Source organism: Triticum urartu, chromosome 3A, assembly GCF_056163025.1.
Source record: "Triticum urartu cultivar PI428250 chromosome 3A, HENAU_Tu73, whole genome shotgun sequence".
Classification (NCBI taxonomy): Eukaryota; Viridiplantae; Streptophyta; class Magnoliopsida; order Poales; family Poaceae; genus Triticum; species Triticum urartu.
In genome coordinates, this window is record NC_141875.1 from 448,122,016 (window position 1) to 448,194,104 (window position 72,089).

The following is a 72,089-nucleotide window of genomic DNA, read 5'->3' on the forward strand; positions in this document are numbered from 1 at the left end:
CTACTTAGTGAAACACAAGCCTGAAACATCAGAAAAGTTCAAAGAATTTCAGAGTGAAGTGGAAAATCATTGTAACAAGAAAATAATGTTTCTACGATCTGATCGCGGAGGCGAATATTTGAGTTAGGAGTTTGGCCTTCATTTAAAAAAATGTGGAATAGTTTCACAACTCACGCCACGTGGAACACCACAGTGTAATGGTGTGTCCAAACATCGTAACTATACTTTATTAGATATGGTGCAATCTATGATGTCTGTTACCGATTTACCACTATCATTTTGGGGTTATGCATTACAGACAGTTGCATTCACGTTAAATAGGGCACCGTCTAAATCTGCTGAGATGACACCGTATGAACTGTGGTTTGGAAAGAAACCTAAGTTGTCGTTTCTTAAAGTTTGGGGATGCGATGCTTATGTCAAAAGGCTTCAGCCAGATAAGCTCGAACCCAAATTGGATAAGTGCACCTTCATAGGATACCCTAAAGAAACTTTTGGGTACACCTTCTACCACAGATTCGAAAGGCGAGATCTTTGTTGCTAAGTTTGGGTCCTTTCTAGAGAAGGAGTTTCTCTCAAAAGAAGTGAGTGGGAGGAAATTAGAACTTGATAAGGTAATTGTACCTTCTCTTGAATTCGAGAGTAGCAAATCACAGAAAACCGTTCCCGTGATGCCTACACCAATCAGAGAGGAAGCAAATGATAATGATCATGAAACTTCAGATCAAGTTACTACAGAACCTTGTAGGTCGACCAGAGCACGATCCACACCATAGTGGTACGGTAATCATGTTCTGGAAGTCATGTTACTAGAGCATGGCCAACCTATGAATTATGAAGAAGCTATGATGAGCCCAGATTCCGACATATGACTTGAGGTCATGAAACCTAAGATAGGATCCATGTATGAGAACAAAGTGTGGACTTTGGTGGACTTACCCGTTGATTCGTAAGCCGTTAAGAATAAATGGATCTTCAAGAGGAAGACAGACGCTAATGGTAATGTCACCATCTACAAAGCTCGACTTGTCGCGAAAGGTTTTCGACAAGTTCAAGGGTTGACTACGATGAGAACTTCTCACATGTAGTGATGCTTGAGTTAGTCTGAATCATGTTAGCTATTGCCGCATTTTTATGAAATCTAGCAAATGGATGTCAAAACTGCATTCCTTAATGGATATCTCAAAGAAGAGTTGTATATGAAGCAAGCAGAATGTTTTGTCGATCCTAAAGGTGCTAACAAAGTGTGCAAGCTCCAGCGATCCATCTATGGACTGGTGCAAGCATCAACAAGTAGGAATATACGCTTTGATGAGGTGATCAAAGCATATGGTTTTATACATACTTACAGTGACGCCTGTATTTACAAGAAAGTGAGTGGGAGCTCTGTAGCATTTCTGATATTATATGGATGACATATTATTGGAAATAATATAGAATTTCTAGATAGCATAAAAGGGTACTTGAATAAGGATTTTTCAATAAAAGACCTCAGTGAAGCTACTTACATATTGGGCATCATGATCTATAGGGATAGATCGAGACGCTTAATAGGACTTTTACAAAGCACATACCTTGACAAAATTTTGAAGAAGTTCAAAATGGATCAGTAAAGAAAGGGTTCTAGCCTGTGTTACAAGGTGTGAAGTTGAGTAAGACTCAAAGACCGACCATGGCAGAAGATAGAGAGAGAATGAAAGTCATTCCTTATGCCTCAGCCATAGGTTGTATAAAGTATGCCATGCCGTGTACCAGACCTATTGTGTGCCTTGCCATGAGTCTGGTAGGGGGGTACAATAGTGATCCAGGAGTGGATCACTAGACAGCGGTCAAAATTATCCTTAGAGAACTATATCGATCCTAGCTTTTACACCGATCCATATGACTATGAGTCTCAATCTGGATACGTATTGAAAGTAGGAACAATTAGCTAGAGTAGCTCCATGCAGAGCATTTTAAACATAGAAATTTGTGAAATAGAAACGGATCTGAATGTGGCAGACCCATTGACTAAACCTCTCTCATAAGCAAAACATGATCACATCTTAATACTATTTGGGTGTTAATCACATAGCGATGTGAACTAGATTATTGACTCTAGTTAACTCTTTGGGTATCGATCACAAGGTGATGTGAACTATGGGTGTTAATCACATGACGATGTGAACTAGATTATTGACTCTAGTGCAAGTGCGAGACTGAAGGAAATATGCCCTAGATGCAATAATAAAGTTATTATTTTATATTTCTTTATTCATGATAAAGGTTTATTATTCATGCTAGAATTGTATTGATCGGAAACCTTGATACATGTGTGAATACATAAACAAACACCGTGTCCCTAGTGAGCCTCTACTAGACTACCTCATTGATCAAAGATGGTTAAGGTTTCCTAAACATGGACATGAGTTGTCATTTGATAATGGTATCACATCATTAGGAGAATGATGTGATGGACAAGTCACATCCGTTAGCTTAGTATAATGATCGTTCAGTTTTATTGTTATTGCTTTATTCATGTCAAATACATATTCCTTCGACTATGAGATTATGCAACTCTCGGATACTGGAGGAATGCCTTGTGTGGTATCAAACGTCACAACATAACTGGGTGATTATAAAGATGCTCTACAGGTATCTCCAAAGGTGTTTGTTGAGTTGGCATAGATTGAGATTAGGATTTGTCACTCCGAGTATCGAAGAGGTATCTCTGGGCCCTCTTGATAATACACATCATAAGCTTCCAAGCAAATGACTAAGGAGTTAGTCACGAGGTGATTTATTACGGAAGGAGTAAAGAGACTTGCCAGTAACGATATTGAACTAGGTATGAAGATACCGACGATCGAATCTCGGGCAAGTAACATACCGATGGACAAAGGGAATTACGTATGTTGTCATAGCAGTTCGACCGATAAAGATCTTCGTAGAATATGTAGGAGCCAATATGGGCATCTAGGTTCCACTATTGGTTATTGACCGGAGAGGTGTCTCGGCCATGTCTACATAGTTCTCAAACCCATAGGGTCCACACGCTTAACGTTCGATGACGATATAGTATTATATGAGTTGTGTGATTTGGTGACCGAATGTTGTTTGGAGTCCCAGATGAGATCACGGACATGACGAGGAGTCTCGAAATGTTCTAGAGGTAAAGATTGATATATTGGATGATGGTATTCGGACATCAGAAGTGTTTCGGGGGGTACCAGGTACTTATCGGGTCACCGCAAGGGGTTCCGGGCACCCCCGGCAAAAGATATGGGTCTTATGGGCCAAGAGGGGAAACACACCAGCCACAAGGGGCTGGTGCGCCCCCCATATGGGCCGGCCTAAGGAGGAGAAGGAAAGGGGAGAATGGAAAGGTAAGTGTGGATTAGGATTCCTACTTCCTTCCCTCTCCACCCCTCTTTCCTTCCCCCCTCCGACAAACATGGCAGGTGGGGCGCGGCAAAGGGCAGGAGCTCAAGTAGGATTCAGACCTACTTGGGGCGCCCCTTGGCCTCTCCCCTCTCCCTCCCACCTATATATATATATATATATATATATATATATGAGGAGGGGGCTCCTAGCACACCCTAGACAATTGCCTAGCCGTGTGCGGCGCCCCCCTCCACCGTTTATACCCTGAGTAATATTTTCGTAGTGCTTAGGCGAAGCCCTATGAGGATCACTTCACCATCACCATCACTACGCCATCATGCTGACGGAACTCATCTACTACCTCGATGTCTTGATGGATCAAGAAGGCGAGGGACATCACTGAGCTGAACGTGTGCATAACACAGAACTACCGTGCGTTCGGTACTTGATCGGTTGAAGCACGAAGAAGTTCGACTACATCAGCCGCGTTGTTTAATGCTTCTGCTTACGGTCTACAAGGGTACGTAGACATACTCTCCCCCTCATTGCTATGCATCTCCATGGATAGATCATTGCATGTGTGTAGAATTTTTTTTGTTTTCCATGCAATGTTTCCCAACACTCCATTGGTGAACTAAGAAAACAGATAGATGAGATGCAGCTGAAGACTGATGTGATGCGTGGCCAAATCCAAAAGTTCAAGATGCTTCGATATGCCCTTTTAGTTGGTGTTATGCTTGGCCTCATTCTCCCTGCTAGATCGGTGACATCTTTTTTTCTCTCGTGGGAATCATTACACTGATGATGTTCTTAGTCTAGATTAAGAGTGTATAGTACTAGAAGTTATATATATTTGTTATTATTTTCATCCTTCAACTATTATGTATCTAGACTAGATTAATGAGATTGATGTTGGTGTTCTAATTATTGGTTTCCCTTGTATGGTTACATATTTACACAAAATAATTAGTAAAAATAACAATATAATAAATAATAGAAAAATAAAATAATAAAATAATGAACTAAACATCTATATGAATATAAAAAACAATATGTCTAACACATAAATGTAAAAAAGATATGTGTAACACATAACAATGGCGTTGGCGACGTAGGCCAACGCCAGCAATTACCCTACCTCCCCCGACCGGATTGATTAAAAAACACCCCCCACACAACCATCAATCCCCATTAAATCGCCGCCGTCGCCTCCGCTTCCACCGCCACCTCTGCCTCCGCCTCCACCATCGAAGCCCTCGTCACCTTTGTCGTCGCCTCCGCCTCCACCGCCGTCGTCCCTGTCGCCATCGCCTCCATCCCCATCACCGTCACATCCGTCCCTGTCGTCGTCACCTCCGTTGAAGCCCCCGTCATCATCGCCTCCGCCTCCACCGCCGTCGCCCATGTCGCCTCGCTTCCACCCTGGCCGCCGCCCCCGCCCCCGTCGCACCCCGCAACTTCTCCTCGTCGTCTACCGCCATCGTGGGTGAGTTCTACTTAGTGAAGTGTAATAGTAGTGTGGAATAATGTCAAATTTTGTGTGTATGAGTTGTGTAAAATTTTAGTGTAAGAGTAGTTTAAGATTATATTACATGATTCGTAGACTATGATTTTAGATGGTGTAATTTTATTGTACTTCTAGTAGTGTACTTGTGGTGAAAGAATATAGTGTAGTTGTAGACTATGTTTTTAGATAGTGTATTTTTATTGTAGTTGTATGTAGTGTACTCGTGGTGAAAGCATTTAGTGTAGTGTACTCCCTCCATTCCTAAATATAAGTGTTTTTAGACATTTCAAATGGACTACAATATATGGATCTCTAGAAAGACTTATAATTGGGAACGGAGGGAGCACGTTTTATGCATTGTAGGTTTTGCAGGTACTCGTTAATATGGCCATTTTTTACTAACTTGGTAGTTATATAAGATGGATCCCAAGTTTCGTTGTGTGCGACAAAAGGGAAATAAGTACTATGCCACCATTAGGAAGGACAATGTCGTCAACGAACTTGGCCATCGGGACACCCCGGAGTTAGCGGCGCGCGCTTATGATGCCATGGCAGCAGAGTTCTTTTAGGAAGGGGAGAATCTGAACTTCCCTTAGTGTCGTGAGTTCGCGATGTACCTCGCGCCTGAGGACATGAGGATATGCACTAGGGTTGAGAAGATGGAGAACAAAGAGGACGAGATGCAGTTCTTCAACCCATTGGTGAGAGAGCTTGCGAGAGATGACAAATTTGTGGAGGCCAACAAGATGATGTTACTTCAGTATGCAGCCAGGAAGAGCGCGGAGTAGGATCCAATAGACTGGGATGCCTTGGAGCGTGAGGATGAGGGTGAGCAGGGGTGTCATCATAGGTCGACTAGGCACTACCACGAGGCCGGTCCCTCTGGCCACTAGCTTAGCGCGTGCTAGCTATTTCATATGAACTGTTTAACTTTATGCATGTTTTAAGTTTGAACTACACATTGTTTGTAGAGATGTTTAATTACAATTACGTACTCCCTCTGTGCATGTTTATTGGGCCCAAAGATAGGATTGGCAGGACCAAGGCAACTAATAAATAGATGTGTTTATTTTAGGCATTAACCCCTCCAGTAGATAGTTGATGCTTTGTTTTGCATGCTAGTTATTACTGGCGCATGCATGCAGCCACCATCCCATCGGCCTGTACCAATGACCAGCATACATGCATACTCACATGCCTGGAGGGATGCATGCATGGCGCAGATTCTGAAGTTAGCCTCTCGAAATTATCGCTTAGCAGTTAATTTTAGGGGAAAGGGTAAATGATTTTCAAGGCGGGCTTAATAAGAATGCACATGATGTTTTTGCTCATGGGCCCAATAAACCCAGACAAAGGGAGTATATGTTAATAACTAGATGGGCGGATAGAGCTGATTCGTACTAACTGCTTATGTTGCATTATATCTATGTGCATCTGTTATGTATGTTTATTTTTCTCAAGTTCATGAAAGCAGTAAATGGATGCCCCATGTGAGACCTGTGGTTCAGTGAGATGCCAAAGGGACAAGAAATTCTTCATAGATCTGCTGACTGACTTCCTCACTAGGACAATATGTTTTAGTTGAGCATGTTTTGATTGAGTTTCATATGATGTATACGGCTGTGCTCAAAATTGTCTAACTAGCTAGCTACTTCTTTCTTTCAATTTTGCTCAGGTCATCCCTTGCAGGGCAAGGCGCAATTTCTTAGAGAAGTTTAAAGTTCCAGTTGATGCAACCATTACATTCTAGTGCACCCAGTGGCAGACCCACCATTTGACAACTGGGGCGGCCGCCCCTGGTCGCCGGCAACGGAGTATCGAATCCCATCTACGTATCTTTCCTCCGGCGGGCATAAGAACACAAAAAGCCGGCGGCGGCGGCGCTGTTTCTCTGTTTGTGTGTGACTACATCGAAGTGTTGAGGGAGAAAGAGATTTGGGCTGGTCCCCTGGTGGACTGGGCTACATTTTATAGTTACTACAGCCCACTGTATAGGCCCAAGTTCCCAATCGATCTGTACTGCAGTCAATGAATGACCGAGAAGGAAATTCCCAATCGAAAGAGAAATAGCTTCCAGCTGTCCCTCTCGACCTAGCCAGACCCAGCCGTTCCCCAATCAATTTTGTAGCTTGTTTGGAAATTAAAATGGGATCATATTGTGAATAAGTGAGCATTTCAAGCAACAAGAGTCCATGTTAGCAGTTTACTAGTTTTTAAAATCTTTTTTATTCTTTTGTTATTGAATGCTACTTGCTCCATTCCTAAATATAAACCTCTTTTTAGATATTTCAATACGAAATATATACGAATGTATATAGACATGTTTTTGAACGTGGATTCACTCAATTTGCTTTGTATGCAGTCCGTATAGGAATCTCTAAAAAGACTTGTATTTAGGAACGAAGGGAGTATGAGTTTTGGTTGAAAAGAGTTGCATTTGTGCCGAAAACAATTAGACGTTAAATGTTCGCCCCAGCTAACTTCAATTCGTGGGTCCGCCACTAAGTGCACCCCCATGACGATGCTGACGGCTCAACAATTCAATTGTCTTGTCACCAACGAGGCAAACCGTACCTACTTCAGTTGCCCTGGTTGGAAAGCCCTTACAAATGCTTATGGGATGGGAACTGGGGAGAGAGCCACATTCTACCTCGACTATGATCGTGAAGAGATCATGGTCTACTACAAGCTTGCTGGCAGCGATGATGGTTCGCTTACTTCGGATTATGACCCTGACTCCGCCCGTCGAAAAGTCCTAGTTAGCTAGTTGGCATGGATGGAAGATATTATGTTATTATCACCTCTATTTATTTGAACTTGTACATTCATATGTGTGTTACTTTGCCGACATAGTTGTACTATATCAATAAGTGCATTGTTGAACTTAAATGTTGTCATTGGGTCTATTTATAGTTGATTTATTGACTGTTCTTAAACTGGATTATGCTGTCATTTTCGCTGAAATCGCTGTTGTACAAATTTTATTTCAAATCTGAAAATCCAATTACCGGTGTCACGAAAACATGAAATGTCACAACTGATGACTAATACTGCCAGCGTTGACCAGGCGGCGCGCCATTACCGTCCAAAATACTGATGACGTAGGTGCCAACGTCAACGCTAATTTTTAACACTGGCGCCATATTGGTGGCATCGGGTATCCACGCCAGCAAGGCTGTTTTTGACATGCCATAGCTAGGCTTTTCTGCCCTAGTGGATAGTTCAAGGGTCGTGGGAAGGATGCCATTATCATTCTTGAGGCCGTTGCCAATCAAGAAACATGGTTTTGGCATTCATATTTTGGGATGCCTGGATCTTGCAATGAGATCAACGTGCTCGACCGGTCAGCTCTTTTTGCCAAGTTAGCAAATGGAGAAGCACCACCGGTGACCTTCAAAGCAAATGGACACATATATAACTATGGGTACTATCTTGCGGATGGGATCTACCCAGGGTGGAGTACTTTTGTCAAGTCAATTGCAAAACCCCAAGGTAAGAAAGAACTCATCTTTCACAATGCGCAAGCGGTGGCTAGGAAAGATGTTGAGAGGGCTTTTGGGATTTTGCAATCCCAATTTGCTATTGTGCGAGGACCATCTAGATTCTGAGATAAAAAACCTTTGGTATATCATGACTGCTTGTGTGATCATGCATAACATGATCATTGAGAATGAGCGTGGACATGATTTAGATTAGACATTCTATGACTTGATGGGCGTACGTGTTATGCCGATGAGAAGAGAGGAGCGAATCAACTGGTTCATGAAGGTGTACAATGAAATTAGAGACTCTGATGCGCACTATCAACTTAAGAAGGATTTGATGAGGAGTATTGGAAGTATCATGGCGAAAGAGCCGCCTAGTTTCATTATTTATTTGTTGTATTGTGCAAAACTATGTCGTTGCTGCATTTGATATTGTGGATTTGATAAATTATGTAATAAATTGATATTGTGGACATGCACTACAAAAAAACACACATCTGTGACGTTTTGGACCGGACGACTTTTTTATGTCATGCTTATGACACTTCTATGACGATAATTGTGACAAAACCCGGTATCATCATAGATGTGGTGGGCTCCTACTTCTATGACAAAAAATCATGACAGAAAATGGGCTTTTTGTCTAGGGCGGGGTGGAGATATGGCTGCATGATATTCTTTGGGCCGTCCTTGACGGAAAAAACTGTGGTAGAAGCGAGGGCGAGGAAAATATCGGGGAGTTCCCGGTTACTGTGGGTGGTAGGGGCCGAGCGATGCACTGTGATTTGCGTGTTTCTCTCATGTACGCGCGTGTGTGCGGGGCGTTGGCTAACTGAACCCAAGCGATCGCACGTTACTGAACCCGAGCAATCGATCCCTTGGCTGTTAACTGAACTCGAGTGATTCATTCACTGCTGACTGAACCCGAGAAATTCCTTCGTTGCTGCTGCTAACTGAACCCGAGCGATCGATCACTTCTGCTGCTTATTGAAGCCGATCAAGCCCCCGTGCGAAACGTAGCCAGCCGGTGTTGCGTTGCCTCTCGATGAATAGTGACAGTTGCTACCGTGCGGGCGGTACGTAGAACGAGTCGAGACGTGGTGAGACGAGCCGGTTGGTTGGCTATGGATGAACAATTCTCGGTGGGGGTTGGATGAACAGGACCCCGTGGTTGTAGGCCGTTGCCGCTGGATGAATAGGACCCCGAGGAGGCCACCGCACCCCAGCTGGTTGGGGGTGGATGAACGAGACCCCGTGGAGGCTGGATGAACAGCATCCGGTGGAGGCTGGATGAACAGTAGCCATGGATGAACAGTAGCCCATGGAGGATGGAGGAGGTCGACGGTGGAGATGAACAGTAGCCCATGGAGTCCCGATTTGCGGTACGCCACACCCCTCCCAATGAACAGAACCCCCGTTTCGACCGTAGCACTCCAACACAAGTCTGTTTCCTCTGTTTTGCGGTATGCCACACCCCTCCAGATCAACAAGACCCCGTCTTCGACCGTAGGCACTCAAACACAAGTCTGTTTCCTCCGTTTTGCGGTATTCCAGACCCCTCCCAACGAACAGGATCCCATTTTGACCGTGGCTGGTCGAACAGAAGGCCATTTCCTCCATTCTGCGGTACACCAGACCCCATTTTGGATGTTCCGTCAAAGCTGGTTGGTGATACGTCTCCGTCGTATCTCTAATTTTTTATTGTTCCATGCCAATATTATACAACTTTCATATACTTTTGGCAACTTTTTATACTATTTTTGGGACTAACATATTGATCCAGTGCTCAGTGCCAGTTCCTGTTTGTTGCATGTTTTTTGTTTCGTAGAAAATCCAAATCAAACAGATTCCAAATGGGATAAAAACTGACGGATATTTTTTGGAATATATGTGATTTTTGGGAAGAAGAATCAACGTGAGACGATGCCCGAGGGGGCCACGAGGCGGGGGGCATGCCTCAGGGGGTCGGGTGCGCCCTGGGCCCTCATGGACACCCTGTAAGGCGGTTGGTGTCCTTCTTTCGCCGCAATAAAGCTAATATCTGGATAAAAATCTTGTCCAAAATTCAGCCCAATCGGAGTTACGGATCTCCGGGGATTTAAGAAACGGTGAAAGGGCAGAAACTGAAACGCAAAAACAGAGAGAGACAGAGAGACAGATCCAATCTCGGAGGGGCTCTCACCCCTCCGCTACCATGGAAGCCATGGACCAGAGGGGAAACCCTTCTTCCATCTAGGGGGAAGGTAAAGGAAGAATAAGAATAAGGGGGGCTCTCTCCCCCTCTCTCCCGGTGGCGCCGGAACGCCACCGGGGCCATCATCATCACCACAATCTACACCAACCACTTCACCGCCATCATCGCCAACTCTTCCCCCCTCTATGCAGCGGTTTAACCCCTCTTTTACCCGCTGTAATCTCTACATGGAATAAACAGGACTTGATGCCTTATAATGCTATGGTTGGGTTTTACCTTAATGATCTTTAGTAGTTGCGGATGCTTGCTAGAGTTCCAATCATAAGTGCATATGATCCAAGAAGATAAAGTATGTTAGCTTATGCCTCTCCCTCAAATAAAATTGCAATAATGATTACCGGTCTAGTTATCGATTGCCTAGGGACAAATAACTTTCTTGTGTGACAACAAGCTCTTTACTAAAACTAACTTAGTTGTGACTTCATCTAAACAGCCCCAACTTTTTATTTACGCGCTCTTTATTATCTTGCAAACCTATCCAACAGCACCTACAAAGTACTTCTAGTTTCATACTTGTTCTAGGTAAAGCGAACGTTAAGCGTGCGTAGAGTTGTATCGGTGGTCGATAGAACTTGAGGGAATATTTGTTCTACCTTTATCCCCTCATTGGGTTTGACAATCTTAATTATCGAAAGAGGCTACAATTGATCCCCAATAGTTGTGGGTTATCAAGACCCTTTTCTGGCGCCGTTGCCGGGGAGCAATAGCGTGGGGTGAATATTCTTGTGTGTGCTTGTTTGCTTTATCACTAAGTAATTTTTATTTTCTATTCTAAGTTGTTCTCTATCTTTAGTTATGGATATGGAACACGAAATACCAAAAAAATTAGGTGTACTTGCTACTCATGGAGATGGGGAACCTCCTAAAACCCTCGATGCTCATTATGTACTACTTTGATAATCCTGAGAAAACCCCATTCAATTATGTTATGGGAGACACGTTGGATCAACGTGAATGCTTTAGGGATTATCGCTTGACTCAAAAAGGGAAACTATTATGGGATCAAATTTATAGGTTGCATTGGTATGCTCGGAAATTATGCTTGAGATATGATTATACTTGTTTCTCTAGGATGAAGGCTCCACACCTTCCCTTTTCATGCGAATTTAATGATAATGAAACCTTAGCTTCTTATGCTAATGGCATATATGATTACTATGATGTGGAACGAATAGAAGAATTCATCGCTTTTATGAGTGCTTATGAAATTGAATCTTTGTTTAAAGAGTGTCAAAATCTTGATGATGCTGTTTACAGACCTAATTTTTTTGCTATACTTAGATATTGCTATGATAGTTATGAATTCAATTCCGATATTGATGATTTTATTGAGAGAGTCTGCACTGTCCAAGAAGAGACTAATATTTGAAGGAGTCTATGGAAGAAGAAATTGATTAAATTGTGAGCTCATTGGATGAAAAAGATGATGAGGAGAGCGAAGAACAAAAGGAGGAAGATCGGATTAGCTACCCGTGCCCACCTTCTAATGAGAGTAACTCTCCAACTCATACATTATTTAATGTCCCTTCGTTCTTACCGAATGATCAATGCTATTATGATTGTTATGATCCCATTGATTCTTTTGAAATATCCATTTTTGATGATGCTTGCTATGCTTGTGGCCAAGATGCCAATATGAATTATGCTAATGGAGATGAACTTGCTATAGTTCCTTATATTAAACATGAAATTTTTGCTATTGCACCCACAGATGATAGTCCTATTATCTTTTCGAATTCTCCAAACTACACTATATTGGAGAAGTTGGCCCTTATTAAGGATTATATTGATGGGTTGCGTTTTACTACTACACATGATGATTTTGATAGATATAATATGCATGTGCTTGCTTCTCCTACTTGCAATTATTATGAGAGAGGAACTACATCTCCGCCTCTCCATGTTTCCAATATGATAAAATTGCAAGAAACTGGTTATACTATGCATGGGCCTTTACTATGTGTGCATGAATTGTTCTTTTATGACATGCCAATGCATAGGAAGAGAGTTAGACTTCGTCATTACATGATATATGTTACCTTGCGCTCACTACTAAATCATAAATCATTGTTAATTAAAATTGGCTTTGATATACCTTGGGATCCGGGTGATGCATTACTTGAGCACCTTATGCCTAGCTTAATGGCTTTAAAGAAAGCGCTGCCAGGGAGACAACCCGGAAGTTTTAGAGAGTCATTTATTTCTGTTGAGTGCTGTCGGTGTCAAAACCGGCGGATCTCGGGTCGGGGGTCCCGAACTGTGCGTCTAGGCCGGATGGTAACAGGAGGAAGGGGACACGATGTTTTACCCAGGTTCGGGCCCTCTTGATGGAGGTAAAACCCTACGTCTTGCTTGATTAATATTGATGATATGGGTAGTACAATAGTAGATCTACCATGAGATTAGAGAGGCTAAACCCTAGAAGCTAGCCTATGGTATGATTGTATGTTATGGTTGTTGTCCTACGGACTAAAACCCTTCGGTTTATATATACACCGGAGAGGGTTAGGGTTACACAAGGTCGGTTACAAAGGAAGAGATATCCATATCCGTATTTCCTAGCTTGCCTTCCATGCCAAGTAGAGTCCCACCCGGACACGAGACGAAGTCTTCAATCTTGTATCTTCATAGTCTAACAGTATGGCCAACGGAGATAGTTCGGCTGTCCGAAGACCCCCTAATCCAGGACTCCCTCAGTAGCCCCTGAACCAGGCTTCAATGACGATGAGTCCGGCGCGCAGTATTGTCTTCGGCATTGCAAGGAGGGTACCTTCTCCGAATACATCACAGAAGAATTTGAATACGAGGATAGTGTCCGACCCTACAAAATAAGTTCCACATTCCACCGTAGAGAGAATAATATTTTCGCAGATCTAATTTGCTGGCTTGTTTTGGTAGCATGACGTTACGTCATAGCCCGGTGATTATTCGAACCATTTCTTTTAACCAGCCCCGCACATAACGTGAGGCAGTTTTTCGACACGTCTTGTCAAAGCAGAGATCGTGTCCCCTTATTACGGGATTCTCATTGATACGGGCGTGGGTAACCAAACCGCGCCGTCAATTACGACGCTTGGGGGATAAGAGAGTTTTACCAGGCACGTGGGGACGCTTAGTTTCGTCCGCCCATATAAAGGGATAAGGATTCACCTTTCTATCCACGCCTTCTTCCTCCCTTACCCATCCGTTTTCGCACACTCGAGCTCTAGCGCCCAAGTCCGCACTTCCCACCTCGACCTTCTCCAATCATGTCCCAGAGCGGGAGGCAATTGGATGGTCTCCTCCGTCACGGAGGGAGACATCAAGAAACTGAGGAGAGCCCGATACCTGCCCGACGACATCGCGCACCGGCTCCCAGATGAGGGGCAGCTCATCCCCACCCCCAGGCCCCATGAGAGGGTAGTATTCCTCACCCATTTCCTCCGCGGACTGCGGTTCCCTCTCCATCCCTTCGTCCGGGGGCTCATGTTTTATTACGGCATGGATTTCCACGATCTGGCCCCGAACTTCATCCTCAACATCTCGGCGTTTATCGTCGTGTGCGAGGCCTTCCTCCGCATCAAGCCCCACTTTGGCTTATGGCTGAAGACCTTCAATGTCAAGCCGAAGGTGGTGGGCGGCCGCCAGGCAGAGTGTAGAGGCGCCATGGTGGGCAAGATGCCCAACATAACATGGCTCGAGGGCTCCTTTGTGGAAACCATAAAGGGGTGGCAATCGGGGTGGTTCTATATCACCGAGCCACGCGATCCTGCATGGGAAGTGGCCCCCGAGTTCCGATCTGGCATCCCCACGTGGCTCACCTCCTGGAAAGAGAAGGGCCTGTCCTGGGGTAATTCGAAAGAGGTGACCGGACTCCAAACATGTATTCAAAACATGGTGGACAAGCTCAAGCTTGTCAACATAGTCCAAGTTATGCTCATCCGCCGGATACTCCCGTGCCAACAACGGGAGTTCAACTTGTGGGAGTTCAATCCGGCGCAGCACCGAACTCTGAACAAGCTCTTCGACACAACTCATGAAGATGCCTGGAGGGTGCTGTTCAAAAGTGCCGAGGTCCCCCCCCTATTATTGAGGATCGCGGATTCAGCGCGAAGCGCCAAGCCAGTGCGGTAAGCTGCTTCACCTTTCATAGGATACTTATTTTTTTATATAGATTGACTCTATGCGGGATCTAAACTCCCGTACCTTTGACAGGACTGGCAGAAGATGGACGAACAGATCAAATGTCTGGCTCCCTTGCCCGAAGGCCCCGCAGACGCTCTTCTGGCGAAGATGCTGACTCCGGCCCCTTATAAGGTGTCGGAGAAGACCAAGAAGGACAAGGGAACCCGAAAGAGTTCCCGACGCCAGGCATCGTCGGACTCACCGTCTGATGACTCTGCGGAACACTCTTCCCCTGAAGACGAGGAAGAGGAAGAAGAAGATGCTCCCCCACCAACTGGGGGAGACAAGAAAAGGAAGGCCGCCCCAACTAGGGAGGCCGGAGGGTCCAAGAAGGGAAGGACTCTCCTTCCGGACAGTTCCACCGCCGCCGACGAAGGCGAAGACGAGTGGTTGCCCAAGGTCAAGCCCTCGGGGAGATCGTAAGTATTCGGATATCAGAGTAACTCATAGGATTCCTTTGTCGCACTGCTTTCCCTAATGCTGAACGCGATTATGTAGGCCGCCACGAGCCAGCATCGATGTATCATCGGACAGCTCCTTGGCCTTGTCGGACATGGATAGTGATCCAGTCCCGACCGCCACCTCCCCTCATCCTGCCGACGACGCCAAGGTGTTGTCTCAAGAGGCACTGGATCGAGGGGAAACAGTCTTGGAGGCGCCTCAAGGCGACCTTCCGGACTCCAGGAGCCGTGGGGACGGGGCCCCCGAGAGCTACGAGTTTGGCCCTCAGCCGAACACCGCGCCGGACCCTCCAGTGGTTCCGGGCTTGGGCAGGCGGCCTCCTTCTAAGAGGGGCAAGAAGCCTGTGCCGGTGACCTCTGTCCATCCAGAGACGCCGGACAATCTGCTGGAAGTGCTGCGCAGCGCTTCCATCGACGAGGAGCATCGCACTATCATGAGTGCGGTCATCCAGAAGGTTCAGTCCGCCAAGAGCGGATTGACTGAAGCCTATGCCAGCCTTCTAACAGGCTTTGAGGTAAGTGTTTTAAAATGTAGTAGAAATATTACTGCATAGACAGTAGCCCCCGATGCTTTGTTCGCTGTTCAAAAAGAAAAGCCAAACAGAGGATCAAATAATATCGCAGGAGTCTAACATAAGTATGTTGATATGCGTATGTAGGCTTCGCTGCTGGCGTCCGCCGCACTGACTGCGGAGGTCGCCATGCTGAAGCAGGACCTCGAGGGGTCCAGGAAAGAGCTCGGCCTTGCTAAGAGGTAGCTCGAGGAGAACAAGGGTAAGTAGTACCCCGTCTATAGATATGTATATATATAAAAGGACGCGATTGCAAAATGACAGGATCATCGTATGTTTGCCAGGGGCCACGACTGAGGTGGCGACCCTGAAGCAAGCGCTAACTAAGGCCGAAGATACAGTGGCCAAGGAGCACACCGAGCGAGAGAAGCACGAGGCTTGGGTGGGCGAGGTGTAGCAAGAGCTCCAGGCTCTTGTGGCGAAGCACGAGGCGTTGGAGCTTGACTCCAAGACGCGGGAGTCTGAGCTTGCCGCAGCCCTCGAGAGTGAAAAAAGTGCCAAGGCCGAAGCCCAAAAGGCCCTTCAAGAAATTGACGCGATGAAGAAGATAGCGGCGGGTAAGGATTTCTATATGCAAAGCAAGCATGTAAAAGTAAATTCCGATTACTTACCCTGATCCGGAGCTCTTCAGGAGCATTCGCAGATTTGCCCCGCAGTGTGTCCGATGCCGCACAATTTTATCAGGCCGAGGATGGAAGCTCGATGGAGAAGCTGTTCTGGTCTCAGTATGTTGAGGCCGAACATCCGGTGCCAATGAGCGACCAGCTAAAGCAGATGGTTGAGCTACATAAGGCGGCCGATCAGGCCATGAAGAGCTTTATAGTCCGGCTGTGGCCTGGCGACGCCCTTCCGAACAGCTTCTTCGGCCTAGTGAGGCGGCTTGTGGATGCCTGCCCACGGCTGGAGGTCGTCAAGCGATCTGTCTGCATTGAAGGTGCACACCGGGCTTTCGCCCGTGTGAAATTGCAGTGGGTCAAGCTAGACGCCGTGAAGCTGATCAAGGAGGGGCCGCCAGAGGGCAAGGAGCACCGCCACCCCGAGATATACTACGAGGGTGTTCTGCCGGGTGCCCGTCTTATCGCGGATGAGTGTTCAAAAGATGTAATATTTGAGTGAGACTTGTTCATTTTATCCTGTATGTATGAAAACTTGTTTCATATGCGCTATGCAACGCTTATTGGAATTTAAAATATTACCTTCTATTTGGCTGTTTATCCAATCTGAGAGATGGCTAGTCCTCGGCTTCTGCCTCCATGCCACGAGTGCTGGGGTGTTCGGGATAAACATGAGCACTCTTGTTCCCATGTTTGGCTCCTTTGAGGGAGGTGCTCAGCACAACGAACAAGGCAACCGGACTAATAATGCTTTATCACTCTCACTTAGCCATAGAATTCTATAATTTTAAATTTCGGCGAAGCCCCTGGTATTCGGAAGGCCGAATTCAGGGCGTGATACACGCCTGTAAGCCGGACAGGGCCAGCCCCTCGCCCTAAGCGGCATAAGTCTTTAGGGACTCGAAAAACCTCGCCGAACAGCGACCAATCTCTCGCCTTATCATGACAGTTAGTTTTAGCTTTCTCTACCGAGGTGCTAAGCCCGGCAGAACCGGGGCACAATCGCAGTAGTTCTCCTAGCGCTACCTTGGCCGATAGAGCGGAAGGTAAGGTACCAAAACATAGGAGCCGGGCAAACCCAACATTTGACCAAAGACATGATTCGGAGCTGATGCATATAATGCTATAAGTTCGGGGTGCCGCACTTGTGAAAGTGTTCGGACTTTTCACACCGCATTGTGGGGTACGTAAGCCCCTGGTGTATTGGCCGTACCAGAGTGTACGGTTGCAAGGCATCATTAATGAACACGTATATATATAAAAAATAAGAATGCAATAATAGTTGTAATGTCATGCATTGTTTATTAAAAAGTTGTGCTAAAGCAGAGTGATACAGATAGTGCGATAAGCAAAGAGTAGGACTATGTCCCTTCCAAGGGCAAGCTGAGGAATGATATTAAATTGAATATTTCACTCATTACCGTAATCAACCTGGGAATTCCATGGTATAACGTAGCTGTCTGCCTCCTTGGTTGCGGCATCATGTGTTCGGCAACAGTGCTGCCGGACAGTGTTTCCAGAGATTAAGGTCCTGAAAGACAAAGAAAAATAACCAAACGGGAAGCCCCTAGTGCGGTTTACGCCGCGGTTTGGGGCGTGCCACAGTTGTGCCCCCCTCCCCACCTGTGCCCATGGTATTTTTAATGCGTAATTATGTACGCGCGGCACGAGTTTCGCCGCTGGGCTGGGATTGGGGTGGCCGCCGTATTGCTACGCGAGCTCAGATCGCGCCAGGCGGTCTATTTGCCGATTGCCCCGAGCGCGCTTGAAGGTGTTCGGGCTTTGAAGCGTCGAACTGGTTGATTGCCTTGAGAGGCTGCTTTGCGCTTCTGCTGTGAGGGCCGTGGTGTGCTCCTCTATTCGGAGATAGCGCTCTGTGTTTCCATTGACTGTAATAACTCCGCGAGGTCCTGGCATCTTGAGCTTGAGGTATGCATAATGCGGTACCACATTGAATCTAGCAAATGCGGTTTGCCCGAGCAGCGCGTGATAACCACTGCGGAACGGGACTATATCGAAGATTAACTCTTCGCTTCGGAAGTTATCCGGGGATCCGAAGACCACTTCCAGTGTAATTGAGCCTGTGCAATGGGCCTCTACACTTGGAATGACGCCCTTAAAGGTCGTTTTTGTGGGTTTGATCCTTGAGGGGTCTATACCCATTTTGCGCACTGTGTCCTGATAAAGCAGGTTCAGGCTGCTGCCGCCGTCCATAAGGACTCGAGTGAGGTGAAATCCGTCGATGATTGGGTCTAGGACCAGTGCGGCGAATCCGCCATGGCGGATACTAGTAGGGTGGTCCCTGCGATCGAAGGTGATCAGGCAGGAGGACCAAGGGTTGAACTTTGGGGCGACTAGCTCCAACGCATATACGTCCCTAAGTGCACGCTTCCGCTCCGTCTTGGGGATGTGGGTTGCGTATATCATGTTCACCGTCCGCACTTGTGGGGGAAACCTCTTCTGTCCTCCAGTGTGCGGCTGCCGGGGCTCCTCCTCGTCATCACTATGCGGCCCCTTGTCCTTGTTTTTGGCAATTAACTTGCCGGCCTGCTTGAACACCCAAGAATCCTTGTTGGTGTGATTGGCTGGCTTGTCTGGGGTGCCGTGTATTTGACACGAGCGATCGAGTATACGGTCCGAGCTGGACGGACCCGGCGTACTTTGTTTGAATGGCTTTTTCCGCTGACCGGGTTTAGAGCCTTTGAATCTGGCATTGACTGTCGTATCCTCAGTATTTTCGCTGTTAATGCGGCGCTTATGCTTGTTGCGACGTGACCTGCTATTGCCGTCCTTGGTATCTGAGGTACCATGGTTCTTTGATATGTTATTACTGCGAGCCAGCCAGCTGTCTTCTCCCGCACAAAAGCGGGTCATGAGCGTCGTGAGAGCTGCCATAGATTTCGGCTTTTCCTGACCAAGGTGTCGGGCTAGCCACTCATCTCGGATGTTATGCTTGAAAGCCGCTAAGGCCTCCGCATCCGGACAGTCGACGATTTGATTTTTCTTTGTAAGGAACCGAGTCCGAAATTGCCTGGCCGACTCTTCTGGCTGCTAAATTATGTGGCTCAAGTCATCGGCGTCTAGTGGTCGCACATAAGTGCCCTGAAAGTTGTCAAGGAATGCAGCTTCCAAATCTTCCCAACAGCTAATGGGGTCCGCTGGCAAGCTGTTAAGCCAATGCCGCGCTGGTCCTTTGAGCTTTAGTGGGAGGTATTTGATGGGGTGTAAGTCATCGCGTGGGCCATGTGGATGTGGAGGAGGAAATCCTCAATCCATACTGTGGGATCTGTTGTGCCGTCGTATGATTCAATATTTACAGGTTTGAAACCTTTTGGGAATTGATGTTCCATTACTTCGTCTGTGAAGCATAAGGGGTGTGTGGCGCCTCTGTATTGGGCTATATCGCGATGCAGCTCGAATGGGTCTTGCCCGCTGTGTTCGGCCTGGCCGGATTTGCTTTTACTGTATCTGGCGTGACGTTTGTCGTCTCGCAGAGTGGTGCGCCCAGATCGATCCTGAATGTTTTGCCTTGTCTTCCAATATGTCTCGCAGGTCTGGCGTATCTCCTCATGCCTTTTTATTTGAATGGTGTTAGGGTGGAGGCTGAGCTTTTGGCTGGAATGCCTCTCTATCGCGGCCACGAGGTGGCCGATCAGCCGTATCATATGCTTCTTCCTTCAGTCGGGGTAGTAACCTGCGCCTTGGGTAACTCTTGGAGGGACGCTCGAGTTTATATTCCTCGGCCACTTGGACTTCAGTCCATTTTTCAGCTAGCAGATCTTGATCAGCTTGAAGCTGCTGCTGCTTTTTCTTCAGACTATTTGCTATGGCCATAAGCCGACGCTTGAAGCGCTCTTGTTCGACGGGATCCTCTGGTACGGCGAATTCATCGTCGCCAAGGCTTGCCTCGTCTTCGGAGGGGGGCATGTGATCATCCTCCTCGTCTCCGTCTACCGCTCTCTCAGGAGAGCTGGCTCCTTCATCCTCCTACACTAAATCTTGCTGCAGGGGATTGTTGTTGTCTTCGGCACTATCCGGAGTGTTATTATCTCCTATGCCGGTATCACCACTTTTGCTTTGGCGGGACTTAGAGCGGCGCCGCTGACGTCGGCGCTTGGGTTGCTTCTTGGAGGGGTCATCCTCCGCTATCTCATCGCCATTGCCTTCGTTGGGTGTATCCACCATGTATATGTCATATGACGAGGTGGCTTTCCAATGCCCTATAGGTGCTGGTTCACGTTTGTGTCCTACATCGTCGTCCATACTGTCGATGTCTTCGGAGTGGAAGTCGAGCATGTCGGTTAAATCATCGATAGTGGCTACGAAGTGGGTGGTGGGTGGGCGTAGAATTTCTGCGTCGTCCGCATCCCAATCCTGTTGGCCATAATCCGGCCAGGGCTCTCCTGACACAGAGAGAGACCTTAGTGAATTTAGAATGTCGCCAAAGGGTGAGTGTTGAAAGATATCTGCGGCGGTGAATTCCATGATCGGCGCCCAATCGGATTCGATTGGCAGGGGCGCGGATGGTTCGGAGTCAGAAAAAGAGTCCGACACCTTGGAGTCATGGGCTGCACAAAGGATTATGTTGGTGTTTGGCTCGATCGCCGTTGAGACTGCAGCCCCTGAGGCGGTGTGTAACCACCCATCCTCGATTGGCGCAGTTGGCTCCGAGCTAAGGGTCGGAGCTGATGCGGGCGCGGCCTCTGGGGTACTGTTCGGCGGCAGAGCTAGGTCATACCCATCGCGACAGTGCGGTGCGCCTGGCTGTGGCTCGAATCCATCGAAGATCAAGTCTCCACAAATGTCGTCCGTGTAGTTCAAACTTCCAAATCTGACCTGATGGCCAGGGGCGTTGTCACATCCCTAGTTCTGGTATGACCTAGACTAGCTAGTCATTTGTGCATCATGTTTAAATTCCATTCAAATTTGAAATGAGGATTGTGAAACCCTGAGAAATCATTTCTGGAAATAACCCAGATAAAAATTGCTCCAAAAAGGTCCAAGAAAATGTTCATGTTGCTCCTGAAAATATTGGTCAGAGGTAAAAATCAAACCAATATTTTTAGGAACTCATAAATATTTATTTTAGCCATTTGGAATTAATGCAATAATTATTTGCATTGGATATATATATATGATATATTTATTTATATATGTCGAACAATTCTGATTTTTATGTGAGGGGCTCTGGAATACTTCAACTAGCTCCTACAATAAATTTCAGAAGAAAATAAATTGATTTAGTATTTTTATTAAATCAAAACAAATGTCAGAAACTAGAAAAAAAATGGAAAAACCTACCTGGACCTTACCTGCGGCTAGCTCCTGTGCTGGCCCAGCACTGTGTGGCCTGGCCCGGCCCAACTGGCCCAAGCCAGTCATCCTCCTCCTTGCCAGGAGGAGGCGAAGGAGGGCACAGCGAGCGCGGGCATGCACGCCACGCTCCTGCCTGCCTGCCCCCCTTCCCCTCGGCGCTATCCACCCCAGAGAGCTCCACCGAGCCACCTGGCCTCTCCTAACTCTCTCCCGAGCTCTCTCCTCTCCTCTGCTCGTCTTCTCTCCCGCGCACCGACGCCACCGCAGCACGTCGCCGTGAGCCACCACGACCATCGTCACCGCCCCGTCCCTTGCTGCTGTCCAGGAGCACCGCTGCCCTCGACTATGCCTCCTCGTCGAGCTGGACGACGCCAGGAGCACTGCAGCGTCGCCAGCGCCGTCATCCCCTTCGTCGGAGCCGCGGATCGCCGCCGCTAAATTCGTCACCGACTAGTCCTCCCTGAGCTCACCAACGACGCCTTCGAGTTCGCTGTGAGCTCCCCTTCCTCCTCCCCCTAGCCCCGTAGCTTGAGCACCCCCTAGCCCTGTTGGCCACCTTGGCCGAGAGCTTGGCTCCACCGGCGATGTCGCCGCCGTGGCCACAGATGCCACAGCTCGCAACCGAGCTCACCGCCGTTCTCAGTGCCCTCCCGAGCGTCGTTTGCACCCAACCGCAGCCCCCCTAGTGCCCCGCAGCACCTAACCTGCATGCACCCGACTCCGGCCGCCACTGCAAGCTCTACTCCAGTGAGCTCCGCCGTTCCCGCAGCCTCCCCTGAGCTCGGCTGGATGCGCCCGTGCACGGGCTACCCGCCGGTGGCCTCCGTGGGCCAAACCGTGGCCTCCCGCTCGTTTCGGCGAACTTTCGTCGTGGCTCGAGGTCGTCGCCGACTGACGTGGCGCGTGATTAGATGCTAACCCTGCCACTTAATCCACCCCCTAAGCCACAGACTATGGGCCCCGGGGCTCGGTCAAACCCTGGTCAGCTGGGTTTGACTCGGGTTTAACCCCGGTGTCACTGACATGTGGCCCCCACACGTCAGGTTTGACCTGGTCGGCCCTGTTGACGCCTCTGTGATGTCATACTGACGCAATAATGATTTTTTTCTGGATTTTAAATAATTCAGAGAATTCAAGAAAATGATATAAACTTCAAAAATTCATAGAAATTCAACCGTAGCTCAGATTGAAATAATTTATATATGACAAATTATCAGAAAAATTCAATCTATCCATCTGTACCAGTTTCATGCATGTCAAACCAACTTATACCTACTGTATAAGTGAAACACTAAAATGGCTTATATAAGGAGCTTATTTTGGAGATGGATTTGAATCTTTGGTTCAAATGGATTTCATCCAAATAAAAGCTAGTTGCATTAGCTCAATCAGCATCACTTGAACCGTCCTTAAGAAATCAGTTCTGTGTAAGTTGTCCAATGACTAGTTGCTACCACACATTGGGCTCCGGGCGCTCCAAGCTCTCTCGACTTATTAGCCAACTTGATCTCTGTCCAGGAGTTGCAAATAGTTTCTGGTGTTTGTAGGTAGTGTTAGTAGTCTACCAAGTGGCACCCGGCCAGGTGGGATTGGGACAGACTAGGCACAGTGGCATGGTGTACCAAGTGGCACCCGGATGGTGGGCTTGGGAACCCTGCTCACATCGTTTGGGGCCGTGAGCGACACCCCAGCCGGATCTCCTTGCGGATGGAACCTGAATAGGCGATAAACCTGGATGAGAGACTTGTGTGGTTAGTCAGGTCGTGGCCGACACCCTCGCTGGGCTTCCGCTTGAAGGCTGTCGAGTACACGTCATGTAAACAGCGATAAGTGGTGAGAGCATGTGTGAAGAAGTACACCCCTGCAGGGTTATCATGATCTATTCGAATAGCCGTGTCCTCGGTTATGGACTTCTTGGATGCTTACGTGGTACATAGACAACTTAAAGTGGATACTCTAAAATGCTCAAGACAAGTGTGAGTGCTATGGGCGGCCTTCTCGTGGAGAGACGGGGATGAATCCATAGTGGTGTATTGATGTGGTGATTAGTGGACTCATGTGCGCTGCCTCATCTCAAAGAAGTTTCTCGTTGTCGTAGAACAGGATAACCACTGAGTCAAAGCTGGCTTGCTGCAACTAAACCCCACATTACCTTCTTGATACAAATGCATGTATGATAGGATCTGATGTAAGTCTTGCTGAGTACCTTTGTACTCACATTTGCTTTATTTATGTTTTGTAGGTGAGACATCTGTCCCACTAGTAGTACCGCTTGGACTTCGACGAGTAGCTTGTTACCTCAGCTACGATCTTGTACCCTTGGGAGGGCCTTGTAGATAGTCAGGCTTCTCAGCCCTTTTCTTTTGTAGTTGTCTGTACGCAGACATGTAATGCTTCCGCTTGTTGCTTGTATGCTCTGAATGATGGGTCATGTGACCCCTATTTGTATTTAATGCTATGTGGCTCTTCTGGGCCTTTATCTATATGAGTTGCGTTATGTTGTGATGCCATGTTGTACATCACATACTTTCATGTTATGCGTACGTGTGACGTGTATTGCTATGTGTGGGATCCGACAATCTAGTTGTTTATCCTTGGCAGCCTCTCTTATGGGGAAATGTAGTCTAGTGCTTCCTTGAGCCATAGTAGTCCGCTATAGCCCGGTTCATCGGAGTCCTGCTAGCCCAGCACTACTACTGAGGACACTTGACTGGCCGGCATGTGTTTCACTTCGTTTCTATGTTTGTCCCTTCGGGGAAATGTCACGCGTTGACATCTGGAGTCCTGTCTAGTCTGCTACAGCCCGGGTTACCCGGAGTCCTGTTAGCATAGTGCTACAGCCCGGATTCACACACTGATGACCGACATGCTCGATGTGATTCATGTATGCCTGTTCCCATAGGTCTGTGTCACTTTGGGTTCAGGACTAGCCATGTCGGCCCGGGTTCTCTGTCATATTGATGCTAGCGACACAATCATATACGTGAGCCAAAAGGCGCAAACGGTCCCGGGCCAGGGTAAGGCGACACCCGTGGGAATACCGTGCGTGAGGCCGCAAAGTGATATGAGGTGTTACCGGCTAGATCAATGTGACTTGGAATCGGGGTCCCGACAGCTTTGGTATCAGAGCCTGACTACCTGTAGGATTTCCAAGCCAACCTGGTCGAAGTTGATTCTAGAAATTCTTTAGTTATGTAAGGGAATTGATTGTGGAAGGGAACGTAAGGCTCTTTTACTCCTTATACCTCATGCCCTTCTGATCTGAGTCATCCTATCTTTCCTACGGGGTTAAGGAACTAGGCTTCCTCTTCTTTCTATCAGGATCACATGTTACTACTCCATAGTTTCTAAGGTTTGGTTGATCAGAGTCTTATCCCAGTTCAAGTACTTCCGGTGTAGTCTGTTTAGTAATATCTCAGAACCTTAAGTGATGATGTTGAGTATGGTGCTACCCCATCATTTGCAGGATGTCTCATTTTGAGCATTTTACTGCCGTATGCTACCGGAATTGTCATAGGAGTTCAAGAGATAGTATTTTCCTCGTACTATATTCTACATCCTTATGATGATACTGAATCCATCCTTGTTTTCCTTGGTTTCGTTCTTAAGGATGTTGCCGGTTAACCGAAATTCTGTTGCTCGTAGTCGGAACCACGGAGATGGTAGGGATGAGGATCCACCCGGTCAGTCTTCGTTGGCAAAGTTCATGTTAGAAGTTGAGATGAACAAGCGTGAGACCAACCGCTTGTTAGCGCGTATTGAGGAGAACACCGCACCCCAGTGCAAGGAGTCAGCGACCATCTATGATTTCACTGGTCTAAAACCACCTACATTCCATCATTCCATTGAACCACTAGATGCAGATGACTGGCTTCGTAGTATCACTCTCAAGCTGCGTTCTGTGAACGTAGCTGAAGGTGACAAGGTCACCTATGCTACATATCACCTGGAAGGTCCTGCTAGTATTTGGTGGCAGAACTATGAGGCTATGCTTCCAGCTGGCCAGATAACCACCTGGAGAGATTTCACTGAGGCTTTTCGCGAGCATCACATTCCTCAGGCTCTCATTGACCGCAAGAGAGAAGAGTTCTGTAGTTTCACCCAGAGTAAGATGGCTGTTGATGCTTACAGTAGAGAGTTTGAGAACCTTGCCCGCTATGCTACAGAAGAGGTGTCCACAGACACCAAGAAGCAGGCTAGGTTTCGAAAGGGTCTCAACCCCAAGTTGCGTCATGATCTCCACCTGCATCACTGTGATACATTCCAGGCTCTTGTGAACAAGGCCATTAATGCAGAGACAGCTCAACTCACTTACGAGGAGTCTCATAAGCACACCCGTGATTTGGGTTCTTCTTCCGGTTCTACTTCGCAGAAGCGCCGGATTTGGGTTCCGAACTCCGCTCTTCCACCCGGTTATTCATCGAGGCCCTCTTATGTGGCGCCTCACCCAGTTCAGTTACATGCTCCATCCAGGCCTACTGGTAGACCGCTTGTCAATGCGGGTCCACGTCCTACTTCAGGGACTTGCTTCACATGCGGAGAGGCAGGACACTATGCACGTCACTGCTCTCAAACCAACTATGCTCCACCCCAGCCTGAGAAGTCTGTTATTCGTGGTAAGCCATCACGCAAGATGATCAGTGTCAAGTCAGCTTCCACTGAACATGGACATGCGCATCACGTCTCAGCTAGAGACGCTCATGATGATCCAGATGTCGTTATTGGTACACTCCTTGTCAATTGCCATCCAGCATCGGTTTTGTTCGATACTGGAGCATCTCACTCCTTCATTTCCGGAAGCTACGCTAACTTGCACAACATGTCATTTTGTGATATGCCCTCTCCGCTAGTCATTCAAACCCTTGGATCCAAATGGCAAACTTCTAGTGTAAGCCATGGTAATGAAATCCTTGTTGACAGACTTGTATTCCTTGCCTCACTTGTAGCCCTCAAGTCTACAGATATTAACATCATCTTGGGTATGGATTGGATGAAAGCTCATTATGCCAAGATTGATTGTTACACCAGGTCTGTTCAGCTTACACACCCATCTGTCAAGATAGTCACTGTCTCCACTAGAGTTGCAAAGCGCCAACTCTATTCTCTTAATGCCAGCCCTCTTCCAGACCTTGAAGATATCCCAGTAGTCCGTGACTTTCCGGATGCCTTTCCAGAGGAACTGCCAGGTATTCCACCTGACAGAGATGTAGAGTTTGTCATATATCTTATTCCAGGAACCACTCCGATCTCTAGGAGACCTTACAATATGGCACCCTTAGAACTAGCTGAGCTTAAGAAACAACTCAATGAATCCTTGCAGAAGGGTTTGATCTGTCCTAGTTCTTCTCCCTGGGCTTGCCCCATCCTCTTCGTCAAGAAGAAGGATGGTACGGACCGAATGGTTGTAGATTATCGTCCCGTTAATTTGGTCATGATAAAGAACAAGTATCCGCTCCCCAGGATCAATGACATGTCTGATCAGCTCGCTGGATCCTCAGTCTTTTCAAAGATGGATTTGAGGTTAGGCTATCACCAAATCAAGATCAGAAACGGGGACATTCCTAAAACGGCTTTTGTCACTCGTTATGGTCAGTACGAGTACACCGTCATGTCTATTGGTCTAACCAATGCTCCAGCTACATTCTCCCGCTTGATGAACTCGATCTTCATGGAGTACTTAGATAAGTTCATCATGGTTTACCTCGATGATATTCTTATTTACTCGAAGAACGAGGAACAGCACGCCGAACATCTTAGACTTGTGTTAGAGAAACTCAGAGAACACCGCCTTTATGCCAAGTTCTCCAAGTGCGAATTTTGGTTGCCAGAAGTGGCCTACCTGGGCCACGTGATATCTGGTAAGGGCATTGCTGTCAATCCCGAGAGAGTTTAGGCCGTTCTTGATTGGACTCCGCCTGAAACGGTTAAGCAAGTTAGGAGTTTCCTTGGCCTAGCCAGTTATTGTCGCCGCTTCGTTGAGAACTTCTCCAAAGTGGCCAAACCTCTCACGGAACTTCTCAAGAAAGATAAAAAGTTTGAGTGGTCCCCACAGTGTGAGTACAGTTTTCAGGAACTGAAAAGACGCCTGACCTCTGCTCCCATACTTGTGCCACCGGATTTCACTAAAGACTTTGTTATCTACTGGGACGCCTCACGACAGGGACTAGGTTGCATTCTTATGCAGGATCGCCATGTGATTGCCTATGCATCTCGATTGTTGCATCCACATGAGGAGAATTATCCTACACATGATCTAGAGCTTGCAGCCGTAGTCTATGCACTTAAGACATGACGACATTACCTTCTCGGTAAACGTTGTGAGATTTACACCGACCACCAGAGTCTCAAGTATATCTTCACCCAACTGTAACATCCCAAATTTGAAATTTGGAATGTTATACACCAGATCATCATGCATATCATATTTTCATGCATTTTGGTTGATCCTAGAAATTTCACGCAACTCAAGGACCCACGGAGAGAGTTGGAGATTTCGTTATTTTCATATTTGAGTTCTCTCAAATTTTGGAAAAGAGGATCATTTGATTTATTTATTGCATCTTCAATTATTTTTCCAATATTAAAAATATAAGAGAGGGAATAATATGACTTTCCCAAATTTAGGAAAAATGAAGATCTAATGAATAAATCAAATTTTGGTTTTCGGTGTTTGTTTGCTTTTATTTGGATAGGGAAAAATGCGCGTTTTCAAAAATTGCATTCTAGGTCCGGAGTAAAGTTCATTTTGTTCGACTCATTTTTAGGAGTCGGGGAAAATTTACTTTAGTAATTTTGGAGTTCGTTTAGTTTAGTTTTCTTTTGTTTTTTTTCTGCGCGCGAATCCAGTCAAAAAAAGGGACCAAGGCCAGCCGGGCCAAAGGCCCAGCCAGCCGGCCGCCTCCCCAGCCAGCGCGCGCGCCAGGCGCAGCGCCAGGCCACCGCCTCCCTCGCTCTAGGCCGAGTCCCAGAGGGACTCTAGGCCGGTTAGCCCGCCCCCCCCCCTTTCCTTGTTTTGTTTTCCCTCTTTTGCTTGCCCCCTACCCCAAGTAATCCCCCCACCTATATAAATACACCCCAACCCCCCCCCTCTCCTCACATCAATCCCAAGCCCCTCTCCTCCTTAGCTGTGCCCCACCACGCGCCCCTCACCCGTCGCCGCCCTATAGCCGCCGTCGCCGCCGTTCGCCGGAGCCTCGCCGAGGTTGTCCCGCGCCGCGTCTCTTTTTCTCCCCTCGGTTCAGTTTTTCTTCTAAACCGTTCCGGTTCTTTCTTAACCGTTCCGGTTTTCTTTCGTTCTTTGTTTCAGTTTTCTTTTCCGAAAACCCTAGATCGGTTTTCGTTCTTCTTTCGGACCGTTCGTCTCAACGAACGTGATCACCGATTATTCCCCGGTTAACGACGCCCGTTCGTTTAACCGTTCGTCTCTTTCTTTTCGTCGGATTTATTCCGCGATCGCGATCTCAGATCCGATCTTCGTTCTAGTCTTTCTTCCCGCCCGTTTATCGGAATCAGGCGATTCAAGCGCCTGGAGTTTCGTTTCGAAAACGCCGTTCCGACTAATCAACTTGAACAAGCCTTTGCTACAGTAAAATTTGACCTAGTTTCAACCCGCTAGAACCGAGTTGTTTTCTTCCGCCGTTTGTTTTCCGTTTCTTTGTTCGGTTCGTTCTTTCTTTGCAACCGGAGTTCTTAAGTTGAACTTTCTGGTTCGTTCTCTTGTTCGAGTTTTACCTGTGCATTAGATGAGTACTTATTGTGTGCTTGTTGTTTGTCTGCGATAGATCACCCGGATTGCGCCGCTTGTTACTTCGAAACCCTAGGTCTCGCGGATCATCAGCAAGGCAAGTAACACTTTGATCATACCTTTTCTACAACCCATGTTTTATTGCATTAGATCAATCCTCTCACATTGCATGATTAGGATCTAATTAAATTGAGGGATGGGAAGTAGATGAGGTAGTACCTATTACCTATATTATTATGAAACCTTTGGGAGTTACTTCTACGTTTGCTTATTATGCCATGCTATGCTAGTAGACGTGGATTGGGTGAGTGATATCCATGACAGATGTGAGTTGATAATTTTAATGGTTTATCTAAGGTGGCCACTTAAACACACATCTGGGTGGATTGAGGCACCTGATGTCTATCAGGACTTGCCTGTTTTATTTTGGACCGCCACCCAGGCTCAAAGGGATCATAAGATAATTCATGCTAGAAACTTCCGTGTGCAGCCACATGCTACTATGGGCTCTGGCATAGTTGACTAAGTTGTGCGAACTCTTACGGGGTGGACTAGCAGATGTAAGGGTTGTAGGTGGTACGGTCTACCCCACATGTAAGGTGCTAGCGCTTCTGAAAGACTGTGTCTCGGTCATCCGTTTCTCAAACACCATGTAGTGCGAGAAGACAAACGGAGGCGATCGAGTCATGTGGGGAAAAGTGCGCAAACTCTGCAGAGTGTACAAACTAATCATGATTAGCCGTGTCCCCGGTTAAGGACAACTTGAGTATCTAGTACTTGAATATCATGTGAATCTCATCACGTTACTTCTAATTAATGTTGTTGGGTTTTAATTACTTAATTGGGATCGGAATGCTGTCAACCATTCTCGATGTTTAACAACTACCATGATAGTTAAATAAATTTATTCCTTTGCAGTAGGGAAAAACTGGCTTTACGCAAAACTGTAACCGTAGAGCTTTCCACCAGCCATATATGCATGTAGTATAGTTGTTTCATTCCGTTACTCTCTATGTGTTACATTGCCAGCATATTCCATGTGCTGACCCGTTTTCGGGCTGCAACTTCTCATGTTGCAGACTTTTCAGACGACGAGTAAGGTGCTTTTAGGTCGTGGTTCTATACTCAGTGATGCCGTTGGAGTTGATGGACCCATTTATCTTCCGAGTCTTCCGCTGTTATCATTATTAGATGGCCTTAAGCCATTTTTATTGTAATAAGTTCTCTTTGAGACAACGATGTAATAAGTGTGTGATTGCCACTCTTCTATAAACCCTTCGATGTACTGTGTGGTGTCAGCATTACTGATCCAGGGATGACACCTGAGCACAGAGCACTTGATCCATTCGGGTCAGGTCGCTACAGGGATGGTATCAGAGCACACGCTGACTGTAGGACACGACCACTAAGTTAAAGCCATATATCACCTTTATCTTCTCATTTTCTAACTCCTCATCTTTTCTACTCTTTTAGGATGACGAACGCGAAGATTAAGTACGCTCAACCGGATGAAGGCACACCATTTGGATTTCACCTGAAGGAAGTCACCAAGTACCTGAACATTGGATTACCAATCTTCACGGGAACCTTCAACGCCACTCTGCCTGAAGAGGAGCGCTGGAAGATTCAAGCTCACATTCCGGGAAGAACATTCGCGCCAATCACGAAGCCTATAGATAGTGTTTTCAATGCACCAACCTGGAGTCTGGGAAGGAGCATGGCAGCTCATATCACCATAGGACGCATTGGAGAAGTTTACCAAGAAGACCTCAAGGACACTATCTACCAGATTTGCGGATGCCGAGATGAACAATGGGAGTTAGTCAGCACCAAGAAGGATAGATCCATTACATCATTCATCCAGGAGTTAAACCAGCACATTCGACGCCACAAGAACCAGATGTGCAATGATATGATAGAGTTGAAGAATGCAAAGGCAAGGATCATCGAGCTAGAAGGAGAACTAAAGTCTACACGCAAGGACTACATGGACGAGATCGTAGCTCTAGCGAGACACAATGGCAATCTTAAGCAGGAGATTGAAGAACTCAAGAGGAAGTTAGCAACCAAGGAGGAAGACGAGTACGTCGCATGCCCGGACAACTACATCATCATCGACGACACCGATTCGGATCCAAGTGAACCCGACTTTGAAGACGAAGCTGGAGCAGATATCATGGAGTCTTCCACAGGTTCAAATTTCTAGATGACCACCAGATAGTAGTAGTATTCCCCCATGTAAACATCATTGTCGAGCACTTTTGCGATAGTTTTAGACTGATTGTAAGCCCTTGTTTGATTGAATGAAGTGATTTTGTGTGCATTTGCTCATGTGCATTGGGGTAGTGTTTTCCCTTTAGACCTCACTCTATTCTTAATTCTCGTCTTTTCTAAACCCTTAGATGCCTCCGAGACGTGACAATGGATTTCCACCGGAGCTCACTCAGTTGATCCAGCAGCAGAATCAATTAATGCAGATGTTAGTCCAGAACCAGCAGAACAACAACAACAACCCACCACCACCACCACCACCTGTTGACCACTTAGCCCGTTTCCTTAGGCTGAATCCGCCGGTGTTTTCCAGTAGCACCGAGCCAATAGTAGCTGACGATTGGCTCCGCAAGATAGGAAGGGAGTTGACCACTGTAGGATGCACGGATGGTGAGAAAGTGAAGTTTGCCGCTCACTAGCTTGACAGATCCGCGGCAGCATGGTGGGAGAATTTCACAGCCACTTACCCAGTTGACACTGTCACATGGGATCAGTTTCAGCATGCTTTCCGCACTGCCCATGTTTCAGCAAGAGCTATGGCCATGAAGAAGCGTGAATTTCGCAACTTACGCCAAGGAGGAAGGACAGTTGGCCAGTACGTTGACGATTTCAGCAAGTTAGCATGTTATGCCCCAGATGACGTTGCAACGGATGCTGCTAAGCAGGAGAAGTTTCTGGAAGGATTGAATGATGAGCTAAGCATGAAATTGATGGTAGCAAGTTTCAACAACTACCAGGAGTTGGTAGATCATGCCATCATGATTGAAGGAAAGAAACAGCAGATTGAGAACCGTAAGAGGAAGTATGGACAGGGGAAGTATAACTCTGGAGCCCAGCAGAAGCCCCATTTTACTCCTAAACCGGGATTTCAGTTTCAGCACACCCATGGAGGAGGTAGTTCGCACAACCATAATGGCCACAAGAATGGTAATGGGAATGGAAGAAGCAACGGCCAGAATCGTACCACCCCATCGACCCCAACCAAGAGAGACCTGAGTCAAGTCACCTGTTTCAAGTGTTCCAAGACCGGACATTATGCCAATGAATGTCCTGAAGGCCAGAATGGAAATGGCAATGGAAGCTCTGTGAAGAAGCCGAACCCTTTCAATAGGGGACAGGTGAACCACATTAATGTGGAGGAGGTTGAAGACCAGCCTGATGCAGTAATCGGTAAGTTTCTGGTTAAGTCATTTACCGCACTCGTTCTTTTTGATACTGGTGCATCGCATTCATACATATCAAGGGGATTTGTGGATAAATATAACCTGCCAACCCATGCCCTTAGGTCACCCATGTTAGTAAGCTCACTAGGAGCGGAGTTTATGGCTAGACGATGGTGTGATCGGTTACCATTAAGGATTGGTAACTATGTGTTTCCCTCAGACCTAATAGTATTGGAATCTCAAGGATTGGATGTGATATTAGGCATGGATGGGTTGTCGATGTATGGAGGAAACATCGATTGCGCTAGTAAGTCAATTTTGCTTACCACACCAGAAGGAAGAAGGATCAAGTATGTATCCCGGCATGTGCCAACCAGGACACAAGTAAACTGCCTAACAGGAGTTGTGCAAGAAGAAGTACCAGTGGTAAAGGATTTTCCTGATGTATTTCCTGAGGAATTACCAGGCATGCCACCGAATAGAGACATTGAGTTTTTGATTGAGTTATTGCCAGGTACAGGCCCAATATCGAAGCGACCGTACCGGATGCCAGCAAAGGATTTGGTGGAAATTAAGAATCAGATTAAGGAGTTATTGGATAAAGGTTACATTCGCCCAAGTTCTTCGCCTTGGGGATCACCCGTACTTCTAGTGGAAAAGAAGGATGGATCATTAAGGATGGTTGTAGATTATTGGGGATTGAATGAAGTAACCATCAAGAATAAGTACCCCCTGCCAATGATCAACGATTTGTTTGATCGGTTGCAAGGAGCTAAAGTGTTTTCCAAGATCGATTTGCGATCAGGGTACCATCAATTGAAGATTCGGGAGCAGGACATACCTAAGACAGCATTCATCACGAGATATGGACTGTATGAGTATACCGTTATGTCATTTGGATTGACTAACGCACCTGCCTATTTTATGAACCTGATGAACAAAGTGTTTATGGAGTTTTTGGATAACTTCGTCGTAGTGTTCATTGATGACATCCTAGTTTATTCAAAGAATGAAGAGGAGCATAAGGAACATTTGCGTTTGGTTTTGGAGAAACTAAGGGAACATCAGTTATACGCCAAATTCAGCAAATGTGAGTTTTGGTTGAAGGAAGTAGGATTCCTCGGACACGTTATATCTGGAGAAGGTATAGCAGTAGATCCCACTAAGGTTGAGACCGTAACCGAATGGGAAGCACCAACGACAGTTGGGGAGATCCGGAGTTTTCTTGGACTCGCAGGATACTACCGGAGATTTATTGAGAATTTCTCAAAGATTGCAAAACCTATGACTGAATTGTTGAAGAAGGATACTAAGTTCAATTGGACTGAGGAGTGTGAGGCTAGTTTCCAGGAGTTGAAGAAACATTTGGTTACCTCACCAGTATTGATTTTGCCAGATCAGACCAAGGATTATCAGGTGTATTGCGACGCTTCACGTCGAGGACTTGGAGCAGTGCTTATGCAGGAAGGGAGAGTTGTTTCGTATGCTTCACGGCAACTGAAGCCTCATGAGTTGAATTATGCCACGCAAGATTTAGAGTTAGCAGCCGTAGTGCATGCATTGAAAACGTGGAGACATTTCCTCATTGGAAATCATTGTGAGGTGTACATGGATCACAAGAGTTTGAAGTACATTTTCACGCAGAAGGAGTTGAACCTCAGACAAAGGAGATGGTTGGAGCTCATCAAGGATTATGACATGAGATTGCATTACCATCCCGGAAAAGCTAATGTGGTAGCTGACGCATTGAGTGATAAGAGCCATGTCAACACCATAGTGATGGGAGAAGTACCAAAGGAGTTAGCAGAAAACTTTCGTGAGCTATGTTTGGAAATAGTTCCGAGAGGCTATGTAGCAACATTGGAGATTCAGTCAACATTGATGGATAAGATCAGAGAAGCTCAGAAATCTAACAAGGAGATTGCTGCTATAAAAGAGAAATTGAGCGAAGGAAAAGCAAAGGGATTTCGTGAGGATGAGCACGATACCCTATGGTATGAGGACCGTGTTTATGTGCCCAATGACCCGGAGATCAGGAAGTTGATTTTGCACGAGGCACATGATTCACCGTATTCGATTCACCCAGGGAATACCAAGATGTATTTGGATTTGAAGGAAACATTTTGGTGGACCGGAATGAAGAAGGATATTGCAGCATATGTAGCAGTTTGTGACGTATGTCAGAGAGTAAAGGAAGAGCATCAGAAGCCAGCAGGATTGTTACAACCATTGCCGATACCCGAATGGAAGTGGGATAAGATAGGCATGGATTTTATCACAGGACTACCCAGGACGAAAGCAGGCTATGACTCGATATGGGTAGTAGTTGATCGTCTGACGAAGGTAGCACATTTCATTCCAGTTAAGACTACTTATACCAGTGTTAAGTTGGCAAAGATATACATGACTAGAATCATTTGTTTGGATGGAGTTCCGAGGAGTATTGTATCAGATAGAGGAACCCAATTTGCCTCAAAATTTTGGAATCAGTTGCATGAAACTTTAGGAACCAGACTAGAGTTCAGCACAGCTTTTCACCCACAGACAGATGGACAGACCGAGAGAGTCAATCAGATTTTGGAAGATATGCTGAGAGCTTGTGCACTAGATTATGGATCTAGTTGGGACGATAACTTGCCGTATGCGGAGTTTTCTTATAACAACAGTTACCAAACCAGTTTGAAGATGGCACCTTTCAAAGCTTTATACGGAAGGGGGTGCAGGACACCGTTGTCATGGGACGAAATTGGAGACCGTCAGTTCTTTGGACCAGATTTGATTAAGGAGTCTGAACGGAAAGTTAAGTTGATTCGCGATAGGCTCAAGGTAGCCCAGTCCAGGCAGAAGAGCTACGCAGATTCTAAACGCAAGGAGACAGTCTACGAAGACGGAGACAGAGTTTACCTTTGAGTATCCCCACTTCGAGGAGTTAAGCGCTTTGGAGTTAAGGGAAAATTAGCACCACGTTTCATTGGACCGTATAAGATCTTGCAACGTATGGGAGAAGTCGCTTATAAGTTGGAATTACCAGAGGAACTGTCAGGAGTTCATGATGTATTCCATGTTTCTCAGCTGAAGAAATGTCACGCCGAGATGGCGGTGATACCGCTAAGAGATACCGTGCCACTCGAAGCGATTCAGTTGAAGGACGACTTAACATATGAGGAGAAACCAGTCAAGATTCTCGATTATGCCAGCAGAGCCACCCGCAGCAAGGTCATCAAGTTTTGCAAAGTTCAGTGGAACCACCACTCAGAGGATGAAGCCACCTAGGAAAGAGAAGAAGATTTGCTCAAGGACCACCCTCACCTATTTTCTAGCCAACCCGAATCTCGAGGGCGAGATTCATCTTAAGGGGGGGGGGGTAGGTTTGTAACATCCCAAATTTGCAATTTGGAATGTTATACACTAGATCATCATGCATATCATATTTTCATGCATTTTGGTTGATCCTAGAAATTTCACGCAACTCAAGGACCCACGGAGAGAGTTGGAGATTTCGTTATTTTCATATTTGAGTTCTCTCAAATTTTGGAAAAGAGGATCATTTGATTTATTTATTACATCTTCAATTATTTTTCCAATATCAAAAATATAAGAGAGGGAATAGTATGACTTTCCCAAATTTAGGAAAAATGAAGATCTAATGAATAAATCAAATTTTGGTTTTCGGTGTTTGTTTGCTTTTATTTGGATAGGGAAAAATGCGCGTTTTCAAAAATTGCATTCTAGGTCCGGAGTAAAGTTCATTTTGTTCGACTCATTTTTAGGAGTCGGGGAAAATTTACTTTAGTAATTTTGGAGTTCGTTTAGTTTAGTTTTCTTTTGTTTTTTTTCTGCGCGCGAATCCAGTCAAAAAAAGGGACCAAGGCCAGCCGGGCCAAAGGCCCAGCCAGCCGGCCGCCTCCCCAGCCAGCGCGTCCGCCAGGCGCAGCGCCAGGCCGCCGCCTCCCTCGCTCTAGGCCGAGTCCCAGAGGGACTCTAGGCCGGTTAGCCCCCCTTTCCTTGTTTTGTTTTCCCTCTTTTGCTTGCCCCCTACCCCTAGTAATCCCCCCCACCTATATAAATACACCCCAACCCCCCCCTCTCCTCACATCAATCCCAAGCCCCTCTCCTCCTTAGCCGCGCCCCACCCCGCGCCCCTCACCCGCCGCCGCCGCCCTATAGCCGCCGTCGCCGCCGTTCGCCGGAGCCTCGCCGAGGTTGTCCCGCGCCGCGTCTCTTTTTCTCCCCTCGGTTTAGTTTTTCTTCTAAACCGTTCCGGTTCTTTCTTAACCGTTCCGGTTTTCTTTCATTCTTTGTTTCGGTTTTCTTTTCCGAAAACCCTAGATCGGTTTTCGTTCTTCTTTCGGACCGTTCGTCTCAACGAACGTGATCACCGATTATTCCCCAGTTAACGACACCCGTTCGTTTAACCGTTCGTCTCTTTCTTTTTGTCGGATTTATTCCGCGATCGCGATCTCAGATCCGATCTTCGTTCTAGTCTTTCTTCCCGCCCGTTTATCGGAATCAGGCGATTCAAGCGCCTGGAGTTTTGTTTCAAAACCGCCGTTCCGACTAATCAACTTGAACAAGCCTTTGCTACAGTAAAATTTGACCTAGTTTCAACCCGCTAGAACCGAGTTGTTTTCTTCCGCCGTTTGTTTTCCGTTTCTTTGTTCGGTTCGTTCTTTCTTTGTAACCGGAGTTCTTAAGTTGAACTTTCTGGTTCGTTCTCTTGTTCGAGTTTTACCTATGCATTGTATGAGTACTTATTGTGTGCTTGTTGTTTGTCTGCGATAGATCACCCGGATTGCGCCGCTTGTTACTTCGAAACCCTAGGTCTCGCGGATCATCAGCAAGGCAAGTAACACTTTGATCATACCTTTTCTACAACCCATGTTTTATTGCATTAGATCAATCCTCTCACATTGCATGATTAGGATCTAATTAAATTGAGGGATGGGAAGTAGATGAGGTAGTACCTATCACCTGTATTATTATGAAACCTTTGGGAGTTACTTCTATGTTTGCTTATTATGCCATGCTATGCTAGTAGACGTGGATTGGGTGAGTGATATCCATGACAGATGTGAGTTGATAATTTTAATGGTTTATCTAAGGTGGCCACTTAAACACACATCTGGGTGGATTGAGGCACCTGATGTCTATCAGGACTTGCCTGTTTTATTTTGGACCGCCACCCAGGCTCAAAGGGATCATAAGATAATTCATGCTAGAAACATCCGTGTGCAGCCACATGCTACTATGGGCTCTGGCATAGTTGACTAAGTTGTGCGAACTCTTACGGGGTGGACTAGAAGATGTAGGGGTTGTAGGTGGTACGGTCTACCCCACATGTAAGGTGCCAGCGCTTCTGAAAGACTGTGTCTCGGTCATCCGTTTCTCAAACACCATGTAGTGCGAGAAAACAAACGGAGGCGATCGAGTCATGTGGGGAAAAGTGCGCAAACCTCTGCAGAGTGTACAAACTAATCATGATTAGCCGTGTCCCCGGTTAAGGACAACTTGAGTAGCTAGTACTTGAATATCATGTGAATCTCATCACGTTACTTCTAATTAATGTAGTTGGGTTTTAATTACTTAATTGGGATCGGAATGCTGTCAACAATTCTCGATGTTTAATAACTACCATGATAGTTAAATAAATTTATTCCTTTGCAGTAGGGAAAAACTGGCTTTACGCAAAACTGTAACCATAGAGCTTTCCACCAGCCATATATGCATGTAGTATAGTTGTTTCATTCCGTTACTCTCTATGTGTTACATTGCCAGCATATTCCATGTGCTGACCCGTTTTCGGGCTGCAACTTCTCATGTTGCAGACTTTTCAGACGATGAGTAAGGTGCTTTTAGGTCGTGGTTCTATACTCAGTGATGCCGTTGGAGTTGATGGACCCATTTATCTTCCGAGTCTTCCGCTGTTATCATTATTAGATGGCCTTCAGCCATTTTTATTGTAATAAGTTCTCTTTGAGACAACGATGTAATAAGTGTGTGATTGCCACTTTGCTATAAACCCTTCGATGTACTATGTGGTGTCAGCATTACTGATCCAGGGATGACACCTGAGCACAGAGCACTTGATCCATTCGGGTCGGGTGGCTACACCAACCAAATTTTAACCTTAGGCAAAGACGTTGGTTGGAGTTGATCTCAGATTATGACTTAGAGATTACCTACACCCCAGGCAAGGGGAATGTCATGGCTGATGCGGTAAGTCGTAAGTCCTATTGCAACAATCTTATGTTGCAACAGGGCCAACCACTTCTGCATGAGGAATTCTGTAAGCTTAATCTTCACATTGCTCCTCACGGACTCCTTTCTACCTTAGTGAAGAAACCTACTCTTGTGGATCAGATCATCTCCGCTCAGAAGCAAGATACGGGAATTTCCCGGATGAAGAGAAACATTGACAAGGGAGTTGGTGGCAGTTTCTCTATAGATGATCGTGGTGTTGTTTTCTTTGAGAATCGCTTGGTGGTTCCCAAGAATCAATATCTGCGACAACTGATTCTTAAGGAGGCGCATGAATCTCCTCTCACGATTCATCCCGGTAGTACTAATATGTATCAGGACCTACGCCAGAGGTTCTGGTGGACTAGGATGAAGAGAGAAATTGCTCAGCTTATTGCTAACTGCGACGTTTGTCATCGCGTTAAGGCAGAGCATCAAAGGCCTGCTGGCACCCTTCAGCCTTTAGCTATTCCTGAGTGGAAATGGGATAAAGTTGGTATGGACTTCATCACCGGCTTTCCCAGGACCAAGAGAGGGAATAATGCTATCTTCGTGGTCATTGATCGTCTTTCCAAAGTGGCTCACTTCCTACCTGTTCGAGAGAGTATCACTGCTTGTCAGCTTGCTGACTTATATATTTCTCGAATAGTGTCACTTCATGGTGTTCCACTAGAGATCAATTTAGACCGTGGTAGTCTTTTCACTTCTCATTTCTAGGAGAGTTTCCAAACTACCATGGGCACCCATCTTTCCTTCAGTACCGCTTGCCACCCTCAATCAAGTGGTCAGGTGGAAAGGGTCAACCAAATTCTCGAAGACATGCTTAGAGCTTGTGTTATCTCATTCGGTATGGATTGGGAGAAGTGTCCTCCCTTCGCCGAGTTTGCTTATAACAATAGCTACCAATCCAGTCTCAAGAAAGCTCCTTTTGAGGTTCTGTATGGACGAAGATGTCGAACACCTTTGAACTGGTCAGAAACCGGTGATATACAATTCTTTGGACCGGATATGATCCAGGAGGCAGAAGAGCAAGTTCGCATCATTCGTGAGAATTTCAAAACAGCCCAATCTCGTCAAAAGAGCCAGTATGACCGTAGTCATAAGGAAGTGGCTTATGAAGTTGGCGACAAAGCTTACCTTTGGGTTACCCCTTTGAAGGGTACCCATCGTTTCGGTATCAAGGGCAAGTTGGCTCCTTGTTACATTGGTCCTTTTCGCATTCTCGCTAAACGAGGAGAGGTTGCCTACAAGTTGGAACTACCCCCACATCTTTCTCGAGTACATGATGTCTTCCACGTCTCTCAACTCAGGCGTTGCTTCTCAGATCCCATCCGCGGAGTGGACCACGAAACGCTTGATCTCCAAGATAACCTCACTTATCGAGAGCACCCTGTTCGCATTCTTGATCAAGCAGAGCGTGTCACTCGACGTCATAACATCAAGTTTCTCAAGGTTCAGTGGTCTCATCATTCCGAGAGAGAAGCTACCTGGGAGCGTGAAGATCGTCTTCGACTTGAGTACCCCGCTTTCTTTCCGCCAACTCCTGAATCTCGGGACGAGATTTTTTCGAGTGGGGGCGAGTTGTCACATCCCTAGTTCTGGTATGACCTAGACTAGCTAGTCATTTGTGCATCATTTTTAAATTCCATTCAAATTGGAAATGAGGATTGTGAAACCCTCAGAAATCATTTTTGGAAATAACCCAAATAAAAATTGCACCAAAAAGGTCCAAGAAAATGTTCATGTTGCTCTCTAAAAATATTGTTCAGAGGTAAAAATCAAACCAATATTTTTAGGAACTCATAAATATTTATTTTGGCCATTTGGAATTAATGCAATAATTATTTGCATTGGATATATATATGATATATTTATTTATATATGTCCAACAATTTTGATTTTTATGTGAGGGGCTCTGGAATACTTCAACTAGCTCCTACAATAAATTTCAGAAGAAAATAAATTGATTTAGTATTTTTATTAAATCAAAACAAATGTCAGAAACTAGAAAAAAAATGGAAAAACCTACCTGGACCTTACCTGCGGCTAGCTCCTGTGCTGGCCCAGCACTGTGTGGCCTGGCCCGGCCCAACTGGCCCAAGCCAGTCATCCTCCTCCTTGCCAGGAGGAGGCGAAGGAGGGCACAGCGAGCGCGCGCATGCACGCCACGCTCCTGCCTGCCTGCCCCCCTTCCCCTCGGTGTTGTCCACCCTAGAGAGCTCCACCGAGCCCCCTCGCCTCTCCTCACTCTCTCCCAAGCTCTCTCCTCTCCTCTGCTCGTCTTCTCTCCCGCGCCCGAACGCCACCGCAGCACGTCGCCGTGAGCCACCGCGACCATCGCCACCGCCCCGTCCCTTGTTGCTGTCCAGGAGCACCGCCGCCCTCGACTACGCCTCCTCGTCGAGATGGACGACGCCAGGAGCACTGCAGCGTCGCCACTGCCGTCATCCCCTTCGTCAGAGCCGCGGATCGCCGTCGCTAAATTCGTCGCCGACTGGTCCTCCCCGAGCTCACCGACGACGCCTTCGAGCTCGCTGTGAGCTCCCCTTCCTCCTTCCCTAGCCCCGTAGCTCGAGCGCCCCCCTAGCCCTGTTGGCTACCTTGGCCAAGAGCTTGGCTCCACCGGCGATGTGGCCGCCCTGGCCACAGCTGCCACAGCTCGCAACCGAGCTCACCGCCGTTCTCAGAGCCCTCCCGCGCGTCGTTTGCACCCAACCACGGCCCCATAGTGCCCCGCAGCACCTAACCCGCACACACCCGACTCCGGCTGCCGCTGCGAGCTCTGCTCCGGCGAGCTCCACCGTTCCCGCGGCTGGATGCGCCCGTGCACGGGCTACCCACCAGTGGCCTCCGTGTGCCAAACCGTGGCCTCCCGCTCGTTCCGGCGAACTTCCGCCGTGGCTCGAGGTCGTCGCGGGCGAAATTCCGGCGGCTGACGTGGCGCGTGATTAGCTGCTAACCCTGTCACTTAATCCACCCCCTAAGCCACTGACTATGGGCCCCAGGGCTCGGTCAAACCCTGGTCAGCTGGGTTTGACTCGGGTTTAGCCCCGGTGTCACTGACGTGTGGCCCCCACACGTCAGGTTTGACCTGGTCAGCCCTGCTGACGCCTCTGTGACGTCATGCTGACGCAATAATGATTTTTTTTCTGGATTTTAAATAATTCATAGAATTCCAGAAAATGATATAAACTTCAAAAATTCATAGAAATTCAACCATAGCTCAGATTGAAATAATTTATATATAAAAAATTATCACAAAAATTCAATCTATCCATCTGTACCAGTTTCATGCATGTCAAACCAACTTATACCTACTGTATAAGTGAAACACTAAAATGGCTTATATAAGGAGCTTATTTTGGAGATGCATTTGAATCTTTGGTTTAAATGGATTTCATCCAAATAAAAGCTAGTTGCATTAGCTCAATCAGCATCACATATTCATGCCATGATCATGCATCATATTGTTGCATATGCTTGTGTTTGATTATCGACACCGTTCCTTCTTGATAGGTCCTGCTCCAGAGACCGATCCAGAGTACCTGCCAGAGGAGCAGTGCCCCCTGTTGATCTACCAAGCAAGCAAAACCCCTTGTTTATTCCGATACAATCCTACTCTCTCGCTCCCGCTCTCATTTATTGCATTAGGACAACAACGATTCAACTGCTACTTTATGTTGCGGTAGTTGAACCCATTCCTCTGCATGACCTATCATTGCCACAGTAAATAGTTAAAACCCACTAGCATGTGTAGGAGTTGATTGAGCCATGTTGTGTTCTTGCCATGCCATGCCTGCTATTGCTTAGAGTTGTGTCAGGTCTGATTCATCGGGAATGAATTGGAGTGGTACGATATGTTCTGGTGCTGAGAGTTAAGCGTGTGAACACGATTTGGTAAAGGTAGCGGTGAGAGGCCATGTAGAAGTACATGGTGGGTTGTCTCACTGGAACCGTCCTTAAGAAATGAGTTGTGTGTAAGTTGTCCAATGACTAGTTGCTACCACACATTGGGCTCCGGGCGCTCCAAGATCTCTCGACTTATTAGCCAACTTGATCTCTGTCCAGGAGTTGCAAATAGTTTCTGGTGTTTGTAGGTAGTGTTAGTAGTCTACCAAGTGGCACCCGGCCAGGTGGGATTGGGACAAACTAGGCACAGTGGCATGGTGTACCAAGTGGCACCCGAATGGTGGGCTTGGGAACCCTGCTGACATCGTTTGGGGCCGTGAGCGACACCCCGGCCGGATCTCCTTGCGGATGGAACCTAAATAGGCGATAAACCTGGATGAGAGACTTGCGTGGCTAGTCAGGTCGTGGCCGACACCCTCGCTGGGCTTCCGCTTGAAGGTTGCCGAGTACACGTCGTGTAAACGGCGATAAGTGGTGAGAGCATTTGTGAACAAGTACACCCCTGCAGGGTTATCATGATCTATTCGAATAGCCGTGTCCTCGGTTATGGACTTCTTGGATGCTTATGTGGTACATAGACAACTTAAAGTGGATACTCTAAAATGCTCAAGACAAGTGTGAGTGCTATGGACGGCCTTCTCGTGGAGAGACGGGGATGAATCCATAGTGGTGTATTGATGTGGTGATTAGTGGACTCATGTGCGCTGCCTCATCTCAAAGAAGTTTCTCGTTGTCGTAGAACATGATAACCATTGAGTCAAAGCTAGCTTGCTGCAACTAAACCCCACATTACCTTCTTGATACAAATTCATGTATGATAGGATCTGATGTAAGTCTTGCTGAGTACCTTTGTACTCACATTTGCTTTATTTATGTTTTGTAGGTGAGACATCTGTCTCACTAGTAGTACCGCTTGGACTTCGACGAGTAGCTTGTTACCTCAGCTACGATCTTGTACCCTTGGGAGGGTCTTGTAGATAGTCAGGCTTCTCGGCCTTTTTCTTTTGTAGTTGTCTGTTCTCAGACATGTAATGCTTCTGCTTGTTGCTTGTATGCTCTGAATGATGGGTCATGTGACCCCTGTTTGTATTTAATGCTATGTGGCTCTTCTGGGCCTTTATCTATATGAGTTGCGTTATGTTGTGATGCCATGTTGTACTGCACATACTTGCATGTTATGCGTATGTGTGACGTGTATTGCTATGTGTGGGATCTGACAATCTAGTTGTTTATCCTTGGCAGCCTCTCTTATGGGGAAATGTAGTCTAGTGCTTCCTTGAGCCATAGTAGTCTGCTACAGCCTGGTTCACCGGAGTCCTGCTAGCCCAGCACTACTGCTCAGGACACTTGACTGGCCGGCATGTGTTTCACTTCGTTTCTATGTCTGTCCCTTCGGGGAAATGTCACGAGGTGACATCCGGAGTCCTGTCTAGCCTGCTACAGCTCGGGTTACCCGGAGTCCTGTTAGCCCAGTGCTACAGCCCGGATTCACATGCTGATGACCGACATGCTCGATGTGATTCATGTATGCTTGTTCCCATAGGTCAGTGCCGCTTTGGGTTCACGACTAGCCATGTCGGCCCGGGTTCTCTGTCATATGGATCCTAGCGACACAATCATATATGTGAGCCAAAAGGCGCAAACGGTCCCGGGCCAGGGTAAGGCGACACCCGTGGGAATACCGTGCGTGAGGCCGCAAAGTGATATGACGTGTTACCAGCTAGATCGATGTGACTTGGAATCGGGGTCTCGACATGCATAGCTTTCAATCTACTCCAGATGGCCAAGCGAATTAGCCCGCAGTACAAAGCCGCGGAATACGAAGATCTATCCGGGGAGAAAAGTCTCACCCTGAACCGCATCGCTATCGATGATAGTAGGATCCATCAAGCCTCACGGCGACGACACAGAGGAACTCTCAATGAAAGCACCAATGTCGGTGTCAAAACCGGCGGATCTCGGGTAGGGGGTCCCAAACTGTGCGTCTAGGCCGGATGGTAACAGGAGGCAGGGGACACGATGTTTACCCAGGTTTAGGCCCTCTTGATGGAGGTAAAACCCTACGTCCTGCTTGATTAATATTGATGATATGGGTAGTACAAGAGTAGATCTACCACGATATCAGAGAGGCTAAACCCTAGAAGCTAGCCTACGGTATGATTGTATGTTATGGTTGTTGTCCTACGGACTAAAACCCTTCGGTTTATATAGACACCGGAGAGGGTTAGGGTTACACAAGGTAGGTAACAAAGGAGGAGATATCCATATCCGTATTGCCTAGCTTGCCTTCCACGCCAAGTAGAGTCCCACCCGGACACGAGACGAAGTCTTCAATCTTGTATCTTCATAGTCTAACAGTCCGGCCAACGGAGATAGTCCGGCTGTCCGGAGACCCCCTAATCCAGGACTCCCTCAAGTGCTTTTATATAGTTTAAAAACAAGAAAATAAAGAGGGGAACCCAAAACTTTTCAAAAAGGAAAGTGAAAGTGAGAAAGACAAGCATGGTTGAAGTGGGGGAGCTCCTTGAACTTTGTTCATGCTCACGGAAACTTTGTGAATCTTGATTATAGAAACTTTTCAACAAAAATAATTATCCCCTTGTACAATTTCATTGTATTATAAAAATAATGTGCCAAGATTTGCCTTTAGGATGTTTACATTGCTTGTTGGTTTGTGCGGTGCAGAACAGAAACTTTGGCAATAGTGCGCAATTTTACATTTTTTACTGGAACGTCAAACGGTTCTGAAACTTTTTGCACTGTATTTCTATACATATTTTTTATTTTTCCTAATTTTGGCAGAATTTCTGGAGTATCAGAAGTATGGTTAATGTTCATATTACTACAGACTGTCCTGTTTAAGACAGATTCTGTTTTTGATGCATATTTGCTTGTTTTGATGAAACTATCAATTTCTATCAGTGGATTAAGCCATGGAAAAGTTATATTATAGTAGCTACAATGAAAAAAATATGAATTGGTTTGAAACAGTACTTAGAGTAGTGATTTGCTTTATTATACTAACAGATCTTACCGAACTTTTTGTTAAGTTTTGTGTGATTGAAGTTTTCAAGTTTTGGGAGAGATCACGATGGATGAAGGAATAAGTAGTGGCAAGAGCCTAAGATTGGGGATGCCCGAGGCACCCCAAGGAAATATTCAAGGACTCCCAAGCAACCAAGCTTGGGGATGCCCCGGAAGGCATCCCCTCTTTCTTCTAACAATCATCGGTAATTTTACTTGGAGCTATATTTTTATTCGTCACATGATATGCGTAAATCTTGGAGCATCTTTTGCATTTAGTTTTCACTTTTCTTTTATGCACCATGCTGGTATGAGATAGTGCTTGGTTGATTTATAGAATGCTCATTGCACTTCACTTATATCTTTTGAGTATGGCTTTATAGAATGCTTCATGTGCTTCACTTATATCATTTGAAGTTTGGATTGCCTGTTTCTCTTCACCTAGAAAACCACCATTTGTAGAATGCTCTTTTGCTTCACATATATTTGTTAGAGCATGGGCATATCTTTTGTGGAAAGAATTAGACTCTCTTGCTTCACTTATATCCATTTAGAGAGATGACAGGAATTGGTCATTCACATGGTTAGTCATAAAATCCTACATAAAACTTGTAGATCACTGAATATGATGTGTTTGATTCCTTGCCATAGTTTTGCGATATAAAGATGGTGAATTAGAGTCATGCTAGTGAGTAGTTGTGGATTGTAGAAATACTTGTGTTGAGTTTGTGGTTCCCATAGCATGCACGTATGGTGAACCGTTATGTAACTAAGTTGGAGCATTAGGTATTTATTGATTGTCTTCCTTATGAGTGGCGGTCGGGGACGAGCGATGGTCTTTTCCTACCAGTCTATCCCCCTAGGAGCATGTGTGTAGTACTTTGTTTCGCTGACTAATAGATTTTTGCAATAAGTATGTGAGTTCTTTATGACTAATGTTGAGTCCATGGATTATACGCACTCTCACCCTTCCATTATTGGTAGCCCCTTCGGTACCGTGCATTGCCCTTTCTCACCTCGAGAGTTGGTGCAAAGTTCACCGGTGCATCCAAACCCCGTGATACGATATGCTCTATCACACATAAGCCTCCTTATATCTTCCTCAAAACAGCCACTACCTACCTATCATGGCATTTCCATAGCCATTCCAAGATATATTGCCATGCAACTTCCATCATTATCATATACATGACTTGAGCATTTATTGTCATATTGCTTTGAATGATCGTAAGATAGCTAGCATGATGTTTTCATGGCTTCTCTGTTTTTTGATGTCATTGCTACGCTAGATCATTGCACATCCTGGTACACCATCGGAGGCATTCATATAGAGTCATATCTTTGTTCTAGTATCGAGTTGTAATATTGAGTTGTAAGTAAATAAAAGTGTGATGATCATCATTATTAGAACATTGTCCCATTATCAAAAAAAAAGTGGCCAAAGACCCCCCCCCCCAAAAAAAAGATAGAGGCCAAAGAAGCCAAAAGAAGAAAAAAGAAAAAAAGAGAGAAGGGACAATGTTACTATCCTTTTACCACACTTGTGCTTTAGAGTAGCACCATGTTCTTCATATAGAGAGTCTCTTGAGTTATCACTTTCATATACTAGTGGGAATTTTCATTATAGAACTTGGCTTGTATATTCCAACGATGGGCTTCCTCAAATGCCCTAGGTCTTCATGAGCAAGCAAGTTGGATGCACACCCACTTAGTTTCAGTTTGAGATTTCATACACTTATAGATCTTAGTGCATCCGTTTCATGGAAATCCCTAATCCTCGCATTGACATCAATTGATGGGCATCTCCATAGCCCATTGATTAGCCGCATCGATGTGAGACTTTCTCCTTTTTTGTCTTCTCGACACAACCTCCACCATCATATTCTATTCCACCTATAGTGCTATGTCCATGGCTCACGCTCATGTATTGCGTGAAAGTTGAAAAGGTTTGAGAACGTCAAAAGTATGAAACAATTGATTGGCTTGTCATCGGGGTTGTGCATGATTTGAATATTTTGTGTGGTGAAGATGGAGCATAGCCAGACTATATGATTTTGTAGGGATAACTTTCTTTGGCCATGTTATTTTGAAAAGACATGATTGCTTTATTAGTATGCTTGAAGTATAACTGTCTTAATGTCAAATGATAGACTATTGCTTTGAATCACTCGTGTCTTAATATTCATGCCATGATTAGATTACATGATCAAGATTATGCTAGGTAGCATTCCACATCAAAAAATATCTTTTTTATCATTTACCTATTCGAGGACGAGCAGGAATTAATCTTGGGGATGCTGATACATCTCCATCGTATCTACATTTTTTGATTGTTCCATGCCAATATTATACAACTTTCATATACTTTTGGCAACTATTTATACTATTTTGGGACTAACATATTGATCCAGTGCCTAGTGTCAGTTCCTGTTTGTTGCATGTTTTTTTGTTTTGTAGAAAATCCATATCAAACGGAGTCCAAATGGGATAAAAACCTTTTTGGAATATATGTGATTTTTGGGAAGAAGGATCAACGCGAGACGATGCCCGAGGGGGCCACGAGGCAGGAGGGCGCGCACCAGGGGGTCAGGCGCGCCCTGGGCCCTCGTGGCCTCCCCGTAAGGCGGTTGGTGCCCTTCTTTCGCTGAAAGAAAGATAATATCCGGGTAAAAATCATGTCCAAAATTCAGCCCAATCGGAGTTACAAATCTTCGGGGAATTTAGAAACAGTGAAAGGGGAGAATCTGAAACGCAGAAACAGAGAGAGACAGAGAGACAGATCCAATCTCGGAGGGGATCTCGCCCCTCCGCCGCCATGGAAGGCATGGACCAGAGGGTAAACCCTTCTTCCATCTAGGGGGAAGGTCAAGGAAGAATAATAATAAGGGGGTCTTTCTCCCCCTCTCTCCCGGTGGCACCGGAACGCCGTCGGGGCCATCATCATCACCGCAATCTACACCAACCACTTCACCGCCATCATCACCAACTCTTCCCCCCTCTATGCAGCGGTGTAACCCCTCTTTTACACGTTGTAATCTTTACTTAAACATGTTGCTCAACGCTATATATTGTTTCCCAATGATGTATGGCTATCCTATGATGTTTGAGAAGATCCGTTTTGTCCTATGGGTTAATTGATGATCGTGATTGATTTGAGATGCATGTTTTATTATTATTGTTGTCCTATGGTGCTCTCCGTGTCGCGCAAGCGTGAGGGATCCCCGCTATAGGGTTTTCAATATGTTCATGATTTTCTTATGGTGGGTGGCGTGAGTGATAGAAACACAGACCCGAGTAAGTAGGTTGTTTGCGTATGGGAATAAAGAGGACTTGATGCCTTATAATGCTAGGGTTGGGTTTTACCTTAATGATCTTTAGTAGTTGCAGATGCTTGCTAGATTTCCAATCATAAGTTCATATGATCCAAGAAGAGAAAGTATGTTAGCTTATGCCTCTCCCTCAAATAAAATTGCAATAATGATTACCGGTCTAGTTATCAATTGCCTAGGGACAAATAACTTTCTTGTGTGACAACAAGCTCTTTACTAAAACTAACTTAGTTGTGTCTTCATCTAAATAGCCCCTAATTTTTATTTACGCGCTCTTTATTATCTTGCAAACCTATCCAACAGCACCTACAAAGTACTTCTAATTTCATACTTGTTCTAGGTAAAGCGAACGTTAAGCGTGCGTAGATTTGTATCGGTGGTCGATAGAACTTGAGGGAATATTTATTCTACATTTAGCTCCTCGTTGGGTTCGACACTCTTACTTAGCGAAAGAGGCTACAATTGATCCCCTATACTTGTGGGTTATCAGTTGGCTCCCGTTGAACAGGACGCATTCCGACCCAGTCGGTTGCCTCCCGATGAACATGACGATGTTTCTTCGTTCCGACCCAGCCGGTTCGCTGCCCGGTGAATAGGACGTCGTTGCTGCCGTCCGTTGCCTCTCCATGTACACAAGCCATGGTTGTCCGTATATATGCACAAGTACGTGCTCGAGACACCGCCCGTATGTATGTACGTGGTCGTATTTTGCCTTGTGGCTGTACGTACGTGTATGGGACTTAGATGGGACTGCGTGAACTGCTATGTCGGGTGCTCTAGACCAACAAGTGCCGCTACTTACTCGGCCACGGTTCGTACTTGCATAGAGACCGATCGACCAGTATGTACGTACACATTCGCGACCAGACAGACAACACTACGTACGCTTTGACCAGGTGGGTCCCAGCGGTCAGGGAGGATAGGACGCACTTCCTTGTGTGCAAAGATATAGCTGGTCGGTCCTAGCTATTAGGGGGAGGAATCGTTTTCATTTTGTGAGTAATAAGGAGGCACTTTCTTGTGTTCGAAGATGTAGCTGGTGGGTCCAGCTGTCAGCCTCACCACCTAAAGTCCTCTTCCGATGGTTGTCCTTCGTTGACCATGTTGACCACACCGCACCGAGAGCACCAAGGTGGTGGACGACGGCGAGGCCTAGGAATGGAATGATGCGGAGCCGGGGAAGACGAAGCAGTGGATGCCCACGCGGAGGGAAGTATGCGGGTTGACTGCTTCGGCTGCGGAGTGAGGCTGCCGTCGCTAGAGAATAACAGGAGGTGTGGGTGAGTATAGAGGGATGGCATGGCCAGCGGTGGCAGCACAGCCGAACACAGGAGGCAGGATTAGGCGGCACGGTCAGCGCTGGTTTGGGCGGCTGGAGCAAGAAGACCAGAGGTTGAAGAAGTACGACGGCCGTTGGATGGACATGTACGGTCACTGCAGCTAGAATCATTTATATTGACTAAGTTGACAAAGCCCTTGGTACGCGTCAACTTAGTAGGCCCACATGTCAGCCTCTGAAACGGTGCGCCCCACATGTCAGGGGGAGGAATCATTTTATGGGCGGCTGAAGCAAGAATATCCAAGATTGAAGAAGCACGGCATCCGTTGGATGGACATCCAACGGCCACTGCTGCTAGAACCGTGTGTTGACTATAAGTTGACAAAGCCTTGTGTACGCGTCAACTTAGTAAATTTCTAGTCAGATTAAATATAATTTTAAAATAAATTTGTATTATGTAAAAATCCAACGAAATATTGCGTGCAATAAGTAATGAAATTAAAATTTTCAAAATCCAAAAATAATTTTTTTAACTAATTACGTGTTTGGTGCTTTTTTATATAGTTACTGCCTAGTATTTATAATTACACCCCATTTATTATTTCTTAAAGCCCATTTAATTGTTAAGCCTAATGCATCCCTCCTAGGGAAGATCGGAAGCCCAGCGGGGCGGAGAATAACAAGTTGACCCGGATATTGTGTACAACTATCGGCCCAATTTCATTGCTGATGTTCAAAAAAAGGCATGTGTAGTACAGCACAACTTTACATGGCTACTCAACCCACATTTAGCGACGCCGAAAAAGGCCCAAACAAGGCTTCTACACAATTTTTTGAAGTCGCTGAGCTCAATTAATAACTTAAGAAAAAGGTTAGAGTAGAGTGGAACCTAATTAAAAGCTGTCACGAGTGAAGAAATAATTCAACGGGTCCCACTTGTTCGTGTGTGTGCGTGTGTGTGTGTGAGAGAGAGAGAGACCCATCGGTCGATGCTCGAAAATACATCTTTTAGCCATATGCATTGTTGATGCTCAATAAAAACTTATTTAGTTGAAACAATCATATAGAACAACATAGCACACTGAACTTGCATACAAAAATTTCACGCAAGCGGCACAATCAGGGAGGAAGTAGTGGATCGCTACGGGTAGGTCTATGTTGAAACCAACGAGCTCGTACATAATGGTTCATCGTCTTTATCAGGGAAATATCTTGAATGTTGTGCAAAGAAAACAGATAGACAACACAATAAGTTCTGCTAGCACATTAAGTCGACGTACAACCCTTTCTAAAAAAAGTCCAGGTACAAAAATAGAACAGGTCACAATCATATGTACTAGCACATCAGTGCTTCACACCCATAGCTTGGATTTAACTAGTATCTGACAAGATTAAGTTGTTACCTCAAATTAGAGCACATACATGCAGCCAGTCCTGCCTCTTCTCCCAAAGAAGCAGTGTCCTCTGCTGTGCGATGGAGTAGGCCCTGTGCCATCCATCATTCTGAGCAACACGGGGGAAGTCTGATGTTGACTCCTATAATGGACATCGTCGACGGACCCTGGCACCAGCGGCGGCGGTAGGACTTCAATTGATGGATTGACCACTTCTTCGACATGCACGAATACTCGATACAGGTACATCCCTAACGTGGTCCGCGACGGCCTTGGTGGCGACGAATAGTACAACCCCAGTCCCTGCACTCGTATCTCAACACCAATCACCTTCGGTATGGTGGACGGCTTCTTCATCCATGCCATAACCGTCAGAGCCCAGCTGTCTGGAGGAACAAACATACTTAAGAGCTCACCTCCAAGGTCGTTGCTAAGCTCATTCATGGACTCGCTGTTCCAAACACGTCGAGGCATGCCGTGGAAGGTAAGCTTCCTTAAAAACTCAAGCAGAGGGCACCGAGCCCCATCCTAGGTGCCACCGATCAAAGCTCACCAGTGCACCATCGCAAAACAAACGCCGGGAAGATTCGAACACATGACTGCAGTCGAAAGTTGTCCAGAACATGACGAAGAAATCAGCCTGTGGTGGACAGACTTCGACGAGCAAGTCACTTATTTGGATGACGTGCACAATGCCAAGAGCTTTGACAAGGTCGTCCGGCGAGACGGGAGGCCGGTCACCGTTCATGGTTACCATCAGCACTTTGCCGGCAAACTGGTCGTCAAGCGCCGCCATGCCACTGTTGATAGACAGCACGCGGCGCTGATACGTCCATTTTGCATCATGTTTCCTTGCTGTTATATATAATGTTTTTATCCATAATAATGCTTTTTGGAGTAATTCTAATGCCTTTTCTCTCATAATTTACAAGGAACACACCAAGAGGGAGAATTCTGGCAGCTGGAAATCTGGACCTGGAAAAGCTACGTCAGGCCACCTACTCTTCACAACTCCAAATGAGCTGAAACTTTACGGAGAATTTTTATGAATTATTTGAGGAATATTGGAGCCAATAAACACCAGAGGGGGCCACCAGGTGGGCACAACCCACCTAGGCGCACCAGGCCCCCCTAGCGCGCCCTGGTGGGTTGTGGCTACCCATCTTCTGGTATATAAGTCATTTTAACCTAGAAAAAAATGAGAGGAGGACTTTCAGGATGAAGCTCCGCCGCCTCGAGGCGGGACTTGGGCAGGAGCACTTTTGCCCTCCGTGGAGCGATTCTGTCGGGGGAACTTCCCTCTCGAAAGGGGAAATCATCATCATCATCATCACCAAAAACTCTCCCATCTTGGGGAGGGCAATCTCCATCAACATCTTCACTAGCACCATCTCATCTCAAACCCTAGTTCATCTCTTCTATGCAATCTTGTTACTAGAAATATAGTTTGTTGCTAGGTGAGGGAGTCTTGGACTAAGGGGTCCTCCGGCGTCCGGCCTGTTATCCGTGGGCCGGACTGATGGGCTGTGAAGACACGAAGACCGAAGACTATACCCGTGTCCGAATTGGACTCTACTTGGCGTGGAAGGCAAGCTAGGCGACTGTTTATGAAGATTCCCTCCTATGTAACCGACTCCCTGTAACCCTAGATCTCTCTGGTGTCTATATAAACCGGAGGGCATAGTCCGGATAGGACAGATTCATTACCATATACTCATAGGCTAGACTTCTAGGGTTTAGCCATTACGATCTCATGGTAGATCAACTCTTCTAATATGCATATTCATCAAGATCAATCAAGCAAGAAGTAGGGTATTACCTCCATAGAGAGGGCCCGAACCTGGGTAAACATCGTGTCCCCCGTCTCCTGTTACCATCGATCCTAGACGCACAGTTCGGGACCCCCTACCGGAGATCCACCAGTTTTGACACCAACATTGGTGCTTTCATTGAGAGTTCCACTATGCCATCGACGAAAGGATTCGATGGCCCCTTTGATCGTCAGTAATGACACCGTCCAGGGAGAAACCTTCCTCCCCAGACAAATCTTTGTGTTCGACGGCTTCGTACTGCGGGCCAACTCTTTTTGGCCGTCTGGAGCAGGCCGATAGTGTCACATCCCCAGTTCTGGTCTGACCTAGGCTAGCTTCCATGTGTTGCATCATGTTTAAATTCTTTTGAATTTGAAATGGGGATTGATCAAACCCTAGCGCCTCTCTAAAAACACTAGGTTCAAACTTAAATCATTTTCAATGAACCCAAAATGCCCTTTGAAAACGTTCATGATTTCTGATAAAGGTGAAAACCTCTGCCAAAAATGATGAACAAATTTCTAGGTCATTCCTGGATTTTTGAATTAAATCGTATTGTATTTGACTTTGAGCATTTAAACACTATAAATAATTTAAATTCTCAAATAATGTTGGAACTATTTGTGGGCCACTGAAATATTTCAGAAAGTGCTCAGGAATATTTTCAGGATTTATGAAATTGATTTGGTATCTTAAAGTAAATCAAAACAAACCTGCAAAATAGAAAAACAGAAAGAATTAGGAAAGGCAGAGAGAGAGGGACTAGCCTGGACGGCCCAGCAGTGTGCAACCCGCTGGCCCATAGTGTCAGTCACCACTAACCTTGTGCCAGAAGGACGCCGCACACATGGTCGCCGCGTGCCGGCACGCGCCCGAGCCACCTCCTGCTTCCGCCGACGCTGGAGGCCGGCAGCATACACCACGCAACCCCTTCGACCCCTCTAGCCTATCCACTTCTCCTCTCCCCTCCTCTGCTCTCTCCCCGTAGCGCACCCGAGCGCGCCTTTTGCCGCCGTTCGCCATTGCCGCGACCACAGCCTTCCCCGCGCCTCTCCGACATAACCACGAGCTCCGCCACGACGTCGTCGTCCTCTCCATTGAGTCATGTGGCGCCAGAAGCTCTGTTGCATCTCCAACACCGTCGTTTTCGACCTCGGGTGCCTGTGATCCCCATCATCGTTTCGCCGGACCCCGTGCCTCCCCTGCCTCGCCAGCAGCACCAGAAGAACAGTGGTGAGCCGTTGCATCGTTTCCCCCATGCCCCGTTGCCTGATTCGCCCCCTTGCCGCATCGACCACCGGAGCCGAGCGCTCCCCGCTGCCGGCCATGTCACTACCGCGGTTGCAACACCCACATGTCGCACCAGAGCACGTAGGCGTGCTCAGCGCTTCCTAAGGAAGCCGCAGACCCCACCAGTTCGCATTGAAACGCGCTGTAGCACCTAACCCGTCGGTGCCCGAGCTCCGGCCCACGCCGCGAGCTCACTTCCGACGAGCTCGGTCCACCCAAGCTGCTCCCGCTTGCCCTGTTAGATGCGCGCGACCGCCAGCTCCCCGTAGAGCCTCTCCGCCGTCCATTTGGATGCCCGTCGGCGATTTCTGAGCCGCGCCGCCGTCTCGGGCCTCGGCGGCATCGAGTCGCCGGTGGGTTTGACCCTGCCGACCGGGGTTGACCCCAGTTTGACCGCCCTGGTTGACTAACATGTGGGACATGTCCCTGTTTAGTTTAGGTGTTAGATTAGATAGCTCTAATTAATTTAGTTTTTGGCTGACTCACTGACATGTGGGCCCAGGCCCTAATTAACCTAGATTAGTGCTAACCTAACACTAACTAACTATGTTAGTTAGTTGTTACACTCACATGTGGGTCCCAGCCATCAGGTTTGACCTGGGATGCGCCTTTGATCTGCTGATGTCACCCTGATGCAGTGCTGACGTCGTAAATACATTTACTGGAATTTTCATATTTCTAAATAAATTGGAAATTTCAGAAAATGTTCAAAACTTCTAAAAATCATAGAAAATCAACCATAACTCCAAATGAAATAATTTATATATGAAAAATGATCAGAAAAATCCATGGAACCCATCTGTACCATTTTCATGCATGTTTGAACAATGTTTGTCCTCTGTTTTGGGCAAAACAAATAAAGGGAATTTAAATAATCATATATGGAGTTGGAATTTGAATCATGTATCCACCAACTTCATTTAAATCATAGCTAGATGCATTAGCTCAAATCACAGCATATTGCCATGTCATGATCATGCATCATATTGTGGCATTGCATTGATTGTGTTCTTTCCCAGTTGCCGATGTTTGTCCCCTCTCGGTAGACGTGTATCGATGACGAGAACGATGACACCGATGAAGTGTGTTCCTCTTCAGAAGTGTCAGGCAAGCAAAACCCCCTTGTTCATTCCGATACAATCCTACTCGCTCGATCCTGCTCTCTTTTACTGCATGAGGACAACAACAATTCAACTGCTACATGCTGTGGTAGTTGAACCCCTTTCCTCTGCATGACCTGTCATTGCCACAGTAAATAGATGAAACCCACTAGCATTAGTAGGAATTATTTGAACCCTGATGTGCCTACTCATTCATGCTTGTTGTCATGTGATGTCTACTACACAACCTTCTTCTTGTAGATGTTGTTGGGCCTCCAAGTGCAGAGGTTTGTAGGACAGTAGCAAATTTCCCTCAAGTGGATGACCTAAGGTTTATCAATCCATAGGAGGCATAGGATGAAGACGGTCTCTCTCAAGCAACCCTGCAACCAAATAACAAAGAGTCTCTTGTGTCCCCAACACACCCAATACAATGGTAAATTGTATAGGTGCACTAGTTTGGCGAAGAGATGGTGATACAAGTGGTATATGGATGGTAGATAAAGGTTTTTGTAATTTGAAAATATAAAAACAGCGAGGTAACTAATGATAAAAGTGAGCGTAAACGGTACTGCAATGCTAGGAAACAAGGCCTAGGGTTCATACTTTCACTAGTGCAAGTCCTCTCAACAATAATAACATAATTGGATCACATAACTATCCCTCAACATGCAACAAAGAGTCACTCCAAAGTCACTAATAGCGGAGAACAAACGAAGAGATTATGGTAGGGTACGAAACCACCTCAAAGTTATTCTTTCCAATCAATCCGTTGGGCTATTCCTATAGGTGTCACAAATAGCCCTAGAGTTCGTACTAGAATAACACCTTAAGACACAAATCAACCAAAACCCTAATGTCACCTAGATACTCCAATGTCACCTCAAGTATTCGTGGGTATGATTATACGATATGCATCACACAATCTCAGATTCAACCAACACAACGAACTTCAAAGAGTGCCCCAAAGTTTCTACCAGAGAATCATGACAAAAATGTGTTCCAACCCCTATGCATAGGTTCATGGGCGGAACCCGCAAGTTGATCACAAAAACATACATCAAGTGAATCACGTGATATCCCATTGTCACCACAGATAAGCACGGCAAGACATACATCAAGTGTTCTCAAATCTTTAAGGACTCAATCCGATATGATAATTTCAAAGGGAAAACTCAATTCATTACAAGAGAGTAGAGGGGGAGAAACATCACAAGATCCAAACATAATTGCAAAGCTCGCGATACATCAAGATCATACCACCTCAAGAACATGAGAGAGAGAGATCAAACACATAGCTACTGGTACATACCCTCAGCCCCGAGGGAGAACTACTCCCTCCTCGTCATGGAGAGCACCGGGATGATGAAGGTGGACACCGGAGAGGGATTCCCCCTCCGGCAGGGTGCCGGAACGGGTCTAGATTGGTTTTCGGTGGCTACGGAGGCTTCTGGCGGCGGAACTCCCGATCTATTGTGCTCCCTGATCGTTTTAGTGTATATGGAGATATATAGGCGGAAGAAGTACGTCAGGGGAGCCACGAGGGTGGAGGGCGCGCCTAGGGGGGTGGGCGCGCCCCCTGCCTCGTGGCTTCCTTGTTGCTTCCCTTACGTGGACTCCAAGTCTCCCGGGTTGCTTTCCTTCCAAAAATAAGTTCCGTGAAGTTTCAGGTCAATTGGACTCCGTTTGATTTTCCTTTTCTGCGATACTCTAAAACAAGGAAAAAACAGAAACTGGCACTGGGCTCTAGGTTAATAGGTTAGTCCCAAAAATCATATAAAATAGCATATAAAGCCATATAAAACATCCAAGGTTGATAATATAATAGCATGGAACAATAAAAAATTATAGATACATTGGAGACGTATCAGCATCCCCAAGCTTAATTCCTGCTCGTCCTCAAATAGGTAAATGATAAAAACAGAATTTTTGATGTGGAATGCCACCTAACATATTTCTCTAAGTAATTCTTCTTTATTTTGGCATAAATGTTCAGATCCATAAGATTCAAGACAAAAGTTTAATATTGACATAAAAACAATAATACTTCTAGCATACTAACTAAGCAATAGTGCCTTCTCAAAATAACATGGCCAAAGAAAGTTATCCCTACAAAATCATATAGTCTGGCTATGCTCCATCTTCACCACACAAAATATTTAAATCATGCACAACCCTGATGACAAGCCAAGCAATTGTTTCATACTTTTGATGTTCTCAAACTTTTTCAATCTTCACGCAATACATGAGCTTGAGCCATGGACATAGCACTATAGGTGGAATAGAATGGTGGTTGTGGATAAGACAAAAAGGACAATATAGTCTCACATCAACTAGGCGTATCAACGGGCTATGGAGGTGCCCATTAATAGATATCAATGTGAGTGAGTAGGGACTGACATGCAACGGATGCACTAGAGCTATAAGTGTATGAAAGCTCAACAAAAGAAACTAGTGGGTGTGCATCCAACTCGCTTGCTCACGAAGACCTAGGGCATTTTGAGGAAGCCCATCATTGGAATATACAAGCGAAGTCAATAATGAAAGATTCCCACTAGTATATGAAAGTGACAACATAGGAGACTCTCTATCATGAAGATCATGGTGCTACTTTGAAGCACAAGTGTGGTAAAAGGATAGTAGCATTGCCCCTTCTCTCTTTTTCACTCATTTTATTTATTTATTTATTTTATTTTTTATTCGGGCCTTCTTTTTTTTATGTCCTGTTTTCTCTTCTTTTTTTATTTGGGCCTCTTTGGCCTCTTTTATTTTTTATTTTCGTCCGGAGTCTCATCCCAACTTATGGGGGAATCATAGTCACCATCATCCTTTCCTCACTGGGACAATGCTCTAATAATGATGATCATCACACTTTTATTTACTTACAACTCAAGAATTACAACTCGATACTTAGAACAAGATATGACTCTATATGAATGCCTCCGACGGTGTACCGGGATGTGTAATGATGCATGTGTGACATGTATGAAAGAATTATGAACGGTGGCTTTGCCACAAATACGATGTCAACTACATGATCATGCATAGCAATATGACAATGATGGAGCGTGTCATAATAAACGGAATGGTGGAAAGTTGCATGGAAATATATCTCGGAATGGCTATGGAAATGACATAATAGGTAGGTATGTTGGCTGTTTTGAGGAAGGTATATGGTGGGTTTATGGTACCGGCGAAAGTTGTGTGGTACTAGAGAGGCTAGCAATGGTGGAAGGGTGAGAGTGCGTATAATCCATGGACTCAACATTAGTCATAAAGAACTCACATACTTATTGCAAAAATCTATTAGTTATCGAAACAAAGTACTACGCGCATGCTCCTAGGGGGATAGATTGGTAGGAAAATACCATCGCTCGTCCCCGACCGCCACTCATAAGGAAGACAATCAATAAATAAATCATGCTCCGACTTCATCACATAACGGTTCACCATACGTGCATGCTACGGGAATCACAAACTTCGACACAAGTATTTCTCAAATTCACAACTACCCAACTAGCACAACTTTGATATCACTATCTCCATATCTCAAAACAATCATCAAGTATCAAACTTCTCTTAGTATTCAATGCACTTATATGAAAGTTTTTATTATATCCCTCTTGGATGCCCATCATATTAGGACTAGTTTGATAACCAAAGCAAATTACCATGCTGTTTAGGACTCTCAAAATAATATAAGTGAAGCATGAGAGATCAATTATTTCTATAAAATAAAACCACCACTGTGCTCTAAAAGGATATAAGTGAAGCACTGGAGCAAAAGACAAACTACTCAAAAGATATAAGTGAAGATCAAAGAGTAGTTGAACAATTATGCAACTATGTGAAGACTCTCTAACATTTAATCATTTCAGATCTTGGTATTTTATTCAAACATGAAGCAAAACTAAATAAAATAAATTGACGCTCCAAGCAAAACACATATCATGTGGTAAATAAAAATATAGCTCCAAGTAAAGTTACCGATGAACAAAGACGAAAGAGGGGATGCCTTCCAGGGCATCCCCAAGCTTAGGCTCTTGGTTGTCCTTAAATATTACCTTGGGGTGCCTTGGGCATCCCCAAGCTTAGGCTCTTGGCACTCCTTATTCCATAATCCATCAAATCTTTACCCAAAACTTGAAAACTTCACAACACAAAACTTAAAGTAGAAAACTCGTGAGCTCCGTTAGCGAAAGAAAAAAAACACCATTTCAAGGTACTGTAATGAACTCATTCTTTATTTATATTGGTATAATATCTACTGTATTCCAACTCATCTATGGTTCATACCCTCCGATACTACTCATAGATTCATTAAAATAAGCAAACAACACACGAAAAACAGAATCTGTCAAAAACAGAACAGTCTGTAGTGATCTGGAACTAACGCAAACTTCTGGAACCCCAAAAATTCTAAAATAAATTTCTGGACATGAGCAATTTATCTGTTAATCATCTTCAAAAATAATTAACTAAATAACACTTTCCAAATAAAAATGGCAGCAATTCTCGTGAGCGCTGAAGTTTCTGTTTTTTACAGCAAGATCAACAAGACTTTCCCCAAGTTTTCCCAACGGTTCTACTTGGCACAAACACTAATTAAACACAAAAAACACAACCAAACAGAGGCTAGATATTTTATTTATTGCTAAACAGGAACAAAAAGCAAATAACAAAAATAAACTTGGGTTGCCTCCCAACAAGCGCTATCGTTTAACGCCCCTAGCTAGGCATGATGATTTCGATGATGCTCACATAAAAGATAAGGATTGAAACATAAACAGAGCATCATGAAGCATATGACTAGCACATTTAAGTCTAACCCACTTCCTATGCATAGGGATTTTGTGAGCAAACAACTTGTGGGAACAATAATCAACTAGCATAGGAAGGCAAAACAAGCATAACTTCAAGATTTTCAACACATAGAGAGGAAACTTGATATTATTGCAATTCCTACAAGCATATATTCCTCCCTCATAATAATTTTCAGCAGCATCATGAATTAATTCAACAATATAATCAGAACATAAAGCATTCTTTTCATGATCTACAAGCATAGAATTTTTATTACTCTCCACATAAGCAAACTTCTTCTCATGAATAGTAGTGGGAGCAAACTCAACAAAATAACTATCATGTGAGGCATAATCCAATTGAAAATTAAAATCATTATGACAAGTTTCATGGTTATCACTATTCTTTGAAGCATACATGTCATCACAATAATCATCATAGATAGCAACTTTGTTCTCATAAATCAATTGGAACCTCTTCCGAAATAGTGGATTCATCACTAAATAAAGTCATGACCTCTCCGAAACCACTTACATCAATATAATCATCATAAATAGGAGGCATGCTTTCATCATAATAAATATTCTCATCAAAACTTGGGGGACAAAAAATATCATCTTCATCAAACATAGCTTCCCCAAGCTTGTGGCTTTGCATATCATTAGCATCATGGATATTCAAGGAATTCATACTAACAACATTGCAATCATGCTCATCATTCAAATATTTAGTGCCAAACATTTTAATGCATTCTTATTCTAACACTTTGGCACAATTTTCCTTTCCATCATACTAGCGAAAGATATTAAAAAGATGAAGCGTATGAGGTAGACTCAATTCCATATTTTTTGTAGTTTTCTTTTTGAAACTAAACTATTGCTAAAACAAGAAACAAACAGATTCGATTGCAAGATCTAAAGATATACCTTCAAGCGCTAACCTCCCCGGCAACGGTGCCAGAAAAGAGCTTGATGTCTACTACACAACCTTCTTCTTGTAGACGTTGTTGGGCCTCCAAGTGCAGAGGTTTGTAGGACAGTAGCAAATTTCCCTCAAGTGGATGACCTAAGGTTTATCAATCCGTAGGAGGCGTAGGATGAAGATGGTCTCTCTCAAGCAACCCTGCAACCAAATAACAAAGAGTCTCTTGTGTCCCCAACACACCCAATACAATGGTAAATTTTATAGGTGCACTAGTTCGGCGAAGAGATGGTGATACAAGTGGTATATGGATGGTAGATAAAGGTTTTTGTAATCTAAAAATATAAAAACAGCAAGGTAACTAATGATAAAAGTGAGCGTAAAAGGTATTGCAATGCTAGGAAACAAGGCCTAGGGTTCATACTTTCACTAGTACAAGTCCTCTCAACAATAATAACATAATTGGATCACATAACTATCCCTCAACATGCAACAAAGAGTCACTCCAAAGTCACTAATAGCGGAGAACAAACGAAGAGATTATGGTAGGGTACGAAACCACCTCAAAGTTATTCTTTCCAATCAATCCGTTGGACTATTCCTATAGGTGTCACAAACATCCCTAGAGTTCGTACTAGAATAACACCTTAAGACACAAATCAACCAAAACCCTAATGTCACCTAGATACTCCAATGTCACCTCAAGTATCCGTGGGTATGATTATACGATATGCATCACACGATCTCAGATTCAACCAACACAAAAAACTTCAAAGAGTGCCCCACAGTTTCTACCGGAGAATCATGACGAAAACGTGTGTCAACCCCTATGCATAGGTTCATGGGCGGAACCCGCAAGTTGATCACCAAAACATACATCAAGTGAATCGCGTGATATCCCATTGTCACCACAGCTACGCACGGCAAGATATACATCAAGTGTTCTCAAATCTTTAAAGACTCAATCACATAAGATAACTTCAAAGGGAAAACTCAATTCATTACAAGAGAGCAGAGGGGGAGAAATATCATAAGATCCAACTATAATAGCAAAGCTCGTGATACATCAAGATCGTACCACCTCAAGAACATGAGAGAGAGAGATCAAACACATAGCTACTGGTACATACCCTCGGCCCGAGGGAGAACTACTCCCTCCTCGTCATGGAGAGCACCGGGATGATGAAGGTGGCCATCGGAGAGGGATTACCCCTCCGGCAGGGTGCCGGAACGGGTCTAGATTGGTTTTCGGTGGCTACGGAGGCTTCTGGCGGCGGAACTCCCGATCTATTGTGCTCCCTGATCGTTTTAGGGTATATGGAGATATATAGGCGGAAGAAGTACGTCAGGGGAGCCACGAGGGGCCCACGAGGGTGGAGGGCGCGCCCAGGGGGGTGGGCGTGCCCCCCTGCCTCGTGGCTTCCTCGTTGCTTCCCTTACGTGGACTCCAAGTCTCCCAGGTTGCTTTCCTTCCAAAAATAAGTTCCGTGAAGTTTCAGGTCAATTGGACTCCGTTTGATTTTCCTTTTCTACGATACTCTAAAACGAGGAAAAAACAGAAACTGGCACTGGCACTGGGCTCTAGGTTAATAGGTTAGTCCCAGAAATCATATAAAATAGCATATAAAGGCATATAAAACATCCAAGGTTGATAATATAATAGCATGGAACAATCAAAAATTATAGACACGTTGGAGACGTATCATCATGCCTGCTACTGGTTAGAGTTGAGTCAGGTCTGATTCATCGGGATTGAATTGGAACATGGTGAACATGTCCTACCGTTGAGAGCTAAGTGTGTGAACACGATTTGGTAAAGGTAGCGGTGAGAGGCCATGTAGGAGTACATGGTGGATTGTCTCATTGCAGCCATTCTCAGGAACAGAGTTCTGTGTTTGTGATCCATGAATAGTTACTACCACACATTGGGTTCCGGTAACTCGGCCCCTCTCGGCTTATTAATCAACTCGATCTCTGTCCAGGAGTTGCAACTAGTTTCTGGTGTTTGTAGGTAGTGTTAGTAGTCTACCAAGTGGCACCCGGTACAGGTGGGCTTGGGACAGACTAGGCACAATGGCATGGTGTACCAAGTGGCACCCAGATGGTGGGCTTGGGAACCCTGCACACATCGTTTGGGGTCGTGAGCGACACACCGGACGGATCTCCTTGCGGACGGAACCCGAATAGGCGATAAACCTGGACGAGAGACTTGTGTGGTTAGTCAGGTCGTGGCCGAATCCCACGCAAGGCTTCTGCTTGAAGGTTGCCGAGGTACACAACGTGTACATGGTGGTAAGTGGTGAGAGCATCTATGAAGAAGTACATCCCTGCAGGGTTATCATTATCTATTCGAATAGCTGGATTCCTCGGATATGGAAACTTGGACCCCTTGCATCGTTCATAGACAAGTGAAAGTGGATACTCTAAAATTCGCAAGATAAGTGTGAGTGCTATGGATGGTGTTCTCGTATGGAGACGGCAGCGGATCCATAGTGGTGTATTGATATGCTAAATATGTGGACTCGTGTGCGCCACCTCAAGAGTTATTTGCAGTAGTAGTTCAGGTTAGCCACTGAGTCAAAGCTGGCTTGCTGCAGTTAAACTCCGCCACCCCCTTTGTTGCTACCAATGCATATGTAGTTAGTTCTGATGTAAGTCTTGATGGGTACATTTGTACTCACGCTGCTTAATTTATGTTTTTGCAGAGAAACTCCAGTCTAGCTAGTAGTTCCATGTGGACTTCGACGTTTAGCTTGATACCTCAGCTACGATCTTGCGCCCTCGGCAGGATTTGGTAGATAGTTAGGATTCTCGGCCTTTTTCATTTGTAGAAGTCTGTACTTAGACATGTTAAGCTTCCGCATGTGCTTTGACTAGTATGCTCTGCATGTTGGGTCATGATACCCATGTTTGTAATATCTGGCTCTTCGGAGCCTAATGAATAAATACTCGAGTCGTAGAGTTTTGTTGTGATGCCATGTGGTATTTACACATATCGAGCATATTGTGTGTATGATTGAAATGCTTGGTATGTGGGGGATCCGACAACCTAGTTGTTCATTCTTGGTAGCCTCTCTTATGGGGAAATGTAGTCTTGTGCTTCCATGATCCATAGTAGTCCGCTACAGCCCGGTTCATCGGAGTCTTGCTAGCCCAACACTACTGCTCCGGAACACTTAGACTGGCCGGCATGTGATTCACTTCGTTCCTGTGTTCGTCCCTTCGAGGAAATGTCACGCGGTGACATTCGGAGTCTTGCTAGCCTGCTACAGCCCGGGTTCCCGGAGTCCTGTTAGCCTAGTTGCTACAGCCCAGATTCACACCCTGCTGACCGACATGCTCGATGTTGATTCATGGATGCATGTCCCCGTAAGTTAGTGCCACTTTGGGTTCACAACTAGTCATGTCGGCCCGGGTTCTCCATCATATGGATGCTAGCGACACTATCATATACGTGAGCCAAAAGGCGCAAACGATCCCGGGCCATGGTAAGGCGACACCCGTGGGGATACCGTGCGTGAGGCCGCAAAGTGATATGAGGTGTTACAGGCTAGATCAGTGTGACTTAGAATCGGGTTCCTGACAGCTTTGGTATCAGAGCCTGACTGCTTGTAGGATTACCAAGCCAAACTGGTCGAAGTTGAGTCTAGAAATGCTTTAGTTATATAAGGGAATTGATTGTGGAAGGGAACTGTCGGTGTCAAAACCGGCGGATCTCGGGTAGGGGGTCCCGAACTGTGCATCTAGGCCGGATGGTAACAGGAGGCAAGGGACACGAAGTTTTACCCAGGTTCGGGCCCTCTCGATGGAGGTAAAACCCTATGTGTTGATTAATATTGATGATATGGGTACTACAAGAGTAGATCTACCACGAGATCAGAGAGGCTAAACCCTAGAAGCTAGCCTATGGTATGATTGTTGATGTGTATGTTGTCCTATGGACTAAAACCCTCCGGTTTATATAGACACCGGATAGGGTTAGGATTACATAGAGTCGGTTACAATGGTAGGAGATCTGAATATCCGTATCGCCAAGCTTGCCTTCGATGCCAAGGAAAGTCCCTCCCGGACACGGGACGGAGTCTTCAATCTTGTATCTTCATAGTCCAGGAGTCCGGCTAAAGATATAGTTCGGCTAACCGAACACCCCCGAATCCAGGACTCCCTCAGTAGCCCCTGAACCAGGCTTCAATGACGACGTGTCCGGCGCGCAAATTGTCTTCGGCATTGCAAGGCGGGTTCCTCCTCCAAGTACTTCATAGAAGATTTTGAACACAAAGATAGTGTCCGGCTCTGCAAAATAAGTTTCCACATATTGCCATAGAGAGAATAATATTTACACAAATCTAATCTGCTGACGTACTCCGTAGTGTGACATCACACCATGGCCAAGCTTTTATTTGAACCGTTTTACTATCCCATCTTAGTGCGTTATGCAAGGCAGTTTCCTTGGCACGTCTTGTTAAAGCAGAGATCGTGTCCCCTTATTCCGGGATTCTCATCAATACGGGCGTGGGTAACCCAACCGCGCCATTGATTATGGCGCTTGGAGATAAGCGAGTTTTACCAAGCTGGTGGGGACACGTAGTCGCGTCCACCCATATAAGGGGATAAGGATCCACCTTTTTACCCACGCCTTCTTCCTCCTTTGCCTATCCATTCTTGCGCACCCGAGCTCCAGCGCCCAAGTCCGCACTACCACCTCAACCTTCCCCAGTCATGTCCGGAGCGGGAGGCAAGTGGATGGTCTCCTCCGTCACGGAGGGGCACATCAAAAAGCTGAGGAAGGCTGGATATCTGGCTAGCGACATCGCGCACCGGCTTCCCGAAAAGGGGCAGCTCATCCGCACTCCCAGGCCCCATGAGAGGGTGGTATTCCTCCCCCATTTCCTCCGCGGACTGGGCTTCCCTCTGCATCCATTTGTCCGGGGGCTCATGTTCTACTACGGCCTGGATTTCCATGATCTGGCCCTGAACTTTGTCCTCAACATCTCGGCGTTCATCGTCGTGTGCGAGGAGTTCCTCCGCATCTGCCCCCATTTCGGCCTATGGCTTAAGACTTTCAACGTCAAGCCGAAGGTGGTGCGTGGCAGCCAGGCAGAGTGCGGCGGTGCCATGGTTGGCAAGATGGCCAACGTCCTGTGGCTCGAGGGCTCCTTTGTGGAGACCCTGAAGCGGTGGCAATCGGGGTGGTTTTACATCACCGAGCCGTGCGACCCCGAATGGGTCGTAGCCCCCGAGTTTCGGTCCGGACCCCCTACGCGGCTCACCTCCTGGAAGGAGACCGGCCTGTCGTGGGGTAAAAAAGGAGAGCTGACCGGACTCCAAACATGCGTCCAAACCCTGGTGAACAAGAAGCTCAAACTTGTCAACGTAGTCCAGGTTATGCTCATCCGCCTGATCCTCCCGTGTCAACGACGGGCCTTCAATCTGTGGGAGTTCGACCCAGGGCAACATCAAACTCTAAACAGGCTCTTCAACACGACGTACGAAGATGCCTAGAGGATGCTTTTCAAGGGCGCCGAGGCTCCTGCATCCGCTATCGAGGATCGCGGATTCAGCGCGCAGCGTCACGCGCTCGCGGTAAGCTGTTTTTTTCCTTTTACAGGGTATCAGTTTTCCATAGTTTGACTCTATGTGGGATCTAAGCTCCCTTTCCTCTGACAGAATTGGCAGGTGACGTCCGGACTGATCAACTGTTCGGCTCCTTTGCCCGAAGGCCCAGCGGACGCTCACCTGGCGAAGCTGCTGGTTCCGGCACCCTATGTGGTGCCAGAGAAGAGGGCTAAGAAGAAGGCCACGGGGACTCGAAAGAGTGCCCGACGCCCCGAGGTGTCGGATTCACCATCGGACCAATCCGAGGCGCACTCCTCCCATGAAGACGAGGAGGAGGAAGAGGATACCCCTCCCCCTCCAGCGGGGGAAGGAAGAAAAGGAAGGCCACCCCAACTGGGGAGGCCGAAGGGTCCAAGAAGGGGAAAACCCTTTCTTCGGACTACTCCACCGACGCCGACGACGGAAGAGAGGAGTGGGCGCCTAGGGCCAAGCCCCTGGCGAAATCGTAAGTATCCGGATACCAAAGTAATTCATAGTATTCGTTTATTGCACAGCTTTCTCTTGTGTCGAATGTGTTTATGCAGCCCACCCAAAGACCGGCTCGACGCGTCGTCGAACGGCTCACTGGACTCGTCGGACGTGAACTCACTTCCGACGGCTTCCTCCCCCCGCCCTACGGACGACACCGAAGTGTTGTCCCAACAGGTTCCAATCCGGGAGGAGGTGGTCCCGGAGGCGCCGCAAGGCGACCTCCCGGATTCCAGGAGTAAAGGGGATGAAACCCCCCAGGGCTCCAAGTCCGGCTCTAGGCCGGACACCGCTCCGGAACCTTCAAAGGTTCCAGAGTCCAGCCTGGGACCTCCTTCCAAGAGGAGCAAGTCCACTGTGCTGGCGGCCTCCGTCCAACCGGAGGTGCCGGACAATATGTTGGAGGCGCTCCAAGGCGCCTCCATCGACGAGGAGCACCGCGCTATTATGAGTGTGGTGGTCCAGAAGGTTCAGTCCGCAAAAAATGGACTGACTGAAGCTTGTACTAGCCTTTTGACAGGCTTCGAGGTAAGTAAAGAAAGTGTAAATAATAGTACCGCATAGGCAGTAGCCCCTGATGCTCTGTTTGGCGTTCGGGAAGAAAAGCCGAATAGAGGATCAAATAGAATTCGCAGGAGTCTAACAAAAATGAGTCAATATGCATGTGCAGGCTACCCTGCTTGCGTCCGCCGCACTGACTGCGGAAGTGGACACGCTAAAGCAGGACGTCGAAAGGTCCGAGCAAGAGCTCGAGCGTGCCAAGAAGCAGCTCGAGGACAATGAAGGTAAGAAATACTTTGTTAAAAATAGAAAAAAGGTGCAATTGCAAAAAATGACAGGATTATCGTGGCTATGGTAGGGGCCACGTCTGAGGTGGCGACCCTTAAGCAAGCGCTGGACGAGGCCGAGAAGAATTCGGCCTCGGAGCGCACCGAGCGGGAGAAGTATGAGGCCGAGGTTGGCAAGGTGTGGCAAGAGCTTCAGGCTCTCAAGGAAAAACATGAGAGTGTGGAGCATGACTCGAAGACGCAAGCGTCCGAGCTTGCGATGGCTATTGAAAATGCTGAATCTGCCAAGGCCGAATCCCAGAAGACCCTCCGGGAGTTGGATGAGGTGAAGAAGATTGCGGCGGGTAAGGCATTCTTTATGCAAAGCAAACACATAAACGTGAGTTACCTATTACTTACCCGAATCCGGAGTTCTCCAGGAGCGTTCGCAGATCTTCCCCGGAGTGTATCCGATGCCGCCACATTCTATCGAGCCGAGGAGGGCAGCTCGACGTAGAAGGTGTTCTGGTCTCAGTACGCTGAGGCCGGACACCCCGTGCCCCAGAGCGACCAGCTGAAGCAACTGGTCGAGCTCCACAAGGCGGCCGAACAGGCCATGAAGGGCCTCCTAGTTCGGCTGTGGCCTGGAGAGGCTCTGCCTGGGAGCTATTTCGGGCTGGTGCGGCGGCTGGTGGAGGCCTGTCCGAGGCTTGAAGACATCAAGCGCTCCGTCTGCATTGAAGGTGGCCGTAGGGCCCTTGCCTGTGCTAAGGTGCACTGGGGCAAGCTGGATGCGGAGAAGCTTGTGAAGGACGGGCCATCGCCGAGGAAAGAGCATCACAAGCCTGAGAATTATTATAAGGATGTTCTGAAGGGTGCCCGCCTTGTTGCGGATGAATGTACCAAGGATGTATTTTTTGAGTAAAACCCGCTCGTGTTATCCTGTGCGCTAAAAACTTGTTCATATGCGCTAAGCAATGTTGCTTGAATTTAAAATATTACCTTCTGTGCGGCTATTTATCAATACTGAGAGATGGCGAGTCGTCGGCTTCTGGCCCCTTACCGCTAGTGTTGGGGTGTTCGGGGATAAACCTGGGCGCTCTTTTTCCCATATTTGGGTCCTTCAAGGGAGGCGCTCAGCCCAACGAACGAGGCAATCGGACTATAATGCGTGAACACTCTCACTTAGCCATAGAATTCTATAATTTTAAATTTCGGTGAAGCCCCTAGTATTCGGAAGACTGAGTTGAGGGCGCTATCCATGCCTTGGCCGGACAGAGCCGGCTCCTTGCCCTAAGCGGCATAAGTCTTTAGGGACTCGAAAGATCTCTCGAACAGCGACCAGCTCTCACTTCATCATGACAGTCAGTTTTAGCTTTCTCCACTGAGATGCTCGACGCAGCTCAACCGGGGCACAATCGCAGTGGTTCTCCTAGTGCTACCTTAGCCGATATAGCGGAACATAAGGCACCAAAACATAGGAGCCGGGCAAACCCAACTATTGACCCAAGACATGATTCGGAGTCGATGCATATAGTGCTATAAGTTCCGGGTGCCGCACTTGTGAAAGTGTTCAGACTTTTCACACCATATTGAGGGGTGCTAAAAGCCCCTAGCGTATTTTGGCCGTACCAAGTTGTACGGGTGCAACATGTCGTTAAGGAACATTTATTTATAAAAAAATAATGCAAAAAATAGACAAAATCTATGCATTGTTTATTAAAATAGTTGCGATCAAAGCAGAACCATACAAGTAATGCGATAAATCAAAAGTTGGACTGGTATACTGCTCGTGATAGAGTCCACTTGGGATTTCCGTAATGCGGCATGGCTTGTCTGCTTCCCTGGTCCTTGTATCGTTTGTGCGGCAATTGAACTGCCGAACAGGCATTCCAAAGAGTAGAGTCCTCGAAGTAAGAGAAAAGTAAAAAATCGGCAGCCCCTGGTGTGGTTTAAGCCGTGTTTTGGGTGTGCCGTGATGGTGTCCCTCCCCCTATGCCCATGGTATTTCTAGAGCGTAGTTATGGACGCAAGTACTGGCGTCGCCTTTTTGCGAGGGCTGGGGTTGGGGCCGCATTTCTACGCCTGCTTGGAATGTGCCAGGCGGTCTTGTTGTAGGTTACTCTAGGTGCGCTTGACGGTGTCCAGACGTTTAATGGTCGGACTGGAGAACAGCCTGGAGAGGCTGCTTTGTACTTCCGCTGCAAGGGCCGCCGTGTGCTCCTCCGTTCGGAGGGAGCGTTCGTTGTTTCCATTGACCGTAATCACTCCACGAGGGCCTAGCATCTTGAGCTTAAGGTATGCATAGTGCAGTACCACATTGAATTTGGGGAATGCGGTTTGTTCGAGTAGTGCATGATAGCCACTGCGGAATGGGACTATGTCAAAGATCAATTCCTCGCTTCAGAAATTATCCGGGGATCCGAAGACCACTTCAAGTGTGACTGAGCCTGTACAGTTGGCCTCTACACCTGGTATTACGCCTTTAAAGGTCGTTTTGGTGGGCTTAATCCTCGAGGGATCAATGCCCATTTTTCGCACTGTATCCTGGTAAAGCAGGTTCAGGTTGCTGCCGCCGTCCATGAGGACTCTAGTGAGATGAAATCCGTCAATAATTGGGTCTAGAACCAATGCGGCAAATCTTCCATGACGGATGCTAGTGGGATAGTCTCTTCGATCAAAGGTGATCGGGCAGGAGGACCATGGGTTGAACTTTGGGGCGACTGGCTCTACCGCGTATACGTCCCTTAACCCGCGCTTCCGATCCCTTTTGGGGATGTGGGTGGCATATATCATGTTCACCGTCCGCACTTGTGGGGGAAAACCCTTCTGTCCATTGTTGTTCGGCGGTCGGGGCTCCTCGTCGTCATCGCTATGCAGCCCCTTGTCTTCATTGTCGGTGCTTAGCTTGCCTACCTACTTGAACACCCAACAATCCCTGTTGGTGTGATTGGCCGGCTTTTCGGGGGTGCCGTGTATTTGGCACAAGCGGTCGAGTATTCGGTCCAAGCTGGACGGGCCCCTAGGATTCCTTTTGAATGGCTTCTTCCGCTGACCGGAATTAGAGCCTCTGAATCTGGCATTAACTGCCGTATCATCAGTATTGTCGCCATTAATGCGGCGCTTCTGCTTGTTGCGACGTGACCTGCCACTAATATCCCTGGTGTCCGAACTACCAGGGTTCTTGGTCATATTGTTGCTACGAGCGAGCCAACTGGCTTCTCCCG